Source organism: Lithobates pipiens, unplaced genomic scaffold (genome assembly GCF_037356315.1).
Source record: "Lithobates pipiens isolate NorthernLeopardFrog02 unplaced genomic scaffold, aLitPip1_a1.2 Scaffold_18, whole genome shotgun sequence".
Classification (NCBI taxonomy): domain Eukaryota; kingdom Metazoa; phylum Chordata; class Amphibia; order Anura; family Ranidae; genus Lithobates; species Lithobates pipiens.
Window position 1 is genome coordinate 540,420,442 of NW_027507758.1, and position 72,089 is coordinate 540,492,530.

Below are 72,089 nucleotides of genomic sequence, written 5' to 3' on the forward strand. Positions count from 1 at the left end.
ATTTGGTGAGATAAAAGTAATTTCTTTCACAGTAGCCTATAGTAGTGTATTATGATGCCTATTTGGTGGATCGAGAGATTTTATATATATATATATATATATATATATATATATATATACACACATACATACATACACACACACACACCAGTCAGCCAAACCTTAATAAGCACTGACAGGTGACGTGAATAATATGTATTATCTTGTTTCAATGGCATCTGAAATTTGGTGGGATATAATTAGGCAGTAAGTAAGCATGTTGCCCCTTAAGTTGATGTGTTGAAATAAAAACAAAAAGGGCAACACAGTTTGTTGCATATGGGGTAGCATAGCCACAGACCGGTCAGGGTGTCCATGCTGACCTGTGTTCACTGCGAAAAGCACCCTGTGTATAATGGGCACATGAACATCAGAGCTAGCCCAGGCAGCAATGGAAGACAGTGACCTGGTCTGATGAATCATATTTTCTTTTACGTGATGTGAATGGCTGGGTGTGCGTCACTTACCTGAGGAAGAGATGGCACTAAGATACAGTATGAGAAGAAAGCAAGCTTGGGAGGCAGTGTGATGCCTTGGGTAATGTTCTGCTGGGAATTCTTGGGTCCTACTATTCATGTGGATGTTACTTTGACACATACCACCTACCTAAACATTGCTGCCGACCAAGTACACACCTTAATACAGGGGTTGACAAATTTGCTTTGAATTTAGGAGCCAGTTTTTTTTTTTTTTTTTTTAGAGTGGTATGGATTGTCAGCTCCCGGGGTAAGGCCATTCATTTTCACCCCCTATCCCTAACTCACAATGGAGCACCCAGTCAATAACTCCAATGAAACGCTGTTACATCAGGGTTATGGGCTGACCAGAAAGAGTAAGGTGGCACTGGCAGGCACGTGGAACTGCCAGATGGCACTGGCAGGTGACACTGGTTGGAACTGGCAGGTGGCACTACTGGCGGTGGCACCTGACACTGGTTTGGAACTGGCAGGTGGCCCTGGTTGGCGGTGGCACTAGTTGGTGTTGGCAGGCGGCACTGGTTGGCGGTGGCACTAGTCACTGGCAGATGGCACTGGTTGGCGGTGGCACTGGTAGGTGGTGGCAGGTGGCACTGATTGGCGTGGCAGGTGGCACTGGTTGCCACTGGCAGGCACGTGGAACTGCCAGATGGCATTGGCAGGTGCCACTGGCTGGCATTGGCAGGTGACACTGGCTTGGAAGTGGCAGGTGGCCCTGGTTGGCGGTGGCACTGGCAGATGGCACTGATTGGCAGTGGCACTGGTTGGTGTTGGCAGGTGGCACTGGTTGGCGGTGGAACTAGTTGGCATTGATTGGCGGTGGCACTGATTGATGGTGACACTCGGCACTGGCAGGTGGCACTGACTGATGGTGGCACTGGCAGGTGGCACTAGTTGGCACTGGCAGGTGGCACTGATTGGCAGCACTGGCAGGTTTCACACGGAGCACTATGTTACTGAAATGTAACAGAGGAGCTGTCAGAATTGAGCTTAATGTCGGGGGTGGGCGGGACCCAGCCGGGGTGTGAAACTTACAAGTAAAAAAGAGAGGCGGATCTGTCAGATTTGAGCTTGATGTCTGGCCAGGTCCTGCCCACCCCGACATAAAGCTGAAATCTGACAGATCCTCCTCTCTGCCAGTTGCTTGTCAGTTTCACACACTTAGCGCGGCGCCGCTGAGTGTTAAGGAGGGAGGAGGATGGCAGTCAGTGTTAATGCGCTGCATGTCTGGGGCATCAATAGTGAGAGGGCTGGTGGCAGCTTGGCCCCAGGTTGCGATTTCTGGTCGCATTGGCGACCTGGTGCCTGGGGTTTGTCGAGCCCTGCCTTAATAGTATTCCCTGATGGCAGTGGTCCTGCCAATACAGTACACCCCTTCATGGAAACACTATTCCCTGATGGCAGAGGCCTCTTTTAGCAGGATAATGCATCCTGCAAAAAATGGTTTAAGGATTGTTTGAGGAACAAGAGTTAAAAGGTCTTGATCCATGATGGTTCTTCCCCACAACTTACAGGACATAAAGGATCTGCTTCTGATGGCTTGGCTATGAATAAGCACGTGATCCAAGTGTGAAACACATCAACAGTGTCATTTCTTGCTCACCAGCTCTATGGTGGTGTGCAGCCAATTTTTCCTCATCTCAGATGTTTGTGGTGGCGAGCCGGACAGGCACCCACACTGAACTGCAATTAAGCAACTCACCCGAGAGGTATACACACCTCACTTGGATACTGATGGCTTGGTTCCAGATACAACAACATACATTCAGAGGTCTAGTGTCATCCATACCTCATTGGGATGGGGCTATTTTGGTGGCAAAAGGGGGGGTGGCTACTGAACATTAGGTGGGTGGTCATACATTTATGGTTGATCAGTGTATATATACACACACACACACACACACACACACACACACACACACACACACACACACACACACACAAACCAAGATTAAGCCCCTCTAGCCCTGGGATCCCAATGAGAACTAGTAGACTGATCACAAGCATATTACTAGCAGCTAGAAGCACTGACAGCTCTTCTGCCAAAGATTAGACACTGGTATGCTGTAAAGCAGTGGTTCTCAACCTCAGTCCTCAAGTACCCCCTCCCCCCCCCAACAGGTACTGTTTTTGGGACTCTGTCCAAAATACCAAGCCATTGACCCAGATTTAAAGCACCACTGCAAGATAAAGGAAAACCTGCAAACATGGCCTGTTGGGGGTAATTGGAGACTGAGGTTGAGAACCACTGCTACAGCAAAGGATGTCCTGGATCCTGGCCTTGTTAGTGATACTAAGAATTTAGCTTCATCCTGGGCAGACGGTTGTGGATCCCATTTTGCTATAATATTATTTCATTGGTGCCATTTTTGTTATCAGTGTGCAATTACTATGCAATTTGTTTTGGTGTAAAGGGATGTATGTCCTCAATTTCCATTCAGTAAAGCCAGCCATAGATGGAGCAATTTTCTTTAGCTTGATTCCCCCATCAACACAGTGTTTATCTTTCCCGTAGAGCCATTGCATTCTCCCAGCAGAGAGGGTCAGGAGAAGCCATCCCCACCGGGGGTACAGAGTGATTACTGCTAGTGGCTTTAACAGCTGCTTATTATTGAATGTAAAAGCTGATTGTATCCAAGTTGAGCGATCAACTTTGGTATATACAGCCTGGCCATACGTGGTTCTAATTCCGTCTGGTCCCTGCTGAACCAGCTGAAATTTGAACAGTCTATGGACGGCTTTAGAAGTCATCATTGCATGAAATTTTTGAATGTCACTTTGTGCCTTCGTACTTCATCCAAATATTTGTACTCTAGACATCTTGCATGGATACTTTCCTTTTTCTATCAGTGGTCTGTTGCTTTTTTGCAAAATAAAAACAATGAAACAAATAAAAAAGCTTTCAAACTTACACACACACACACACACACACACGTGTGTACAGTACTCTAAAATTAACATAGTCGTAGACTAGATTTTGAGACAGATTTATTAATCAAAATATCTCAGATCAGACAAGTGAGATGAGTTCCACAAGCACAACAGCATGCTGTAAACCAAAAACACTCCATTCTAAAACTTTTTTTTTTTTCTGTTTTATTTAAATTTTACTCATGAAAATATTTCTGCTTTTCTTCATTTATGCCCTCACTGCTGGGTGGAACACCAATGCATTGCCAGCAACATGTAGCATGGCAGTCCAGAAGTGATAGGGTTAAGGCATGAAAAGACAACATAGCAAAATTCGTAAAACACAAAAAATATAATAAAAAGAAGTACCCCTAATTGTTTTAAACACCCCCCACCCCCCCAAACTACTACTCATGTAAACTATAATCAAATAAGAGATTGTCATAAGTAATAGTTGTCCTTTCTTATTTTAAAAGTAAGGCAATAGAAGCATTGTTATATAAAAATAAGGGCTTGGTTTAAAGGTATGTTATTGTGCGGGATGAGGACGATGTGAAAACTCGGGTTCTCCGTTAAGCAGAAAGAAAAGACACATTAGACGAGGTTAGGAGGCTTCGCTGGTCTGGATGTATGGAGGTGGAGGGTCCTTCTCCTTCTCTGGCATCTTTATAGCCATCTCATATGTAGGCAGGATATACTGCAAGAGTTCAGAGTAGTCAGTACCACAATTTTTACAATGTTATTCATAAACAGACTACAAAGAAAGGTAAAAATGCTAGTTGATATACCAGCCCTTATGTACATAATATATACTGAGCATTAATGTGTGCTGTTTTAAGGCAGCCATTCATTTTGAGTGGCTGGGAGAGCACCTTAAAAATGCACTAAATATTTTTTGGGCATTTTAAACAAGCCGCAAAAAAAAAAAAAAAAAAAAAAAAAACCCACACAATTTTTGAACACACACATAAATCTGATGTTCTGGTTTCTAGATGGGGACAGTTAAATATCCTTTAAATATGTGAATGGATACAGATTGCCTACACAGATCATTTTTCTCTTTCTTGATGCCTTAGGGCCTCTGTGTCAAAAGGCTTTGGGCTTATGTTGATGGCATCAGTTTGAGATCTCTCTGAGGTTTGTCAGTGAATTCTGAACAAAGGTGAAAGGTTATCCATCTAACCTGTAGATGACCTCCTTCCCATCTGCATTTAACCTGCATCAAGCAAGTTTTGCATTTCTATATCTTTAGTGTGGGAATGGGAAACCCAACTGAAGCATACAAAAGTCCATTTGCACAGGCCCTTAAACTGCTCAAAAGGCATCAGGCACATGTGTAGGTTGCCAAAACCCCATTAATTGCCACCTAGCCAAGACAAAGCTTTGTCATCTAGGGTGTCCTGACGGCAGCTCCTGCCAAACAGGTTGAGGGAGCAGACAAAACAATTCTTATAGATGTGGAACATGAAAAAGTTCATGACACACCATGAATGGAACTGTTGGGACAACATCAAGTTCTGTAGAGCGTTTGGCAGACAAGCTCCTGGTGGTTCAACCAACAGGACAAGCCTACCCAGCTCAGCCCAAAATAGGCAAGGGGGGGGGGGGGGGGGAGATTACCCTATGGAGCCACCATCCATTAAAGTGGTCGTAAACCCCTTACAACCACTTTAAACTAGAGGCAAGCCTATAATTAGGCTTACCTGTAGCTGCACTGGATATCTCCTAAACCTACATGGTTTAGGAGGAATCCATGTATTTGTATGTGCCGATGTCATGCGGCACATGCGCACTTATGCCAACGTGCCGTTGCTTCAGTTGTACTGTGCTGTTCGCGGTGGCTCCCTCGCATGCGTGGGAGTGACGTTATCGCGGCTCCGGCCAATCACAGCGTCGGAGCTGCGATACCGGGAAGTAACCTCCGGGATAGAGGTCGCTGGCCCGGAGGGGAAGATGAGGACGGCTGCGGGGGCTTCGTTCTCGGGTAATTCATAATGAGCTAGTATGCTATGCATACTAGCTCATTATGCCTTTATCTTGCAGGGTGTTTTTCATTTTATTTTTTCCAGGAGGGTTTACAACCACTTTAAGCAGATAGTACTAGACAGTAGCATGGAGCCAATACTAAAGTACAAGTACAAATGCTTCAATACAAAAACCGATAGCTTCATATATACGCAAATTGGATGTGTTTTGAATCGCATCCGATTCGCATGACATGTGAACCGTCGGCCATTTCAATGGAGACGGTTCACATATGTGTGGGCCGCATTGCATTTTTTTAGCGTCCATGTTAATTTGAGCATGGTTAAGGTGCGATTTCCACTGTTATACACTTTGACAATTTGCACCGGGGTGGGACTGAAATCCTGCTAGCAAAACCTGACCACACACGTCACTTAAAATAGATATCGGTAATTGGTATTGGCGAGTACTTGCTATCGGTACATCCCTACTAGACAGACCAAGTAATGGCTACTATAGAGCAAAAGTTCATAATTCACATTTTTAGCCATACAAATCTGCATGTTTCATGAATTGACCTGTTTTAATACCTGTGGAGGGGTTTCGAATGCAGGATATACTGCAATCTCAGGGAGGTTTCTATTGTTGATGTACTTGTAGCAGTTCCACACAACATTAATCAGATAGGCCTGTAGACAGAAAGCATACATATTTGTTACAATAAGTGCATGCAGGGTGTAATTCATACCAGAATTTATTATATTTTTACATACAAAGGGTACTTGTTCCAATTTACATACAAATTCAACTTTAGAAGAAACCTACAGAACCTATCTTGTTTGTAATCCGGGAACTGCCTGTAAAGCAAGAGGACATGACATACAACCTTCGTCTCTGCAATAAAAGTATAGCATACTATTAAAACTTTACAGACACCCTTCAGGAATGTCTAGGTGTTTTGTCACATGTTCATCAATGTATGGAGCTTGAAGCACTTTTTTATTTTTATTTTTTTTAAAGAGTTTAGGAAAGGTCAGTTTTGCTCTAATGATCTACCACAGCAAAACTTAAGCCGCGTACACATGATCGGAAATTTGGTCGGAAAATGCTCCGATGGTTTTCCTGACGGAATTTCGCTCAAGCTGTCTTTCTTGCATACACATGGTCTCATCAAATACCAACCATCAAGAACGCGGTGATGTACAACGGGACTAGAAAAAGGAAGTTCAATACCTAGTAGATTCCATTTTGTAATTGAATCTGGCGCATGTGTGAGTTTTTGCACGTCGGAATTGCATACACACAAATCGGGAATTTCCATTAGAAAAAGTTTTTCCGTCGCAAAAATTTAGAACATGCTCTCAAATTTTTGCTGGCGGGAATTTAGCCAGCTACATTCCGATGAAAAGCTCTCATCGGTCTTTTGCTGGCTGAAATTCCGATCGTGTGTACGCAGCATTAGGCTTGAGTTTATGTCCACTCAAATATCTAATACTTTGATACGTATTCCAGCTTTTCCTTGCTGTGTACAATCTTTTACTGAGTCTCCATCAAGGAGCTTTCCCTTGTGTGTTACTGGGACAGGTGGTGAGGAAATCTCAGAAGCAAAGAGCTTTAAACCTACTAATTAAATTTAGGACATCCCTGAACTTGATGGCGACAACTGGGATGATATCTGGGACTTTGTTTCAGTCCTTAGCTACTCTCCCTGACCGATTGATACAGTTTAAACTGGTGCACCATTTCATTTTTCACAATACAGACCACATAAAATGAGTCGACATTGGGGGGGGGGTGCTCTGGGAGGCTTTACTTATATCTTCTGGGCCTTCCTGACCATCGCTAGGTTCTGGGAGGAAGCGTTAACCTACATACGGTTGGTCAGTGCTATCAACTTGCAGTCCTCAATGTCAGTTTGCTTATTGGGACTAATTGAACAGATAATCCCCACTGTGGCAAGGCGTACTTTGGTCGGCTTTCTGCCATTTTATGCCAGGAAAGCCATCGCACTTCATTGGAGGAAGTCAGTTCCCCCATCTATCACCTTCTGGAAACAGTTGGGTCAACAATAGTCTACCTCTCTACAAGGACACTTATGTCAACAGAGGCTGTCCTAAAAAATAGGATCAGGTTTGGTCCAAGTGGCTGGCAGAGCCGTCTACGGCATATTTGTGCATTTGAGTTTGCTGTAAACCTTTTTTGCTCTACTGCTGAGTAACATTTGTTTTCATGTCAGGCCTTTTATTGCTGCACAAACCTGGAGCGATGAGGTCTATAATTTTACTAGTTATGATTTCAAATGACCTACGGGAGCCGTACCTTTTCTTTTAGTAAGGTGCCCTCCACGTCAGTTAACGATTTGACTTAATAGATGTATACAATTACAGTAACCGCGCATGGGTCACTGTGCTCTTTACCTATATGTTGTATGTTGGTTACTTGTATGGCGATATTAACACTAATAAAAAGATTTTTCCAAAAAAAAGTTTAGAACGAGTCAGGTTTTTATTAGGGTTTGTCATGTTCTTCTCTCCAAGTGACAGCAAATATTCTTGCTGGAGAGATTTAAAGTAAAGACCAAACAAACAGAGCATCTAACCCTACCTCATTCCTTCAAAACTAACCACCTCCTCCAGTGCAGCATGTACAACTGCAGCTTAAAAAAAAAAAAAAAATATCCTAATACTTACCGTTATTCCAGATGTCCCTAAATGCCCCATATCCTAAATGTTGGAGGGAGCAGCAACACATAATGATGCGCTCAGAGAAAGTGGGTTAAATAACAACCATTATCTGACCCGGAAAAGAAGTGGTGGCCTGGATTTGGTGTGGCGAGACTGCAGGGGGGCAGTTCTGTAGTGAGTATTGCAGCTGGAGCTGTATTTTTATTGTCTGGAGCCGTGTAGTGATCAATGTATTTTTTTCCACTTATCAGTTAATACATCTCAGGGCTGCTGATCTCCTGCCACCTCTCTACAGCTACTTCTATATGCATGCACTTCAGTGGCAGCTGTTTGTCATTGCTTGACAGGAGAGCAACTGGTAAACAAGAACATGGTCACCCCATAACAGGCAGTGCCTGAACAAAGATCTTCATGACAGGATTACCGGGTATGTAATAACTGCAGGTTTAGAACATGATTAAAAATGACTTGAAATCTGATTGACATTGTAAAAAACTTCTAGGCGATTTAAGTGACTGGGTTTAGATCTACTTTAACCACTTGTTGTCTATAGGCTCTATACAAATGGCCTAGACATTGGCTAAAACAAGCTCTCGACTGCAACTGCAGCAAGCAAGCAGCTGTATGGTAAAAGTGATCCAGGCGGCTGTAGAGCCACCCAATCACTTTTACAATACTGAGAACATAAAAGGTTTAACACCAAAAAATATCAGCACTTTCTACTGAGAAAACTGCTAGGACGAATGTAGACATTGGCTGAAAAGTATCAGCTTCATGGATTCTGGAATGAGGTCAGTTTTTACTTTACCTTCAGGATGATGACCAATGCTCCCACAACCAGTACGATGAAGAGAAGACAGCTGGAATCCATAGCAAGCATGTCATCTTTATATGGGAATTCAGGCTACAGAAACAGATAAAAAAAAAAAAAAAAAAAAACACTACATTATAGGTGCAAAATATATATGCACTTTATCAGTATAAAATTGCAATAACTCCATTGTGAATTATTTGTGCCTGTAATGACCACACAAAAGCAACATTGCATAATTCTACATTTCCATAATCTGAATGAAAAATTGGGAGCCCCACATAATGGGTACAGTACCAGGATTGAAGACCCAGGTACACCTGTCCAGAGACCTCAACAATAGATTCCCCTAGACATTATACAATTATCCTTTAGATTTACCAAAACCATATAATATGAGGTCAAACCTTAAACACTTTAAATTCGTATGCAATCAGGCAGGCCCTTGTATTACATCGTTGATGGTAAATCCAAAAGGAAATTGTATGTATTGTCTAATGTATGGCCAGCTTAATGTGGAACTTCTCTCCCAATCAACCTTGATTATTCTCATGCTGATAGCATTAGTAAATAGACAGGAGAGTTTTAAACTTTTTTTTATTTTTATTTTTTTTAAATTTAAGTTACTTCCTAGTTTCTTGTCCAGGCAACATTATGCCATACATCCCAGGAGTCTTTAGGAGGGGAGAAGGGTTTTCTTAGCCAAGCACACTCTCCTGCATGTGTGCTCGAGCTAAGGAGAGAGGGATTCCAGGAAGTAAATGCTACACGAATCATTTGCCTTTATTAAAGATGGCCACGCTGCTGATGGTGGGGCGTGTTTTTCAAAGTGATTTCTCAACAAAATAAAGCATGGAGACATGGATGGATAGGAGAGTTTGCTTAGAATAATACAAATGAATTAAACAGTGGTTTTGGTCTGCGGTGCTCAGATGCAGTGAAGATCTGCTTTAAAAAGGTGTTGTAAACCTCTGCGTTTTTTTTTCCTTCCTTACCTGTAAGGCAAAGGCATAATGTGCTAGTATGCATCTCATACTAGCACATTATGTGAAACTTACCTGAAAACAAAGCCTTGCATCGATGCCATCACTGATGAAAGCTTCCATCTTCACGCATCCTGCTTCCGGGTTCACGGACTCTGGCTCTGCGATTGGCCGGTGGCACGATCACATCACTCCTGCGCATACGCACGGAAGCCAACGGTCATGGCACACGGCTCTGAAGGAATGGCATGGGTGGCCATTCCTTTAGAGCGCATGCTACTTAAAGTTCGTGTAAATACTTATAGGTAAGCCTTATAGGCACACCTATGGGTAAAACTCAAAGATGGAAGTTTACTTCCTCTTGAACACTCCAACATTTACCAAACCGTATCAGCTTTGAGTGGACTGACTCCTTATTGGGGCCCCCAAAGCTTTTATCAGCCTTATACATGTAGGAGAATTGTGTGGTTACACCCCTCATATATGTCATAACACAGCCTGCTCACATTGTGAAATAGGACTGTTTATGCGGAGCTATAAATACGGAAGATGTACTAGAGGCGTAGGCACATGAAAACAAGATTTCAAGGTGTCAGGCACTGGACTAGGGAAGACAGATCATCAAGGTCAAGTATTGGAGCTCATGCACACAAGTGTAATTCCCTTAGTAACTTCCTGTGTGTATGCTGTAAATGGATCCTACAGGCCGCTGCTACTGCTTCGGGTTGACATGTACATTTCAACAACGTGTGTAGGCAGCAGGAGCCATTGCCACGAATGACTCGATTGAGGTTTACATCTCCCCTTGAATAAGTCATTCATTCATGCGGTGGTGACACATGCCTCGGCTTTCAGTAATTCACAATGTCCGAGGTCATTGGGCACATTTACTACTGCATGAATGAATCACTTAGAAGGGAGGAGATAATAGTGTGTAATAAGTGATTGTGTCCGCAGCCCACGTATGTAGGCCCCGAACTTCAGCCACGAATAGGGTTCATCTTCGCTGTCCTTATGTAAACAGCACAAATATTTACATGTATACAATACGGTCTAAACACATTTCTAATTTTGGTTTACACAGCTAAACTAAATGCAGACCAAAACAGACTAGTGTGCATAGGGCCATAGCATAAATTACTACTGCGTTCAGATCCATATACACTCACTGGCCACCATAGGCATGCCAGATGTGCCTGGGCACACCCTAATCACTCTACTCCCCCCCCCCCCCCCCATGTTTTCTCCCCTCCTGCAGCACTGCTGGCTTCCTTCCTTTCCTCTACTACTGCAGGGATGTTTCAAGATGGAGAGCGGGGGAAAGGGCTACTCAATGTTATTTACCAGCCCCATCCTTTTCTAAATGAACATACTCAATGTGTTCACTCATAACTGAAGCATAGTAAACTTACTATGCTTCAGTTGCTCAGCACAGTGCACTTCCCATTCATTCACTGTTCAGTGCAGCTGAGGCTGCAGAAAAAGTTGTGTGTTTGAGTTCTGGGGTGAACACCCTAATGCAATAGGCTGCACACACCTTTGTCTGCCACTTTATTAGGTAGGTTCAATTGCTTGGTAACACCAATTGCTAATCAGCCAATCATATGGCAGCAACTCAATGCATTTAGGCATTTAGGCATCTAGACATGGTGAAGACAACTTGCTGAAGTTCAAACTGAGCATCAAAACGGGGAAGAAAGAGGATTTAAGTGACTTTGAACTTAGTTCGGTTGTTGGTGCCAGATGGGCTGATCTGAGTAGTTCAAAAACTGCTGATCTACTGGGGTTTTCACGCACAACCAACTCTAGCGTTTACAGACAATGGTCAAAAATAAATAAATAATGAGAAAATATCCAGTGAGTGGCAGTTGTGTGGATGAAAATGCCTTGTTAATGTCACAGGGGAATGGGCAGAATGGTTCCAGATGTTAGAAAGGCAACAGTGAAACAGCTAACAGGAAACTGAGGCTACAATTCACACAGGCTCACCAAAATTGGGACAATAGAAGATTGGAAAAACATTGCCTGGTCTGATGAGTCTTAATTTCAGCTGCGACGTTCAAATGGTAGGATCAGAATTTGGCATAAACATAAAACCATGGATCCATCCTGCCTTGTATCAACGGTTCAGTCTGGTGGTGGTGGTGGTGGTGGTGGAGGTATAATGGTGTGGTGGATATTGTCTTGGCACACTTTGGGCCCCTTAGTACCAATTTAGCACCGTTTAAACACCACAGCCTACCTGAGTATCGTTGCTGACCATGTCCATCCCTTTATGACTACAGTGTACCCATCTTCTGATGGCTCCTTCCAGCAGGATAATGCACCATGTCACAAAGCTCAAATCATCTCACCACTGGTTTCTTGAACATGACAATGAGGTCACTGTACACCAATGGCCTCCACAGTCACCAGATCTCATCCAATGGACACCTTTGGGATGTGGAGGAACCAGAGACACATATCATGTATGTGCAGCCGACAAATCTGCAACTGCATGATGCTATCATGTCACTATGGGAATGTTTCCAACACCTTTTCAATCTATCCAATGAAGAATTAAGGCAGTACTGAAAAGGGGGTCCAACCCGATACTAACAAGGTGTACCTAACAAAGTGGCCGGTGAGTGTATATTACAGATCTAAACAAAGCAAAATTGAACACCCGTGTGCTTGAGACCTTAATGAGCTGTATTTAGCAATTTCAGAAGTTCCCAATCTTAAAATAAACTGTTTTTGCATTGAGCCGGCATTCTGCTTTAACCGTTTCCCAGCTGTGTGTAGTATCATCTATCCCGTGGGACATGCATGTCACATTCAAATAAACAGAATCATTTAGTAGGGGACTTATTTGCCAAAAGTGTCTTATTTTCGAAGTAAAGTGGTTGTAAACCCTTACAAACCACTTTGATCTACAGGCAAGCCTAGATTAAGGCTTATCTGTAGGTGCAAGAAAAGTCTCCTTAACCTACACGGTTATGGAGATATTTGCAAAAAAGACGGCGCACTGAGCGTGCCATTTAATGAATGAGATCGTGCCATCACTGATGGCTCCCGCACAGGAGAGACATCATCGCGGCTCCGGCCAGCACAGCGCCGGAGCCACAATACACGGAAGTCACGGAGAACTGCTACAGTGGCTTTGATCTGGGGTAATTCATAATGAGCTAGTATGCTATGCATACTAGCTCATTATGCCTTTGTCTTGCAGGGTGTTTATTTTTCTTTTAGAGAGGGTTTAATTCCCCTTTTAGCTGGTGGTACCAGGCAGCAGTGAGGTGCCGAGGATTGGTCCTATAAAAAAGGAGAGCAAAACTAGAGTTGCTCCCCCTTGGCTAACCAATTCCTTGATGCATCTGAAAAATAAATCCAGGCTTTGCTTTTAAAGTTTTTGTTGCTTTAAAAAGTTTAGTGAAATATGCAAAATGAGTGCACACAATACTTCAGTAAAAAATTGCACACTTCACAAACAATATACACAAACTTACCAGCTGCTCCAAGTAATCTTTAATGCCAGGCAGGTATGTAAGGGAACTGATTGCAAGCAGGCATGTCAAGGCAAAATCAAAGAGCTGGTAACAGAAAAAGGGGATCAGCCAGCCACCCCGATGCTGCAGAGAAAAGGAAAACCCATCAGCTATTATCGGAGGAGTGTGAAAAACAGCGGTACAATGTAAATTGCAATTAGGTAAGGAGAGAGAGTATATAATGGCAAAAGGAGAATCCAAATAATTTCTATATACACATATCTCTGTTCAAGAAAGCATTTCGATTTTATTCCTTTATCTCAAAGGAAATTAATAAAGTCCATCACTTTCTATAGTAAAAGCCCTCAACAGCACACAAACTAGCCAAGCACACATTTAACACTTTGATCACCCTATACGTTTAACCCCTTCCCAGCCAGTGTCATTAGTACAGTGACAGTGTATATTTTTAGCACTGATCACTGTATTAGGATCAGTCAGTGGTTCCCACAAAGTGTCAGTTAGCGTTAGACTGTCAGCAGCAATATCTCAGCCCCGCTACAAGTTGCTGATCACCGCCATTACTAGTATAAAAAAGATAAAAATAAAAACACAACACTCCAGTATATATCCCCTAGTTTGTAGTACAATCCCATATACACATACGTACACCCACAGTTTATCCAGAGCAAGGCATGATCCAATTTGCTCCAGCAGGGGGAAAATTGTCGGTCTTTTTTTCTCTCCTTTCAGCTGCCAAAAGTAAAGGAGCCCTTTGGAAGCCCACAGTTGCCATGACCCTGGTGCCCAACTTTCTGCTCTTTGGCATCTGACCATCTCCTGTTGTAGGTCTGCAGTCTTTGACAATCTCATATTGCTTGCAGTCTAATCATCTCTTGTAGCATGCATGCTGTCTGACTATGCCCTATTGCATTTCTGCAGTTTGACAGCTGTCAGTAGCGTTGCATTGACTGATTCTTTGCAGCCCTTTGGCCATGTCAGGGGCCGCATGGAGGCCCCTCCAAAATCAAGAAAGTTGACTACCACTGCCCTAGATGGAGCTACAAATGCAGACTGTTTCATTATCCACTTAAAATAATTGAATGCAGCCTGGAAATTACATAACTGATTACAGCTTGGAAAACCTCTACATAGCAGAGCAAAGTGCACACATACCTGTAACACTAAGACCACTTTAACTCTGGGGTGCTTTGCAGGCGCTACACTGCTAAAAATAGCACCTCTAAAGTGCCCTGAAAGAGCCACTGCTGTGTCTCCAGTGTGAAAGCCCCGAAGGCTTTCACACTGGAGTGGTGTGCTGGCAGGACGGTATAAAAAGTCCTGCTAGCAACATCTTTGGAGCAGTGAAGGAGCCGTGTATACACCGCTCCTGCCCATTGAAATCAATGGGCCAGCACAGCTATACCTGTGGCTTCAACCCTTTCTCGGCTGCTAGCAGGGGGGGTAAAACCGCCCCGCTATCAGCCAAATACCGCTTGTAAAGCGGCACTAAAAATAGCGCAGTTTTACCGCCAACGCCGCTCCCGCCCCTGTGTGAAAGCGGCCTGTTTAACTAAATCCAGCATTCAACAAAGTTTTGTAGTAAAACAAGCTCTCTCCAGTCTGAATTTTCGGTAAGATGTGTACTCACCGTTATTGCTCCATACACCATCATAGCACTCATGGTGAACATTAGCAAGGAGATGGCAAAAAGCACACAGGCATTTTCTGCAAAACAAAAATCAATAGCATATTACGCTGGCTGCTACATATTACTACCACAGCAATGAACAACAAGGCAACAACAAATTTCAATATGATCATCACTTTCATATCATATGTATACAGGCATGTATTAAAGGGGCAGTCCACACAAAATAAAGATTTCAGTTTTTAGCAGTTGATGCCTTGACTTATTTCACAATCAAAAGTACTTAAAGGCCAACACTCCACCTTCTGCAAAAAAAAAAACAAAAAAAAAAAAAAAAAAAAAAAAAACGACATACTTGCAGCAAAGTGTGAATTTTTTTTTGCAAACGAGCCTGCATAGCAATGCATTTGCAATCACTAAATCGCCAGTCCAATGCACAGGCTAATGCAGACTCCTCCCAAGCTCTATATCTTCAGTTCGAGAGCTGAAGGAAGTGTCAATGGACCATGAGTGCGGTGATCACCACACTTGTATTCAATTGAGAATCAAGAGTCCATCTGCTACAGTGGCAGGTGGGACTTGTAGTTCATTGTTCACAGATCTCTGTGAATGAATGATGTAGCTGTGCAGGAGAGAAAACTAAAAAAAAAGTGATGCTGTGATAAGGGAGAAGAACCCCTGTACAATGTCAGAGGGTGGCCAGTTTGGGTGGGTGGGTGGTTGGGGAGTCCACTTACAACCAGTCACAGTTCTGCAATATCCATCTGCCCTGAACTCACAGGAGAATGTTGGAGAGCTACATTATTATATGGCACGGCTTTCTGTGGCCTTGAGTCCCCAACCATCGGAGAAAGAGAAACCAAAATGTCACTCTACAGACTCAAAAAGATGACTGGAAAATAGGGCACAGGGAGGTAAGAGGCTACTGCACAAATGAGATAGGGAAACAGAAGGTGGAAGTTAAGGCCTACGATCCTAAATTCTGTAAAAATTAGTAACCAATGAAAAAAAAAAAGAAGACACCAAACTGGGAACACAGCTTTGGCCAACTGTGCTCTCACAGCCTAACACCCCACTTCATGGAATAGCTCATAAAACATGAGGTAAATAAACCAATGTCAGCTGGCTAAAGCAAGCACCAGAATGGACAAGACCAGGGACTCACCGGCCACCCGCTCCGAGGAATAATAATTCCCGATAACTTCATATTGGATGTCGACTGCTGGCACAGTGTCAGGATGAGTTACTTTCACTGTCAGGAGAATGCCCATCAGCAAGTTCACCACCTGAGGATACAAAATGCAAAACATTCAATGCATTAGACATGTAACAACACAACTAGAATCCAACCAATAAAACCAACTTTTTTTTTTTACATTAGTTGGATAGAGAGTGGGTGGTCAAGAATTCCTGTGAGGTAATTTTAGTTCGTGACCCAACCCAGGAGACTTTCAAATCACTTCTTGAACTTGTAAAATTAGGATAAGAAATTGGAAAAAAATGTGGGTAGCAGTTTTCATCAAGACAGGAAGCCACAGACTAATGGAAAAAAATAAAAAATAAAAACAAAACACTGTTCTAAACACTACCCTACATCTCTAAAACAAGGTTTTTGTCAGTGTTCTTTCCTCTCCCCTACAGTTATTAAATTCTACATTTTTCACGCCAGTCAAATTGTTGCAAGCTCCTAGAGTTTTGGAGCTGGTTCTTAGATTGTAGAACCATCACGAATGTAAGCCCCTCCCCCCATTGCCTTCTGGGAGACACAGGTCCCAGAAGACAGTAGGGCCATTCAGAAAGCACAGTGTGACTCGCAGTAGGAAACAGGCCTTAGTAATGATGCCAGCGCCTGCACCCAAAGCTGAGGGACGGGTCGGCTTCGGGTGCCAATATCGCTGGATCCCTGGACAGGCAATTGTCCTTATATTAAAAGTTACATTAGTTACATAGTTAGTCAGGTTGAAAAAAGACACAAGTCCATCCAGTTCAACCACAAAAAATAAAATATATATTTATATTTTATATATATATATATATATATATATATTTATATTTTATATATATATATATATATATATATATTTTATATATATATATATATATATATATATATATATATATATATATATATATATATATATATATATATATATATATATATATATATATATATATATATATATATATATATATCAGCCCATATACCCAATTCTATACTCACCATAGGACACCAAAGTCAGCAGCTAATTTTTTTTTTTTTTTTAACCCAGGCGGAACTCCGCTTTAACAAAGCATTTTCCAGATTCTTTCTATGCAGAGAATTCTCTGCTCAAAGCCAACTGCTGTCAAAAAAAAAAAAAAAAAAAAAAGAAGAAAAAGTCTGCCAAGTGTCACAACATTCCTCAGCCCCGAGCCAACTATTAAACATTGTAAGGTTTTGTTCTCAGATCAAAAGGAATGCACTTCGGTCTGTAAATGAGGGAAGTTTAACCACTTAAAGATTAAACTTTTTTTTTCCTAACACTTGTTGGTTTCAAGTTAAAATAATTTTTTGCTAGAAAATTACTTAGAACCCCCAAACACACTAATTGTATATATATATATATATATATATATATATATATATATATATATATATATATATATATATATATATATATATATATATATATATATATATATATATATATATATATATATATATATATATATATATACACACACATACATACATATATATATATATATATATATATATATATATATATATACATATACACATACATATATATATATATATTTAGCAGAGACCCTAGAGAATAAAACAGTGGTTGTTGCAACATTCTATGTCGCACTGTATTTGCACAGCGGTCTTTCAAATGCAATTTTATTGGAAAAAATACATTAAAAAAAAATAAATAAATAAAAAAAAAAAAAAAAAGCACACACCACTAAAACAGTAAAGTTAATCCAATTGTTTTGTATAACGTGAAAGATGTTACACTAGTGGTCGTAAGAGAATTGTGATCTTTATTCTAAGCAAAAAATTGTAGGCAGAATTGCGCAGCTCTACTTCATAGCAAGTTTTACTTTATTTCACATTAGTAAGAAAGCAATCTACTGTACAGCTCTCCAATACCAGTGTATATTACCAAAGGATCAGGACTGAAAGTCTCCTTAAAGTGGTTCTTCACCCTAAAGGGGAAGTTCCGCTAGTATTATCCCTCCCCCCCTCCGGTGCCACAATCGGCACCTTTCGGGGGGGGGAGGGGGGTGCAGTTACCTGGATAATCCAGGTAACTGCACCCACTTCCGGCCAGACCGCCGCATGGCTCCGCCCACCGTCGCATGGCTCCGCCCCCCGTTGTGTTCTGGGAAACACACAGTTCCCAGAGACACAGCGGGGAACCGGGCAGTGAAGCCCTCTTGCTTCACTTCCCGATTCCCTGACAGAGGATGGCGGCAGTGGCTGCAGCGAGATGAGCGATCGCTTGTCATCTGCCGCCGACATCGCTGGAACCTGGGACAGGTAAGTGTGATATTATTAAAAGTCAGCAGCTGCAATATTAGTAGCTGCTGGCTTTTAATATTTTTTTTTTTTGTGCAGCTCCTCTTTAAGGCTGGATTCACACCTATGCAGTTTTAGTGCTTTTTGCATTTTTGCAATACAGTCCATTTGCCATGGTTTCCTATGGAACACGTTCTGTAGTGCAAATCTGCAAAATGCAAAAAGCACAAAAAATACATAGGTGTGAATCCAGCCTTAATCTTATCTACCAATAGATCTGTTGTTCCGTTTAGTCAGTGTGGAACCCCTGCCAGGTGGGCAAAGGTTGTGACTTCATTTTTCCCCACTGCTATTAAGCAAACTCTACTGATTGCAGTGTGGTGATGCTCCTTTATTGTGCAAAGTCGATCGTTCACCTTTAGCCCCGGTTCGCATTGCAGCGATTTGGCATGCAATTTGACAATCGGTGCAACACCCCATTTGCAGCACCAATTTCCAAAAGTAGTTTCTACACTACTTTTGACGACTTCAGGGTGCGATTTCTGTAGACATCTGTGCAGAAACCCGCACAGATTTCTCTGAAATCGCCCCCGAAGTCGGGGCGGACATGCAGGAATGAAATCGTGCGAGTTCAGCTGAACTCGCACAATTTCATTCCTGCAGTCAGTGTAAACCTGGGCTTAAAGCCCAACTCTGGGAAATACACATCAATTCCCTTTGCAGTAGGGCAAGGCTAAATGATTGTTACACCTCAAGGTAGAGGAATAAGGTGTAGCCATTACCTTAGCCTTCCTTCAGCGGGCTTCGGCTCTCGAGTTCTCTCTGGTGACATGGCTTATGGGCGGTCCTTTGCCATCTTATGTATATTGCAGTGCTATTGGTCCTACATTGTACTTGATGATGGCGTGCAATCACCCGTGGAGTGCCTTAGAGAAGTGGCTTTGGGGGACTAGTCACACTCTCCTTTTCGCATTTCCTTCTACCCGCTAGACTTGCATAGTATTTAACCATTGCAGTGCTGGGTCCCCGCACTTCAAGGGGGGGAGGGGGGCTTAAAGTACTGAGCCCAAATGGATCAGCATCACACCCCAGCAACCAGCATTTACATAAGGACGTCAGCAAAGTGTAGCCAACGTATTTCTCACAGCAAATTTCCCCGCACGCGCACACACACCAAAAAGCTGTGTTCTCTTCATAAAAAAAGAAAATAATGTAACTAAATTGTATGTGTAATTAGTCAAAATATCTATGTGCAAAATATCCGTAATAGAAGCTTTTTTCTTATCAGCAACAAAAGGAGGAGAAGAAAAAGAACCCGAACAACATGTTAAGACACAAGGTCAAACATTAGCACAACCATCATAAGACATTTTATTATACATTCCACGATCCCTTGTAAATCCAAATACAGACACCACTTTTAAAACAGACCTTGCGTAAAACAAAAAAACACACACATTCTTACAGGACCGTCTACACAGCACATGAAGGGATTTCTACAATAAAATATGTAGAGGATACATTCTGGTGTAAATAGCCGGGCCGCCCCCTGAATGGCTAACGCACGCGGGCATACAATTTAACCAGTCCAATACCAGGCACGTTCACTCCCTTCCGGCCCAAGCCAATTTTCAGCTTTCAGCGCTGTCACACTTTAAATGACAATTGCACGGTTGGCAAACACTGTACCCAAATGAAAAGGTTTATAATGGCTTTTCCAGCTATGGGTAGCAATCGAGTCGGTTGACTGTGACCCAAGAGCTGCGCAATTCTGGCCAAATTGAGAATCACAATTTTTTTTTGCTCAGAATAAAAAGAACACGATTCTCACGATGTAAAATCCTTTCACATTATAAAAAAAAAATATATAATAATAATAAATAATAATAATAATAGGGCCAACTTTACCGATTCGTTTTTTTTTAAAATTCATTAAAGTAATTGTTTCCAAAAAAATTGCATTTTAAAGACCGCTGCGCAAATACAGTGTGACAAAAAATATTGCAACAACCACCATTTTATCTCCATGACAGAGATACATATCAAAATCATCAAAAATAGTGCAGGACCCTTTCTCAAAATCAGTGAAAGTCGAAGTTCCATAGGCACAGATATCGTGTGACTTGTCATGTGAGCTCAGATGTGCAACAGTAACATTGTTACTTTTGTATCTATTCATCAGCAGATCAAAGGGAATGAGCTTCCATCTGCAGAATCACTCACCTAAAGCAACCTGCCAAGTAATACAAAAGTAATGAAAATGGTCTATTTAATCTGTTATTAATTCTTTGTTTACCCCTAATGAACCCTACATACACACAATTTTTTTTATATATAGATAGTTTTTTTTTTAATGCCGAATCGCAAAAAGTGGTCTGGTCTTTGACCAGCAAAATGGTCCGGTCTGCAAGTGGTTAAACATAAATGCAATAGTGTAGTAGTGTGCAGTAGTAGTGTGCAGTAGTAGTGTGCAGTAGTAGTGTGCAGTAGTAGTGTGAGTAGTACTGCTTTAAATGTACTAAGATTTCAGCACTTCAGGTCATAAGCATTCTCTGTGACAAATGTCATTTTTGAGTTAATCACTTCTAAAGAAATACTGACACTGAAACTTTTCACATCAGAACATAGAAAGCACATCAGCTGATTACAATAAATTAGTCACTCCGATTCAGAATCGCTTTGCTCAGATTCTGGTCCAGCAAAGAGCTATTCCTTCAGAAACATGTAGGAATAATAGGGATTTTAAAAAGTTTGTTAAAATCCCTACAATGTACATTGATCACCCAGAGAGAATTTTGTTCTCAACAGAAGTGGAGTTACTCTCGACAAAGCTATGGCCGAATAAATAGGTCCATAGCAAAAAAAACATTAAACCGGTTCTGGTCCATATAGTGATTCTCAACCAGGGCTCCTCCAGAGATTACTAGGGGTTCCTTCAGAATTGGGCAATTTCTGCCTCTCGGATAAGTTCCCACCGACACCATTCATTTTTTTAGCTATCTATAAGGAGGTATTTCTGACCACAAGTGTAAGGACCATTCTTCCCACTGACCATCACACTCCTATCACGAGTTGTAGAAATTCTAAAATTTAGCAGGGGTTCCCCCGAGACCGGAGATCTATTTCAAGGGTTCCTCTGTGTTGAACAGGTTGAGAAAGGCTGGGTTAAGCAGTTCTTGCAATCACTCGGTCAGATTTACCGATATCCTGGGAAACTTTGGTGATATCACCTGGCCCAGCATCTCGAGTGACATGTCTCAGGACTTGGCAGCTTACACAATATATTACTGGCATGCTGGAAAATATTTGCTTTTTATTAATCATTCCCTGCCACCGTGATGGAAAAGGGGAGTCGCATCAAGCACACATGCACTCCATACACAGGCCAATTAACATATAAAACATGACATCTATTCAGACAAGGCGACATTGCCCCCCGCCTGGCCTAGGCCTCTCAGGGAAAGCTTTGTCCTTGGAGATGTGTTTATCTGCAGCAGGGAAGACGGCCAAATCAGTTTCTTTACACAGAGCTGCAGCTATCACTTTCACTAAAAGGTCATGACAGCCAGGAGGAAAGCAGAGGGGCTAAATGAAGCACTATGGTCTGATCACAAAACGAGATTACACAATGAGCACCTGCTTAGAATAACACACAGAAAAAATAAAAACCCACAACTAGTTGGCGTGTCAACCTGATCTGCTGACAACAGGTAGCAGTGCTATAGTCATCAGTATCCAAAACCCTGACAAATGCTGCGTCGGTTATCCTGGTACAGCGGAGGCAGGAAGCTCAGGCTCTATGGATTTCCTATAACCGCAGATAAAACATTATGGCAGCCTAATATTTCTCATTCCAGACCAGCTGTCTGCCACACTTAGCAGCTACTATTTAAATCTCTTAAAGTGGTTCTAAAGTCAGAAGGTTTTTTCTAATCTTAAAGCGGGAGTTCGTCGTTTTTTTTTTTTTGTTTTTTTAAGTCAGTGGCTACAGATACTGCAGCTGCTGACTTTTAAAATATGGACACTTACCCGCCCAGCGCGCCCGCGATGTCGGCACCCGAAGCCCATCTCTCGATCGTCTCTCGGGTGCTGCCGCCGCCATCTTGGGTATGGGAATCAGGAAGTGGAGCCTTGCAGCTTCACTTCCCGGTTCCCTACTGCACATGCGCGAGTCGCGCTGCGCAATAAGGATGGTCGCCGCTGTCTCTGGGATCCGTGCGTTTCCCAGCGGACAGCGGGGGACCTGCAAGAAGTGGCGTAAATATCCACAGATTCTGCAGATATCTATGCCGGAAGTGGGTGCAAATACCTGTACTGTACAGGTATCTGCACCCCCCTCCCCCCTGAAAGGTGCCAATTGTGGCGCCGGAGGGGGGGAGGGTTCCGATGAGCAGAAGTTCCATTTTAGGGTGGAGCTCCACTTTAATGCATTTTATGCAATAAAATAAAAACCCTTGTGTGTGCAGCAGCCCCTCCTAATACTTACCTGTATCCCGTCTCGATCCAGCAATCGAGAGTCTCAGCTGTCCGAGACTCCTCCCTCCTCATTGGCTGAGACAGCAGGACGCAATTCGCTCTCGCTGCTGCTGTCAGAGAGCCATTGACGACAGAGATAGGGCAGGGCCGAGCTGCTGCTCCATTACTAAAAGGACACATTGTACCAAAAAATTGGGTTTGAAAAGACCACTGCGCAAATACAGTGCAACATAAAATATTGAAACAACCGCCATTTTATTCTCTAGGTTCTCGACTAAAAAAGTGTTTATGATATGATAAAATAAAATTTCCGGTTCTAAATAATTTTCTAGCAGAAAACACTGCTTTTAACTTGTAAGTAACAAGTGTCTGTAAAAGGTTTAGTCTTTAAGGCCCCTTTCACACAGGGCGGATCAGCTCAGCGGGAGATCGCTCTGTTGATCCCCACCGAGCACGCAGGTGACCGGTCCGCCTCCGCTCACTGTCAGAGCTCCGCTGTCCTCTATGGGAGAGGAGATGAAAATGGATCTGCCTGTCCGCTTTCATCCGATTCAATCAGTGTTTCGCCATCCGTCTGTTTTGAGCGGAACTTATCTGATCGGATGGCAGGCTGGTGTCAGTGGACACATGTCCGCCGACATCCACCTGCCCATACAAGTCAATGGGTGGCACACCCAGATCCACCTGAAAAACAGAAAGGCGGATCTGAGCGGGTCTATTGTGTGAAAGGGGCCTTAATGTTTAAACTGACCTCATTTACAGGACTGAAGTTCATTACTTTGATCTAAAAGTACTAAAAAAGTACCAGTTACTTACCGGTAACTGTCTTTCTGGGAAATCTTCCAGGACGGCACACCTGAGAGATGAGAGGCTCCTCCCTACAGGAAACACAATCAATCGACAGCTGTTTTAAGTCCCCACCCTTCCCCTTGATCCTCAGTTTGTAGAGAAGTAACTCCTGAACCAGGTTCACAAGGGAAATCATTCCTCATAGGTACTCACCTTCTAGTGTTCTAGAATTTTCCCTCCTCCAACGGGCGGGAAGTAGGCCTGCCGTCCTGGAAGATTTCCCAGAAAGACAGTTACCGGTAAGTAACTGGTACTTTTCTCAAGTCATCTTCCAGGACGGCACACCTGAGAGGATAAACAAGTACCTCAGGCCTACCTTAGGGTGGGGCCACTGCAAAACCCTCTTGGCGAACCTTGGCTCTGCAGTGAGCTTTACCTCCACTCCATACGCTCATATGCTTGATGAAGGCATGTTAGCTGGATCATGCGGCTGATCTGCAGGTCTGCTCCACAGATGTTCCTGCCTTTTCCGCTTCAGATGCAGTATCTAGGTGAAATGGGCTCTTAAAAATGGAATCAGAAAACATGTTAAACTTGTAGGTTAGCAATGTTGCCTATCTCACACATCTAACAACCATGGCCTATTATGCCTGTAGGTGCTACTTAGAACCACTAAAAAGATAAATAAGAGACCTGTGTAAGACAAGGACACTACATTAATCAATAAGAGGGCCTGTCTTAACACTATCCTGTTGAGGGAAATAAAACTGCTTCCTTTTTATCTTTATGTCAGCAAAAGACTAAAGGGAAGCCTACTCAAGGGAAATAGATTAACAGAAGCTTGAACCCTGGGTTTAAGGCATGCCCAATCTATGTCCTTACTTACGCCTGAGAGCCTTCTTCAGGAGATTAAAGTCCCTAGCAGGAGTAGACTACCCATATTGCTATGTCTAGTTTTGCTAAAAGGGCAAAATGAAGGCCATGCACCAAGCCGAAACCTATTCGATCGGGTATACATCTTTATACTTCATCCTCAGGCCCTAATACTCCTCTGAACAGAACTCTCCAAGTTCTTACTAAACAGGGCGATTCATTATCCCCTTCCTCCAGTGTCCCATAACCCTACAGGGCTTCAACCCTAGGAAATGGTTCTGGCATCCCTGAATGCAAGTGGTCAAGGTTTTCTGACATGTGGCAGCTGCAGCCCGAACTCCTGGCCCCTCCATGGAAAAGAAGGCTGAAATACAAAAGGTGATACATGCATTATTAATATCACAAATAAAATGATCATAGATTGTGGGCACGGCACAATAGATTTAGACAGAAAGGACACAAGCATAGACAACAATGTTGTGTGCCTGAGTGTGACTAGCTAAACCAATATATCAAATATGGGAAGAGACCCAAATCTGAACCTCAACGTAGACAAACAGTCCTCATAGTCTGGTTTTCTGATGTGCTGCCAAGACGTAAAAACATTAAGACTCAAGCAAACCCTAAATGCTGCGTATTTCTTTAGTGCAGCTAGCTAGGTCATAACTGATATATAAATACGGAAAGGACAGGAACCCCCTTTACTGTTGTGCTTTACCTATGTACAGCAAAACAAGGCTATAAAGACAGAAAGACCCAAACTTCTATGTTGTGTATTTCTGACAAACCACCACAGTTATAAGATTAATATGAACACCAACTCCCGTGTTGTGCATTTCTGCTATGCCACAGGGAAAAATATGGAACACAAGACAATCCTTTCTGTCATGCACGTCTGTAGTGTAGTTCAGATAGAACCAACACTGAGAAAGGACACGAGCAACCTGCAGCATTGTGTTTTTCTGAAACAGAAAGCACCAGCAAGCTTCAATCTTGAGTATTTCTGCTGTGCAACAACATAAAAGCAGACACTGAGGAAAAAGACAGACAGCCTTTACAGCTGCAATCTTTCTGGTCTGCTGCAAAATAAAACAATAACGCCATGATGAGTATTCCTGCTGTGTAGCAAAACCTCAATCAGAAGGGACAGATAAGTTTAGGGTTCCCACACCCGTGCGACCCAACCTGCGACTTGGGACTGCAAGACGCATGAGAAGTCATATACTATGGCTTCCAATGGGTACCATTTGTGTCTGTGCGACACCAGCAGTCCCTGATTCCTGGATCCACAGACCTCAAGATTACACAGGTCGCAGGGAAAAAAAAAAAAAAACAAATAGCAATTTTCAGGTCGAACCAGTAAGGGGTCCCCAATGCTGTGACTCCCTGGAGGATTGCAGCCAACAAACCCCTGCTGTGTATCCCTAAGATGCAGAAAGGTAGATCCATGAGAAACACTGCTTAGCCTGATATACAAACGATAAGGCAGTAAACATAGGACATACAGGACACAAACATTCAATCTTTGTGTATGTCTGATGTGTAGTAATATACCAATACTGAGCAGAGAGGCCACCATCCTCAATGTGTCTCTCAGCTGAGCAGCAAAAACAAAATCAGAAAAAGACAAGCAACCTTCACTGCTGTGTCCTTTCTGATATGCAGCCAATAAGGCAGAATATGCAAGACATAAAAGGACAGACAACCTTCAATCTTGTATATGTCTGATGTGCAACAATATAACAATTCTGAATAGAGATAGCACATGCATATTGAAGCGATTTGGCCTTGCGACTCAACATGTCAAATCGCATGGCTAAAATCAGCACAACACCACTTTGTGGTGCTACATGGATTACCAAAGGCAGTATATGTACTACACCTGGCAGGGGTTCAATTTGTATTTCTACTATGTAGCCCAACAAATTCGAACCATCAATTTTCACTGCTGCCTTTCTGATAAGGCAGTAATACAGGACACAAAACCTCACAGACCTTAATGCTGTACAAATCTGATGTGCAACAATAAAACACTATGAATAGAGATAGCACATCCATATTGAAATGATTTGTCATGCGACTCAACATGTCAAATCGCATGTTTAAACTCGGCAGCCATTGCTGTTAATAGCACTGTCTGAATCAGCACAGCGCCCTGCAAATCAGGACCATCAGACTTCACTGCTGCCTTTCTGATAAGTAACCAACAAGGCAGTAAAACAGGACACAAAGCCCCACAGACAGACCTCAATCTTGTGTATGTCTGATGTGCAGCAATATAACCATTATGAGCAGAGATGTCACCAGACACAATGATGTGCATTTCTGCTGTGCAACACAAAACCAGAAAGTACAGACCCCCTTCACTGTTGTATTCTTCTGATCTGTAGCCAAACAAAGCAGTACCTTTAGTATATAAAGGACAGCAAACAAGCTTCAGTGCAGTGCATTTCTGATGTACAGCAATATAGCCCTTATAAGCAGAGATGTCACAAATCTCAATGTGTATTTCTGCTGTGCCACAAAAACATCCCAGCAAGCACAAACCTTCACTACTGAGGTCTACTGGTGTGCAGCCAATAAGGAGTCATGGTCTATCCCTTTATGAAATAACCAACAGGCAATTTATTTCATAGGCATAGCCTGGGCTGTAGATACTAAACCTTCACCACCAGAGAAGGAACAGATCCTAAAATGGTTGGACACCCTACTATTAGTAGTAGTTGTTGTCCTACCTTACCTCCATAGACTGAGCAAACGCTAGCCAGCACATATCCAGGTGGTGCTGATTAGCAACTAAAGTCTCAATGAGCCCAGCCCTAGAGACCAATTTAAGACCTCTCTAGAAGAGGTGGTTACCAGTTTAGCCTGGGAGGTAAATAGCTATTTGCAGGCTTCAAACAATCAATTATGTAGCTCTTGCATAGGTTTGCACAGAAAATCCTCAATTAAAAGGATGTAGGGAGCGATCTATGGTGAATCGCCTTTAGATCTGCCACTGCGTGGATTGTAGCCCAAACCAATAAAAAAAAAGTTTCTTCTTACCTCCTACACTATAATATAAACACAGTGTAAAGGTGGAGTGGGAGGTTGGAGCTTATGAAAGTTAACTATAGTAGGCAACCCCCAAAAGGAGGATCTGTGACAAGGGAACCCCTACTGTGCCACACAGTAGCTTGGTCTCTGCCCATCCTTGAATGTTAGGTCAGCTTTTAAACATTGTGAAGCAACTTCAGATTCCTAGCAGCTGGGCTAATAGGGCCGGTAACCTAGTGCACCTGCTGACCAGGGGAGCTTCTGAATCCACCAACCACTGCCCAATTAATAACCTGTTCAGTGGTATACCTGGCCTGTAAGTAACTTTGTATCTACCAGGTCCCCTCTGTACGCTATATTCATCCCTACTAAATGTACCACAACTGGGCATGTAGGGAGAGGCTGGCAACCTACTGCTGCGATAACCACAGTGTCTCTGCTGTAAGAGGGAGCTGTGGCTGGTGGTTTTAGCAGTGGCGTCTGCGCTATTTGTATCCCGACCCCAGGTTCTGCACTGCACCAGTCAGTATATACACGGGGAAGGGGGAGCAATGGCCTACCTACCTCTTTCTCATCTGAAGTGGTTTAGGCACACTCGTTCCTCTGCACCACCTGTCCACCATACAGCTTCTCTGATGTAAGAGGGAGCTGCGGCTGGTGTTTTTAGCAGAAGCTTAAGGGCTATTTGAATCCAGACCCCAGGTGAGATCTCAAATGCCCAGGAACCCTCTGGCTGGAATTGGGGATTTTGCAGCTAAATTCCCACGGCAAAAGGAAAGTAAAGTACTCACCGTTGTCGTCTTCCTCTTTTTGCCACAGCCAGCGGGCTTGCTTTTCCATCCTTATGGTCCACACGCAAGGAGGATAGCCGCCAAAGTGCTCCCCCCCCCAACTGCTGTCCCCATAGGGAAGTCAGTCTATATACATGGGGGGGGGGGGGGCAATGCCTTCCATTCCTCATTCCCATCTTCATATCTGAGGTGGTTAAGGCAGACATCCACCGTAGTAAACTGGTGCCTCCTCGCTCTAGAGAAAGGAGGATGTGGGCGCCTGCTCCTACTGACTCTCAGCCTTCCCTCCTGGGTAAGAACGCCGCTGCCATTTTCCCAAAGTTTGAAAATGACGCGGGTGCTTGTTGCCACGCCCTCTCCGGCAGCCCACGCGAGCTACCGGGGACCCAGGAGTCGGGGACAAGCCCCCTGGAAAGAACCGATGGCCAGCACCCCCGTCTGAACAGCCACCTGTACAGGTAAGGAGGGGGGAGACAGGATAATGGCCCCTGAAGTTCTGGGTACACCACTGTACCCAGGGTCCTTCAGCTCTCAGGGGGGCTCTTCCAATTTCTGCTGCCCGCCCTGAGGAAAAGATAGGGGAACCCCCCAGGAAGGACAAGAATATCCTACCAGACCCAGAGGCTTCCCAGGCTTGTGGTCCGGCTCCCAGGGGGAGACCACCAGCCCCAGGCTTCGGGTCATTTGGAAAAAAACAAACAGTTTCGCTGTGTAGGGAGAAACACAATCAAAAACTGAGGATCAAGGGGAAGGGTGGGGACTTAAAACAGCTGTCGATTGATTGTGTTTCCTGTAGGGAGGAGCCTCTCATCTCTCAGGTGTGCCGTCCTGGAAGATGACTTGAGAAAGATACTTTGTTTATAGTTACCTCCCAGCGCTGACAATGTTGATAAACAAGTACCATTTTTTTGGTGTGTGGGGGGGGGTGGGGGGGGTTGAAACGAGATCACAATTTTTTTTTTTTTTTACGATTAGGCATGCAGCTCTAGCTTAGCATGAAAATAGCTTTCCTGGAGTATTTCAGTCCCTGGTAGTGCAACTGAAGCAAATAAACTATGGGTGCAAATACACTGTAAAAGATCTCCAGGATAAAGTTGTTGACTGGAATCCCTCCAAATTAAAAAAGGAATCTCTTGGACTCCCAGGCCACTAGAACTAGTGTTCCCATTGAAATATTTCCCCGACAGTAATTTTCTGGGTACAACCCAAAATTTTGAATTTTCTTTTCACTTTCACGGATAACAGTAAACAGGACAAATCAAGAGGGTGAGTCTCCCTAACAGGGACACATACAGCAATAAAAACTGGCATGTGTCTTAATCCGTCTCCCCTTTCTCCAAAACAAAAAAATAAAGTTTTGCCTGAAGGCCGAACAACCTTACGGTAACCAATGCTACTCAACTTCTTTTCAAGGTTGACTTGCTTTGCTAATTTACTGTCTATGCAATGTTATTTATTTTTTTTTACCAGATAGTAACTGTCTCAAGGTGATTGTGCATACCTTTCTAGACAAAACATTGCTTAACATTTTTTATATATATATATATATATATATATATATATATATATATATTTTAATAATAATGAGGGATTCCCATACCAGTAAACACAGGAATCCTTACAGTGGAAACACCCCTTCCAACAACATACAGGTTATAGAGAACAATGAGGCTGGAACTTTAGGAAGGGGCATCACAGTTCTCCTAGTCAAATTGGAACTTGCATACAAAATGTACCATGCACTGCCAACTCATTTCTGACATCTGAAAGTTTCTGAAAATGGAGCAGGTTTCACCCCCGCACTCCGTCATTCCACAGCTCTGTAGCCATTTCTACACAGAGACTGAAAATCAAGATTGGAAATTAGACTTTTGAACGTAAAGTTGGTTCCAACACAATCTGTTTGCATACAATGACATCAAACCATTCTTTCCATATTGGCTGGAGGTCAACCAATAGAAAAAATAAAAAGAACTCCAGGCAATGGGAAAGAAGGGATGAAGAAACCTAAAGTGAATGTAAAGTAGCATGAGTTTTTTCACAGAGTTTCACAGCTGCTACCAATGGGCTGTTAGAGATCTGCTACATATGTTGGGGAGCAATAAAGAATGTCCATGCTCAGGTCCTAAGCTAGCCTGGCATCACGGATCTGCAGATCAGGCTTTTCCAGAAAAACAGATGAGATGTTCAGACACCCTGAGGTACCTAGTAATAGGCACATCAAAATCACAAGTGGTTACAAGTCACTTTGATATCAAACTGCTAATACCAGCTGCTGAAATCAAGCATTCCCACCACAGAGAATGGCTCAGGTAATAGGCAGATCAGTATCCTCAGCACAGTCACACTTTGCATTCTACTGACTAGGTATTTTCAAGCAAGGGTTCCCAACCAGGATCCTCATGGAAAGATAACCCTTCAAAAAGAAGCAAGAATACATTGTATTTGTTTCATCAGGTTACAGGATAGTCTCTGCCAAGAACAACTGTATACTGACAATACTTCAGCCAAGAACTGGTTCTACCAGCTTTAGGTGCCTGATTTTCCTGAAGCCATAGAACTTTACTGTTTAAGTATGCGGTTTTTATAGAAAATACTATGAACTTTGTCCTTCAGAGTAACCTTAACATTTAAACCCAAGAACAAAAAACGATTTTACTGCACCCCACCAGTCCCTATATGGGATTTTGTACATGCGTTTCCTTTTACACCAGCTACGGCCAATGGCTCCTGCTACTTTAACTAGGCCAACGAAGAGCGAGATCAAGGATAGCCAAATTGCTGATCGAGATGGAGCTCAGGTAAGTACTGGGGGGGGTGGGTGCAGCACACAGGCTGTTCCTTCAGCCCTTACAACCACATTAAGCCTTTATGCTGGCTCAAAGCCACTAAAGATTTAATCAAAAGCTAGTTCTGTAACTGAATTTTACCTTTACCTTTCCTTCTTTCTGCAAGGAAGCTGGCTGCACTGCCTGACAAAGCCAGCCACTACAGGAATAGTCGACAGCTCTGTATATAAAATACCATCATCAAAACATGCAGATACAGAAGGTTAAAGTGTAAGTAAACCCTGTTTTGTGAACATGTACCTACAAGCAAGCCTATAATAAGGCTTACCTGTAGGTACAGGGAATCAACACTGCATGCAGCCAATGACGTCGCCGGCACATATGCTCTGAAGGGACAGCATACCGGGCATCCCTTCAGAGCTCAGTGGCGTGGGAATGACATAGCGGCTCGGCCAATAAGGCGGCTGGAGGATGTGAACCCGGAAGGAAGACCGGGTGAAGATGGAAGCCCTGTCAGCTTACCACTGGAGGGCTTCATTCTAAAAAGGTAAGCATTCCTTAATGTGCTAGTGTGCCATGAAGGCTGCGGTTTACTACGGCTTTAACCACTTGCCGACCAGCTGGCGGAATGGCACGGCTGGGCAAAACGAGGTTATGCAATGTCACTTCGCTCTGTGGCCACTAGGGGCACGCAGGCCGATGCGCGTGTCCGGTGGTCGCGATGACCACTACACACCAAGAACCGGGATCTGTGTGTAAACACAGAAATCCCTGTTCTCTGGAGGGGAGAAGAGACTGATCGTGTGTTCATACAAAGTTTGAACAGTGATCTGTCACCTCCCCTATACAGTCCCATCCCTCTTTCAGTTAGAACACAGAGAGCGAACAGTTAATCCCTTGATCGCCCGCTAGTGTTAACCCCTTCCCTGCCAGTGACATTTTTACAGTAATCCGTGCATTTTTATAGCACTGTGTAAAAGTCAATGGTCCCAAAAATGTGTCAGTGTCTGATGTGTCTGCCATAATGTCAGAACCCCGATAAAAATTGGAGATCGCCGCCATTACTAGTAAACAAAATAAATAAAAATGCTATAAACCTATCCCCTATTTTGTAGAAGCAATAACTTGCACAAACCAATAAATATATGCTTATTGCAATTTTTATTACCAAAAATATGTAGAAAACATAGCGGCCTAAACTGAGAAAAGAAAAAAATTTTTTATATATATATATATATATATATATATCTATATCTATATATCTATATATCTATATATCTATATATCTATATATCTATATATCTATATATCTATATATCTATATATCTATATATCTATATATCTATATATCTATATATCTCTATATCACACACACACACACATATATACACACACACACAGAAATTACAACACATTGTTTTTTTTTTATTGTCGCTCTGTTTTTTGTTTATAGCGCCAAAAATAAAAAACCGCAGAGATGATCAAATGCCACCAAAAGAAAGCTCTATTTGTGGGGGGGGGAGGACATCAATTTTATTTGGGTGCCACATCGCATGACCACGAAATTGTCAGTTAAAGCGACGCAGTGTCGGATCACAAAAAATGGCGTGGTCAATCGGTAAAAAAAATATAATAATAATAATAAACGCAACACATTTCTAAATACATTATAGATTCCTCAGATAGACACAGGGTTTCCATGCATGAATTCTTAGAAACTAGAGAAGGATCCAGATGCAGAGAAAAGTTCATGCAATGCTGGTCTTGTGGCAGAGAACGCCTTATCTCTTGCTCAGAAACCGGATGTACGTGGGGTGTACAGACAACATGCATCATAGGTTTCCTTCCAGAATCACTGATATGCACAGTCTAAAATCCTACACATTTAGCAAAAAGCTCTGAAACCTGGTGCCGACTCTCTGGGAAGCTCACAAATTTAGTTATAAGCTTGTTTATGTAAGGTTTTGCCATCACGTCATTAAAAAAATAAATCATAAAGTGAACATTTTAAGATATCTTTACCAAATGGGATAGAAGGAGGAAACACAAACCACCGGGGGTAGGTCACACCAGAACGCAGTGCATTCTATGCATGTTTTCCACACAGCACCCAGACGCGGCGGCCTGTGCGATCTGCTGGGGGCATCAATATATTTCTAACACCACCCCAAATGAAAATCACAAACGCAGCGTTTGCCTGCATCAGATCACTGGGTAGCCCACTACCATGATATTTTGCGAGGTGCATTTTTGAAAAGCAGTGCATGTACTACTTTAGGTGCGATACAGTGCGTTTTCAGCCTATTCAAATGATTGAAAATCAAAACCGCACTAAAAATTGCACAAGAACACAGACCACGTTCCTGTGCGATTCAGGTGTAAACCAGCCCCCAGGCCACCCAAAAGTGATATTTAAGCCTCCTGCCATCCATGGGTTCTTTAAAAACAACCCGGACTTCAAAGTGGTTAAAAATAAGGTCAGCAGCCATGAGCTTGTAGTGCTTTTATTTCAGCGAAAGTGATCTGGGTGGCTGTAGGGATAGCCGATCACCTTTACAGTATTGCGACTGATCGGGAGCAGAGATCAGAGACATGCTACACGTAGCCACACCCTCCCCACAGTTAGAAACACTCCCCAGGGCACACTTAACCCATACACTGCCCCTTAGTGGTTAACCCCTTCACTGTCAGTGTCATTTACACAGGAATCAGTGCATTTGTATAGCACTGGTTGCTGTATAAATGACAATGGTCCCAAAAATGTCCAATGTGTCTGCCATAATGTCACAGTCACGAGAGAGAAAAATTATATATATATATATATATATATATATATATATATATATATATATATATATATATATATATATATATATATATATATATATATATATATATTATATATATTAAAATGAATACAAATGCCATAAAACTATCCTCTATTTTGTAAACGCTATAACTTTTTCGCAAACCAACCGCTTATTGCAAATTTTTTTTTTACCAAAAATACGAAGAATACGTATCGGCCTAAACTGAGGACGAAAAATGTTTTTTTATGTATTTTTGGGGGAGATTTATTACAGCAAAATGTAAAAAATTAGTTTTTTCAAAATTGACTTTTTGTTTATAGCGCAAAAAATAAAAAAACAGCGGGGTGATCAAATACCACCAAAAGAAAGCTCTACTTGTGGGGTGGGGACACTTCAATTTTGTTTGGGAGCCATGTCGCACGACCGCACAATTGTCAGTTAAAACAACGCAGAGCCGAATCACAAAAAGTGCTCTGGTCAGGAAGGGGGTAAATTCTTCCGGGGCTGAAGTGGTCAACAGTGGCTACCTTCACATATAAGAGATCCCTTATCTGACTGGGATAACAAAGCTTCCTACTTTCGAAATTGAAAGGGAGAGAAATTTCTGGAATCTAAGAAGCAATGAGGAAACATTACATTTTTTTTTACTACAATATATATCATGTAGGAAGTTACCTCCCCCTCCTCTTGTTTATAAGAAACAGATGGACAGAGAATTCCGGCTTTATACTATACAAACACGCTTTATGGCCAAAAAAAATGCTGACACCCCTCAAATGACGGCGTTTATGGGTTTCCAGTAAAAGGGCAATGTTGAGCTGCCCATACACTAGTGGATTTTTGAATAAACATTTTTCAACCTTCTGGGTCCCCTTCTGGTCCACCATGACTGTCCCCCATGTACAAAGCCTAGTGACTAAATATACGGTGTCACAAGTTTGGTGTGGAGGAACTCAATTGGCCAGACCAGTGCCCAGACCTCAAACTTACTGAACGCCTTGGGCATGAACTAGAACCTCTGGTCCAACATTAGTACCCGATCTCCCAAATGCTCTTTTGGCTGAATGGACACAAATTCCCATAGGCACAGTCCACATTTTTGTGGGGAGCAATCCCAGAAGAGCGGATGTTCTAGCCACTGTGATATGGGGAATATTAGTTCTTGTGGTAGATGAGTCTGTACAGTGAGTACACCACAGACAAGGAACTATATTGTTAAGGGCCTGGTAGCCCACTTATTAAAAAAAGAAGATCAAAGTCTTTATAAAACACAGGGTTTCCCACACAGGGGGTTTCAGCTTCACACAACGAAAAGGCCAAGCCACCTGGCTCTTAAACCCACTGAGCTTTATTTGTAGTACCTCGCTGCACAGGCCCACTCCTGACCTCCTAATATGCTTCTCCAACCCCAGCCCCCCCACCCAGGTATGCTTACACTCTCTGAAACTTCTGGACTTACTCCAGCCTCCCTGGACTCACTAGCTGCCAGTTTCCCCATCCTCCCAGGGCTACAGTCTTTGACAGTAACGACCAGGTCAGCTGACAGGGGTCTGTCTCCAAAACAGCAACAACTCCACCTGACCTATGCTCAGATCTGCCTTATAATGACCCTGCACACTCTAATAGGCTGCAAAGAGTCGAGGAAAGCATGGACACAGGATTGAAGGTTTCGTCCTGCCCAATATTCTGTGGAACCTTCAAACTCCCAAATCTGCAGAAAACCTAGAACACCGCTTTTTTCATTCACAAGCAACCTGCCAGAGCTTCTCAAACTGTATATTTGGGAATCCGGTCTATGACCTCTGACCAAGCCCCGGTGGGCAGGGTGAAACTTCTGGATCAGTCGATGTATGCCTGCCCCCACATCTCAACATTGGAGGGGGAAACTTTCATCCACTGGCTTTGAGAGGCGCTAAAGGCCTTACACAATCGCTTTGAGAATCCGGCGCAATTTTTATGCCCATTTACAGAGTGGCAAGGTCTAACACGGTCACACCACAAAAAGGAATATGGTATAACTCCTTATCAATACCCATGGCCTAGGAATGGGATATCCAAACAACTCATAAGTATGATAGTCATGGGGTCCAAAAATGTTTGGCCAGTAGGGGTGCTGAATATAATTGCAGCATCGTGATTTAGATGTTCACAATTCTGCAGTGAAGCTGCGACTCGGTCAAATCGATCTCTGAGGACATCATCCGGAGCTCCGTGTGTGCGGTGCTCTGACTCTTCTGGAGACACACAGAGGCAGAACCTGCCTGATGCATTAAGCCCCCGCCCCTTAACCGCCCACAGATGCACACTGAAGCAGAAAGTCAGCTGATGAGCCGACAGCCAGTACAGTGTCGGCTGTTATCCTGATGGGATAACACAGTGATAATTGCTAGCGGCTATAGCAGCATTTGAGTTCCGACAGGCTGGTTGTACCAAAAAAATGATCGATCAACTTGGACACATTCAGCCTGCCTATACATGGTTCAAATCTCAGCTAGTTCCTGCTGAACCAGCTGAGATTCAAACTAGCTAAGGCTGGCGTTGGTCCCCAGTGCAGATTTAAGTCTTGATGGTTGCTAGAACTGCCAGTATCTTATCAACCAACAATGTTATTGCCTTGACCCCAGCCTTACCTGACAACTTTTTGAGATGGGAATGAGGGACACCCATCAGCAAAAGTACGCAGGCATAGGACACACCCCTTGCCATGCCCCCTCAAAAAGGAGAATTGTACAACACACACACACACACACACACACACACACACACCAAGATTGGTTAAACCCAAAAGAGCTTTTTTTTAACCACTTTTTTTAATTTTAATTTTTTTCCTTTGTATTGGCTTTTGGAATTTACAAATGCAGCAATTTAGAAATCTGATGAAAGGTTTAGCGCTGAAAAACTTGATATAAAATGCACTTTTTATCTATTTAGATAATTAGACAAAAATGAGGAGGAATGAGGGAAATTGTTCCAAATCAGGAACAGTTGGGAGCTATGCCCAGCATTTGCGGGAAAGGATACGCCTGGATACATGGGGGTCTCTAATGGGCACTCCTGGATGCAAAAGGGGAAGGGGGTGCAATGGGACTCTAATGGGCACTTTGTACAAAACTGATTTTTTCCAGACCTGGAATATTTGCAAAAAGCATACAATGTAACTTTAGTTTTACACATTTTGGAGACCCCAGCTTTTGCTAATTCAAAGAGCTCTGAGAAGGAGGGAGACCAGGTATTAAGGCGAATAAGGATGAGCTCAGGCGGGTTCGCATGGTCCATGTGCAGAGCCCGCCAGGAAGTCGGCACAGCACTGCGCTAATCACAGGCAGTGAGACATCACCCCGATGCGCGGCTGCAGAGATCAAGCAATGCCTCACTGCCTGTGATTAGCGCAGCGCCAACTTCCTGGTGGGCTCTACACGTGGACCACGTCTGAGCTCATCCCTTAAGGTGAATCGGTTTCTTTGTACCATACTACCTACATTTGTTCCAGGTCACTCAAACACAATGACGCCATAGGGCATGACAACCAGGGAACAATTCTAATAGGAGGGTCCAGGAATGGCAGAACCCATGTCTCATGACAGGATCACTTTAAAGTCGCTCACCCCCCCCCCTTCTGCAACAAGATTTTAGATTGGGAATTTTAAAACTGGCTAGAATACCAAGTACTTTGTCAGAGAACATACAGCGTAGGTCTGTCCCCAAGGTCCTCATTACCAGCACAAGGTCTCTTCCTCTGGGGGAACGAGTTAAATCTTAATGAAAGCATGTAAATATTTGAAGAAACAAACAATGAATAACAGAACAAGTACGGATAAGTAAGACGCAGCCAATTGTTTCTCCAGAATCCTTCCCCAAACAACAGAGGCTTGTGTAAGGCAGGCGCATACCAAACTGCTTTACAAGCAATTCAGGAACATGACTCAGTGATCTGCATTGAGAGATATGCCCCAGGCCCCGCTGTACTCTGCAGGAGGCTTCAGATAGTCACATGTTACCAGTCCAAACTTCTAATCCACCCTTTATGAATTTATTGCAAAAAAATATGGTCTGAATGAGAACCAATAAAGAGCAGATTAATTCCATCTGATTCATGCTGAATCAGCAGAAATGTGACGCACTGTTGGTACTACCCGGCTCGACAAGCCACTATTTCTTAATCAACTTTTGAAGGAGCAGCCAATAAGAAAATTGGCAGTTAAACAGTGGCTGCGTCCAAATACTGGCACTGTCAGGGAATTCGAACAGCTGTGGGATTTGACTGCCAGATTAAAATCGAGAGATTCCGTCGTCCATGGTGTAGTGTAGATGGAGGAATCTATTTGATTTCTCTCATTTATCCGCGGTATGAACAGGAGAAAGCCATCCATGCATATATAGGCAATAAACCAGCGTTATGTTTTCAGGCCCTTCATTATTGTGGACGGGTGATTTCATCAGTTACACTACCTAATGCCCCATACACACGTTCCGATTATCGCAAGACAGATCGTTCACATTTGTTTTGCATACAACTAAGATAGAATACAACAGTGCAAAATGTGTGCAAGATTTTTGTTCTACGATTCTGAAAAAAGAATAAAAATCTTCCGCTGTGCGTAGCTACGTATTTTAAAATGATGTCAAATACGTGTGACCAGTGTCCTTCTGGTTTATTTTCGTATTTCCAAGCATGTGTGGCGTTTGTCGAATGACTTTTAATCGGACACATACTGTACTGATTACATGATTGTCGTACGACGGGCTGTCGTCCAACCGAAGTTTTCCTGTTTGTCCCTTCGGATTTGGTCGTGATCGGCTGTTGAAAAATGCGTACTAACGATCAGATTATCGAACGATCTGTCCGAAAGCGACTTTTGTGGTCCGATAATCGGAGCGTGTGCACGGGGCATTAGTAATTACCACAGCCATTTCATCTGGGGGAAATCCTGAAAATATGACCTGTTGGTGCGCTTCGAGGACTGGAATTGAGAAACACTGCATTAAACGATGACAATTTCAGCCGATTCAGAGGAATCAAATGAAATTCCAACAGCGAGTGGCCCTGCTGGCCATCAGCAAAACCGTCCCTGTATCCAATCACCTGCAGACATTGTTTGGGTGTTCTGACAGGCAGTGATAGTGGCCAAGAATACAATAACCACCTGGCAGGGGCGATTCATCCATCCGCTCCATTTAAGAGAATATGTTAAATATTAGGTGTATAAAAAGCTGAATGTCACTTACTAAAGGAAGTTCCACCGATTGTGCCCTCCCAAGCCTGTACTGGATTTTTTTTTATGGTTTTTGAGGGCAGATACCCATTTCTGAAAGGTACCCGCTCCCAATTCTGCTCAGATCACCCCCCCCCCCCCCCACAACTTCCTGGGACGTCACAGGTCCCGGGAGGCTGCAGGACAATTCAGAAAGCACATCAGAGAGCCAGATGTGAAGCCACAGGGAGTCATAGTTGGCTTCCCCTAGTTAACATGGCAGCACCAAGGACCTGAAGACCAGCAAAGAACCGGCCTGGGTGAAGACATCACTGGAACCCTAGGCTGGTTAAGTGTCTTTTTATTAAAGGATAGCAGTTACAGTATTTGTAACTGTTGACTTTTATTTTTTTCCTAACTATAGGCCTGCACACACAATGAGAATATTGGACAAATGGTTGTCTTTTTTTTTGCATACTAGTCTAATATTGAAAATTAAGGTTATTCAACATGCCAAAATTCTCAAACAACAGAATAAAACTTTGGAAGTGGTGTAATTTATTGTATTAGTATATTCAGACAGTCAATCGATTTGAAAGTGGTATTTTCATACGATTTTCTGATTGTGTTTACTAGGCTTAAAGTGTTACTAAACCCACAACAGTAAAATCAGTTTGTATATGAAGTAAATCATGCTTGTTATACCCACTGTGGAACCTAAGGGGTTAATCCTCTGCATTGTATAAAAAGGCTGTACGATCTGGTCTACTATGACCCTCCCCTTCTTCCAGAATCCCCACTATATCTCCCATAGTAATGAGGCTAGGGGACAAGCTGAACATGCTCAGTTTGACGTGTGATACTAGAGTTTTTTTTTTTACTTGGGAGTGTACATGTGATCAGCAAAGGGCTAACCAGCACTGTCCAGACAGAGGGTTGGGGGTCCTGCATCCTCATAGGACAGTCGTCAGGGAATGAAAACTTCTCCTACAAGCTTTAACCAGACACTGATAGAAGTCACAAGACTGCTATATACTGCTGATAAAAGGCATTTAGCAGTTTATAAATTACTAAAATAATTGCATTTCAATGTTCTGTGGGAGAGCAGATATAGTGAACGCAGGGTCCAGGGTTTAGAAACACTGTAGGACTACAAAAGTTCTAAACACTGCTAAGACTAAAGATAAAAAAAACATAAGAGGGACCAATTTATTATTGTTGACTGCAGCCAACAGGCCCTGTTTGAGTCTGGTCAGTGACCCAAGTATCCTCCAGGCAGCATGTCTGCTTGCTAGCACAATGGTTCACCTCTTGCCTGGATTGTTTACACTCACATTCAGATCTCTCTTCTGAAAGCATTTGACAGACGGTGAGGAGGCAGTACATGACATCCACACTGTCCAAAGTCTGGCCCGTCTGGTAATGTTGACATATACATCAACAAATCCCCGAGCGCTGGGGGCCACAAAAGATAGATATGCTGGCTGCCATGGATGGGGTGGGACGAGTGCCGTGGATACAGGAGTATTTCCTGTTTACACAGCGTCCTGTGTAAAAGGAGGTCTCGTCTCCTGCACTGCCATTGGACAACTGTTTTGTCCATCACAGGAGGCGGGACTTTCAATTAAAGAGAGAGTCAATAAAAACAGGAGTTTCTCCTGCATGTCTGTCGGCGCTCATCACGCCCCCCCATCATCCCCGTCTCCAAGGCTGCATCCATGGCACTACGCTGGGGGCTGCATCCATGGCACTGACTCTTATATTGCTTGACAGTTCTTTATTTAAAATGTAAGATTTTTTTTTCCCTGAGGCTCCCTTTTTAACGTTAAGGTGTGTGGTATAAGCCAATTAAATATGGTATATCCAAATAAAACACCCGAGCTCATCTATTCACCACACCCAGCACAAAGGCAAGAGAATTCTTGTTGGGCCGTGTATTAGTGCTCGGATGAACACACTTAGACCGAATTTTAATGGTTTAAAGAATGTCAGACAAAATGGTCGGCCCTCAAGCATGTTCACTTCATCAAATCTGGCCCTCTTTGAAAAGTTTGGACACCCCTGCCCTACACTGTATGCAGTTGTGGGGCATCCCCATTCAGTTGAATGGGTCAACAGTGGTGATCATTTTTTCTGTGCCACAGAATATGTACACCCACCTTTGCAGCATATGCTCCCCCTCTCCCACTTCTGGGGTATTTGTAGCTGCTGACGTAATTTTTTTTTTTTTAGAGAGAGACTGGAGCTTCTCTTCAAGGCCCCCTTGACGCGGGTAGATCCGCTGGACTGAATCTGCTAGCTCAGTGGCCTGTCAAAGCCCCGCTGTTTGCAATGGGAAGATCAGATGAAAAACGGGCAGCCTGTCAGTTTTCATGCAATCTGGCCCGCTGGATGGATGGCGAACGTATCGCCATCTGTCTGTTTTCAACGGATCTTGTCAAATCGGATGGCAGGCAGATGTCAGCGGACACATCTCCACGGACATCTGCCTGCCCATAGATGTTAATGGGTGGTCCGCTCGGGTCCGCCTTAAAAACTGACAGGCGGATCCGAGCGGGCTGATCATGTAAAAGGGGGCCTAAAGGGGTAAGGTCGGGGGGAGGAGTTACGAAGGCAGCTATACCACCTCACAACAAGCGTAGAAAAGGTCTTAAAGATATCCTCAAATCTTTCTGCAGCAGTTCAAGCCATCCACCACAATCAGCTCAGACGGCATGCTGATGTCAGGAAAAGATTATTGTGTAAGCAACTAAAACTGAATTCTTAGAGAAATAAAAAAAAGTTATTACTCAACACATTCCACAAACTTAAAATAAAAAAACTTTTTTCTGCAGTAAACTCTCAGACAGTATTTTATGCCTCTACAGCAGTGGTGCCCAACCATTTCAACAAGTCCCAATCAGCTGAAACATTTTAAGAGACCCCCAAGTACTGCAAATTGTAATCGCAAAAATTGAAGAGGAAATGGTTTCCTTTCTCCATGAAAATTTGCGCTGCCCCTGAACTCCCCACTTTATATGTACATAGTAAAATCACAACGCTCCTAAAACCCCTCATTATTTCTCCTACTTTTAATAATACCTATTTAATCAAACCTTCCCTTTAAAAAAAATAAAATAAAAAAAATAACCAAAAATTTGTTTTTGTTACTTGCTCTATCCAATGGCTCCTGTTGCTAGCCATCTGCTCAGTGAGGAGGGAGACAGCGGCAAGAGCCACTGCTCTCATGCATATCGCTGGATCGGAATCGGGTAAGTTTAATCACTTGCCAACCGCGCGCAGTAGTTTTACTGTAGGGAGGTGCATCAGAAAATTCTCATTGGGGTGTGTGTGTGTGTGTGTGTGTGTGTGTATGTATATATATATATATATATATATATATATATACGTGTGTGTATGTATATATATATATACACGTGTGTGTATGTGTCACACTGCTGTCATCTGGAGATCATTTGTATTGCAACTCTTTTCCCACGTTTGTGAGTACCGTATATACTCGAGTATAAGCCGAGATTTTCAGCCTCTTTTTTGAGGCTGAAAGTGCCCCCTCAGCTTATACTCGAGTCGCCGCTGTCTGACTGCTCGATCAGCGTATCGAGCAGACAGACGGCGGACATTAATTTTCAAAAGCCGCGCCTCCTTCTCCGCCTCCGCCTGTGATAGGCGGAACACTGAATTTCCCAGCAGTCAGTGTTCCGCCTATCACGGACATCCGCTCATTCTCATACTACGGACGAGTATGAGAGGATGTCTGTGATAGGCGGAACACAGGCTGCTGGGAAATTGAGTGTTCCGCCTATCACAGGCGGAGGCGGAATTTTGAATTGTAGAATGGCCGCCGAGAAGAGCGGCGATCCATCGGCACGGGACGGAGGAGGCACGGCACGGCACGGGACGGAGGAGACACGGGACGGAGGAGGCACGGCACGGGGGAGGCACGGCACGGAGGAGGCACGGCACGGAGGAGGCACGGCACGGGACGGAGGAGGCTCGGGACGACGGCGGCTCGGGACGGAGGCTTGGGACACAGGTAGGCTGGACACACACACAAGGCTGCACGGACACACACACACACACACACACACACACGGATGGATGGATGGATGGATGGATACACACACACACACACACACACACAGGGATGGATGGATGGATGGATACACACACACACACACACACAGGGATGGATGGATGGATACACACACACACACAGGGATGGATGGATGGATGGATACACACACAGGGATGGATGGATGGACGGACACACACACAGGGATGGACGGACACACAGGGATGGACAGCCATGTCTCACCCTCGGCTTATACACGAGTCAATAAGTTTTCCAGTTTTTTGGGGGTAAATTGGGGGCCTCGGCTTATACTCGGGTCGGCCTATACTCGAGTATATACGGTAGTTTACTTAAATTTTTAATAAAAATATGTCCAAGGATAACGCACAAGGCTTTTTCTTCTTTTTTCTCTTTTGACTGTTAGAATACCCCTATCCTTGAGGACAGCAAGGCCTGAGGCACTATCCACTATGAATTCTAGTCCACCTGGTAACTCATTTGTGTGCCAGAGTGTGTCTTTCTCCTATCAAAATTTTTTTGCCCGGAGTTCTGCTTTAAAAAGGGATTGCAAAGGCAGAAGGCCCCCCCCCCCCCAATCTTAAAACAGAAGTATGGGTTTCTCCCTCTGCCCCCCCCCCCCTAATCAGTCCAGGAACCTGGCGGATCCAGACACACATTGTCAGGATAACGCGGTGCCTGGACTGATTCCTGTGACATCAGCAGAGAGCGCACTTCGGTCCACACTCTGCTGAAAAAAGGGCACAAAAACAAATTGCACTTCTGTGATCCATAGGAGAAGCCAAGCCAAAAAATCTTTGGCTTGACTTCTCCTTTAATGCATTCTATGCATTCTATGCATCAAGATAATAACACCTGTGTGCAGCAGCCCCCTTCAGCCCCCCTCTTACCTGAGCCCGTCTTTATCATGCAATGTTGCAGGAGTGTCTAAGCTGTCCAGGACTCCCCTCCTCATTGGTTGAGACAGCGGTGCAGCGAAAATGGCTGATCGATTTTGATTGGCTCCCGCTGCTGTCAATCAGAAGAGAAGGGGGCCGGGTCACAGCTCCCTGTCTGAATGGACACACCCACACAGGTGCACCCATAGCAAGCTGCTTGCTGTGGACGCAATCAAAAGTAGGAAGGGGTCAGAAGCACCGAAGAGGGACCCAAAAATAGGAGAAACCAAGCTGCTCTGTGAAAAACCAACTACATAGAGCACCTCCTCCAGTGTCCTCTGTCCAATCAGCATGAAGGCACTGGGAAAAAAAAAAAGAAAAGAAAAAAGGGGGATAGGAGTATTCATGACAAGCGCCTCCTTCCCTATTATGGGTTTCCTACCAAGCCATAGCAAAAGCTTTCAGGAGGAGAGCCCTGCACAGACAAAGCACAGAGTTCTGGGGAGTTTGGCTTTCTTCCTAGGTTGAAAGCCTGAGTTTCAGTCATCACATTTACCGTTTAAAATGCCTTGCCTAAACAGAAGTAGCACAAGATGCAAACTGGACTCACTACGTCCTAGGCGTGCCTCTAAAGTCCTTTTCTTCAGAAATTCTGTAACATTGTTGCCCAAGCCCTGAAGAAGTCCATTCCCCCGAAAAACACTGCCTGGATCAGATGTTTGTGTTCAATAAACAATCTTAAAAACTTTAAAAAAGAGGGACAGACATTTCTTCCATGTGCGCCTAACCACTGCTCTAGGATCTGATCTTCTTTTGGATTTTTACAATAAAGGCTATATTCCGGAGTGCAGCTGTCCAGAACTGTTCCTTGCCTCATTTGTTATATGCTTAGCCTGTACCTGGTATTCCAGTCTGGAGGGGAGTCTTCTATCCACCTGGAGCGGTGATTCCTCTCCCCCCCCCCCCCCCCCAGGTCTACAAATCCCCTACTGGTATCACAGGTCCACCTCCTCAAAGTAGTGCATCCCCCTTTCTGTGGAATTTACATTAAAACCAATTCTGATCCTTACAGGTCCGATGCTACCACAAACCTACCAGTTCCCTGACTGGTCTAAGCCCTGCCATGTTCCTGTCCGGTGACAATGCATTTATTAACCATGAAGACAAACACTGGATATGGAAAATGGCAGTTTGTTGGACTTTGTAAACTTTACTCATCATTGAAATGTAATAAACATCCTGCTTAAGCGCAACACAAAAATTTTGTTTTTCATTCATTTAAAACAAACTCTTGTGAAGTTCCATTATTTGGTTTCACTTTGTTAACCAAGCCTAACCCTCTCCAGGGCATCAATTACACTTACAGTTGGGAGGGGGGTAAAGACAGACAGCTGAGCACATTTGGTGGGCACCCAAACGCAACCCATGCTTACGGTGTTTTTTGGGGGGGGGGAGATTTAAAGAGGCCTGTCAGTACAACCTCTGATTCTTTATTTTTTCAGCTGTCAAAAAGTGAGCAGAGAACTCAGCACTTGTTACATAGAATCGGGGAAATGCTGTTTTAACATCGGGAGAGGGAGAGAGGGAGAGAGGGAGAGAGGGAGAGAGGGAGAGAGGGAGAGAGGGAGAGAGGGAGAGAGGGAGAGAGGGAGAGAGGGAGAGAGGGAGAGAGGGAGAGAGGGAGAGAGGGAGAGAGGGAGAGAGGGAATTTTGCCCGTGTACAAATCATTAGTAAGGCCTCATCTGGCATATGCAGTTCAGTTTTGGGCACCGGTTCACAAAAGGGATATCAGGTAAATGGAGAAAGTGCAGAGAAGGGCAACCAAACTGATAAGAGGCATGGAAGAACTCAGCTATGAGGAAAGATTGGAAGAACTGAATTTATTCGCTCTCGAGAAGAGAAGATTAAGTGCGGAATATGATCAACATGTACAAATATATAAAGGGTCCATATAATGAACTTGGTGTTATTCACTTTAAGGTCATCACAGAGGACAAGGGTCTGCTGGTGATCCCTCTAATGCAGGGGTCTCAAACTGGCGGCCCTCCAGCTGTTGCAAAACTACAAGTCCCATGAAGCATTGCAAGACTTGGCAGTTACAAAGCATGACTCCCTTTAGGCACAGGCATGATGGGACTTGTAGTTCCACAACAGCTGGAGGGCCACCAGTTTGAGACCCCTGCTCTAATGAGAAGTACAAACGTATATAGGATCATCAGATCACCCTTCCTTCAGTTGTGGATCCCTCCAGTGATAACTAGAAATAGAGGAATGGGGACCAGTTTCCTTCTGCTGGTGATACCACTATTAATAATGACCTATATGGGGTTATCAGATAATTCTTCTTCCTGCAGGTGATCCCTCTAATGATAATTAAAGATCTTTATAAAGCATTCAGGAACTCTTTTCTCTGGTTGATGATAAAGCTCCATCCATATAGAGGAATCAGGACCACCTTCCTCTGGTTGGTGATGATGAAGATCCATCCATATAGAGGAATCAGGACCACCTTCTTCTGGTTGGTGATGAAAATCCATCCATATAGAGCAGGGATCTCCAAACTATGGCCCTCCAGCTGTTGCAGAACTACACGCTCCATGAGGCACTGTAAAACTCTGGCATTTACAGACACAACTAGGCACGATGGGAAACGTAGTTCCTAAACAACTTGAGGGCCGTAGTTTGGAGACCTCTGATATAGAGGAATCAGGACCTCCTTCCTCTGGTTGGCGATAAAGATCCATCCATACAGAGGGGGATCAGGACCTCCTTCCTCTGGTTGGCGATAAAGATCCATCCATACAGAGGGGGATCAGGACCTCCTTCCTCTGGTTGGCGATAAAGATCCATCCATACAGAGGGGGAATCAGGACCTCCTTCCTCTGGTTGGAGATAAAGATCCATCCATACAGAGGGGGAATCAGGACCTCCTTCCTCTGGTTGGAGATAAAGATCCATCCATACAGAGGGGGAATCAGGACCTCCTTCCTCTGGTTGGAGATAAAGATCCATCCATACAGAGGGGGATCAGGACCTCCTTCCTCTGGTTGGAGATAAAGATCCATCCATACAGAGGGGGATCGGGACCTCCTACCTCTGGTTGGAGATAAAGATCCATCCATACAGAGGGGGGATCAGGACCTCCTTCCTCTGGTTGGAGATAAAGATCCATCCATACAGAGGGGGAATCAGGACCTCCTTCCTCTGGTTGGAGATAAAGATCCATCCATACAGAGGGGGAATCAGGACCTCCTTCCTCTGGTTGGAGATAAAGATCCATCCATACAGAGGGGGGATCGGGACCTCCTTCCTCTGGTTGGGGATAAAGATCCATCCATACAGAGGGGGGAGGGATCGGGACCTCCTTCCTCTGGTTGAGGCATAAAGATCCATCCATACAGAGGGGGGATCGGGACCTCCTTCCTCTGGTTGGGGATAAAGATCCATCCATACAGAGGGGGGGGGATCGGGACCTCCTTCCTCTGGTTGAGGGATAAAGATCCATCCATACAGAGGGGGATCGGGAGCTCCTTCCTCTGGTTGGAGATAAAGATCCATCCATACAGAGGGGGATCGGGAGCTCCTTCCTCTGGTTGGAGATAAAGATCCATCCATACAGAGGGGGATCGGGAGCTCCTTCCTCTGGTTGGAGATAAAGATCCATCCATACAGAGGGGGATCGGGAGCTCCTTCCTCTGGTTGGAGATAAAGATCCATCCATACAGAGGGGGATCGGGAGCTCCTTCCTCTGGTTGGAGATAAAGATCCATCCATACAGAGGGGGATCGGGAGCTCCTTCCTCTGGTTGGAGATAAAGATCCATCCATTCAGAGGGGGATCGGGACCTCCTTCCTCTGGTTGGAGATAAAGATCCATCCATACAGAGGGGGAATCGGGACCTCCTTCCTCTGGTTGGAGATAAAGATCCATCCATACAGAGGGGGATCGGGACCTCCTTCCTCTGGTTGGAGATAAAGATCCATCCATACAGAGGGGGATCGGGAGCTCCTTCCTCTGGTTGGAGATAAAGATCCATCCATACAGAGGGGGATCGGGAGCTCCTTCCTCTGGTTGGAGATAAAGATCCATCCATACAGAGGGGGATCGGGAGCTCCTTCCTCTGGTTGGAGATAAAGATCCATCCATTCAGAGGGGGGATCGGGACCTCCTTCCTCTGGTTGGAGATAAAGATCCATCCATACAGAGGGGGAATCAGGACCTCCTTCCTCTGGTTGGAGATAAAGATCCATCCATACAGAGGGGGATCAGGACCTCCTTCCTCTGGTTGGAGATAAAGATCCATCCATACAGAGGGGGATCGGGACCTCCTACCTCTGGTTGGAGATAAAGATCCATCCATACAGAGGGGGGATCAGGACCTCCTTCCTCTGGTTGGAGATAAAGATCCATCCATACAGAGGGGGAATCAGGACCTCCTTCCTCTGGTTGGAGATAAAGATCCATCCATACAGAGGGGGAATCAGGACCTCCTTCCTCTGGTTGGAGATAAAGATCCATCCATACAGAGGGGGAATCAGGACCTCCTTCCTCTGGTTGGAGATAAAGATCCATCCATACAGAGGGGGGATCGGGACCTCCTTCCTCTGGTTGGGGATAAAGATCCATCCATACAGAGGGGGGAGGGATCGGGACCTCCTTCCTCTGGTTGAGGCATAAAGATCCATCCATACAGAGGGGGGATCGGGACCTCCTTCCTCTGGTTGGGGATAAAGATCCATCCATACAGAGGGGGGGGGATCGGGACCTCCTTCCTCTGGTTGAGGGATAAAGATCCATCCATACAGAGGGGGATCGGGAGCTCCTTCCTCTGGTTGGAGATAAAGATCCATCCATACAGAGGGGGATCGGGAGCTCCTTCCTCTGGTTGGAGATAAAGATCCATCCATACAGAGGGGGATCGGGAGCTCCTTCCTCTGGTTGGAGATAAAGATCCATCCATACAGAGGGGGATCGGGAGCTCCTTCCTCTGGTTGGAGATAAAGATCCATCCATACAGAGGGGGATCGGGAGCTCCTTCCTCTGGTTGGAGATAAAGATCCATCCATACAGAGGGGGATCGGGAGCTCCTTCCTCTGGTTGGAGATAAAGATCCATCCATTCAGAGGGGGATCGGGACCTCCTTCCTCTGGTTGGAGATAAAGATCCATCCATACAGAGGGGGAATCGGGACCTCCTTCCTCTGGTTGGAGATAAAGATCCATCCATACAGAGGGGGATCGGGACCTCCTTCCTCTGGTTGGAGATAAAGATCCATCCATACAGAGGGGGATCGGGAGCTCCTTCCTCTGGTTGGAGATAAAGATCCATCCATACAGAGGGGGATCGGGAGCTCCTTCCTCTGGTTGGAGATAAAGATCCATCCATACAGAGGGGGATCGGGAGCTCCTTCCTCTGGTTGGAGATAAAGATCCATCCATTCAGAGGGGGGATCGGGACCTCCTTCCTCTGGTTGGAGATAAAGATCCATCCATACAGAGGGGGATCGGGACCTCCTTCCTCTGGTTGGAGATAAAGATCCATCCATACAGAGGGGGATCGGGACCTCCTTCCTCTGGTTGGAGATAAAGATCCATCCATGCAGAGGGGGATCGGGACCTCCTTCCTCTGGTTGGAGATAAAGATCCATCCATACAGAGGGGGATCGGGACCTCCTTCCTCTGGTTGGAGATAAAGATCCATCCATATAGAGGGGGGGATCAGGACCTCGTTCCTCTGGTTGGCGATGAAGATCCATCCATATAGAGGGGCTCAGGACCTCCTTCCTCTGGTTGGAGATAAAGATCCATCCATATAGAGGGGGGGGGGGGGGGATCAGGAGGACCACCTTCCTCTGGTTGGCGATGAAGATCCATCCATATAGAGGAATCAGGACCACCTTCCCCTGGTTGGCGATGAAAATCCATCCATATAGAGGAATCAGGACCACCTTCCTCTGGTTGGCGATAAAGATCCATCCATGGGGGGGGGAAACACAGGACCTCCTTGCTGACATCTATCATCTATACAATGCTACACACCAGGCTAATCCCTTTGCAATACTTCCTGAATCACTACCCTGGAAGAAGCAAGCAGCAAGTGAAGTCATATCTTGTGATCTACATGGCAGTTTGAGATCAGTGAGTCAGAGCATTGCAGATATTAGATCACCTTTCAGAGGAGCTCAGCCATGACAGCCTCAGTATATCTCATGAATACAAGTAATACTGAGCATGCCCTGCCAACTCCTTCCATGTCCCCCCCATCTGTCACCCTCCAGCCAATCACCTACAACAAGCAGCCATGCTTCCTCTACATCGGTCACCAACACAGCCAGGTGACATCTGACACTCAGCATTAATATCAGGACAGGTCCCCTTTAAGACCCATATAACGTAGGTATCCCCCTCCCCCATGCTGGGATCTGTAGTTCCCCGGATGCCCCGCTCACCATGTATTTGGTCCCCAGGATGATGGTGCCGGTCCGCACATGGCAGCAGCCGCAGCACCGAGTGCTGTACAGCCGGTCACGGCTCCGCTTCAAATTCATGGCGACACTCTCCGTCCGCTCCTACACTCTTCTTCTACTTCTCTCTACCCCAGCTAGCGCACTGACGTCAGACGTTCCACACAGCTGAGGGGAGGGGGCGGGACTTCATGTCATCCCTCTGTCATCATGGGAGGAGGACTTGGAAGCGCAGGCCGCCATGTTGGAGAAGGGAGTTTTTCCTTCCAGCGTGACACAATTAGGACTCATGGGTACTTTCTGCTACCAACTTACATAAAGGAAACTCCTACAAAGTCATAAAACAACGCAAGGTTTGGTATATGAGTCTGCTCAATAAAATGTTTATATCTTTTAAAGCAATAAGTAAATTAAAATGAGGGCCTCAGTCATGGTGGCTACAAAACAACCTTCTTTCATCAACAGAGGCACACACGTCCGTGGACTGACTTGTTCTTGAATTCTGTATTTGTGCAAAGCTGAATAACACCAAATGTGTGATATTTAGGCAGTTCAGCCCTGGAAGATTTACCCCCTTTATGACCAGGCCATTTTTTTCGATGCAGCACTGCTTTACTTTAACTGACAATTTATTTATTAGTAATGGTGGAGATCACCGGCTAATAGCGGGACTGTGATATTGCGGTGGACAAATTGGACACTAACTGACACTTTTTTGGGGACGAGTGACACTAATATGGTGATCAATGCTAAAAAATATGCACTGTCACTGTACTAATGACACTGGCTGGGAAGGGGGTTACCATCAGGGGCAATCAGTGGATTAATAAGGGCTTAGGAGCTCTCCTAAGCCCTTATTTTTATGATTGTTTTGTGTGTGTATCCCACTTTGAGCTGCAGCCCCCTTTTTTTTCCTGTTTTTTATTTGGTTTTTGTGTTTAGACCTGAGCGCAGTTTATTATTGTTTTTAAATCAAGGGATTAACTATGTGCCTAGCCTGTGTTCTACTGTAGTGGGTAAGATGCTTGTACTAGGTGAAGGCACAGATCCATGTCCCTGCTTTGCAGGAACACAGGACCCATGCCTTCTTTACTGACAGAACGGCGATATGCCTTGTTCTGCCTGTGTACAGAACGATCAGCATGCGCCAGCGGACATCGGGTGATTCTACACAGCAGGAGCGAGCCTCTAGTGGCAGGCCGGATACCCAGAAGTGCAGGATCAGTTATATATATACGTGATCCAGAAAATTGAGGCCGCCTTGTAGCAGTAAAATTGCTTTAGAACAGTCGGCAACTTGTTAAATTCACCAATCCATTCTATTCCTGCGGGTAAATCCAGGTGTAGCCATGCCCCTGTAGGGGTTGCTGAAGGTTGTGGTTCACCTGTCACCCTGCCCAGCCCGGCATCCATCTCTCTGAGACACAACAGTCCATAAGCTTTCTTTTATTATTGAGGGGATTGAACTTGAATCGGAAATGGGAAATTATGGGTTGCCCAGGAATATTCAGTGCAACTTGCTTGGGACTTCTATATACACTCCAGTATATACACTCCAATCTACTCTCCAGCACAACTCTTGCCTAAGACCTCTTTTCCTTAACTCCTCCAGCACTTCCCTTGCTGCAGACTGTTACTCCTCCAGACTAGCTTCCACCATATGGTTAGGCCTGACACTAACTCAGCCAGGCCTTTGTGGATTGCCTTTTGTGGGCAGGGGCCTCAGGCCTTGGTCCCCTGTGGTATAGAAATAGTTCAGGTGCTAACTGACCTCTAATCAGCTACCACTCCCAGAGAGCTCTCTTCAGGTCCTGCCAGCCAACCTGGCTGCAATGCCCTGTCTCCACAGTCCTTTCTTCTGGTTGTGCATCCATCTCAAACTGCAATTTCCCAGTTCTCCCAGGCGTGCCTCCCCAGTCCTCCTGAATGTGCTTCACTCATCAGCCCTCCTGGCTGCAACCAGTTGTCCTCCCTGAAGTCTCTTAACAGTGTTCTCTCCCGCTGTCCTCTCCTTGCTCTCTCATGTGCCTCTTTTCCTCTCTTCTCTCCTTCTGGATGCACCAATAACTGGCCCAGGGTCACCCCCCCCCCCCAGACTGGGGAGCTCCCTGTGGGCCCCGACAGCGTCCACATTCTCTCACTCCAGCTCTTCCACCCGACAACTCCTCCCAAGCTAGGTTGACCCTGGGTATTTAGGGAGGCCTCCCCCCTGCCAATCCAAGTTGGGGATTGGTCAAGGCTCCTTAGAATACCCCAGGCAGCTCCACCTCTCCTCTCCTCCTTTCTTTCTAGAAAGAAGAGGGAGGTGACAGTGGTGCTACCTGTGAGTCACCCAACCCTGCCCTGAGCCACTCCCAGCCCAAAATGTAAACAAACAGGCCTAGACACCAGCTAGGCCTGCCTACATTTTCCTACTCTGCTAGAAAAATCCACACTCTAGCACCTACCTAACTAAAAGGTTGCTACACAAGTGTTTTGTTTTTTTCAAATTGTCCTGTGTGTTACATGGTAGGAGCACGTTGTCACCAAAGAAACATGGAGCCTTCCATTGCTGATGCCTACTTCTGAAAATAGGTTGAATAAAAGATTAGTCCACCTTTACTAAAAAAAAAAAACTGCCTGCGCAGCTCAGGGACATCTGTATATAAAAACAAACTGCATCTCTGACCAAAGTTGAATAATGGGTATAGGTGTAGACCATTTATGTACCTCATGAACCCTGACTGGAAAACTCCCAGGGCGTTGCTAAGACATGTCTAGCTGTTACTGTCCACCTTCCCCATCACAGGAGTGATTCAAATCCTCTTACATGCTTTTTCTCTCCCCTGATGCAGTAACTTTGAGCTCAGTGTTGGAGAACTTACTCCTGTAATGGTGGAGGTGAACAGATTGCCGCCATTACTAGTATAAAATTTTTAAAAAATCCAGAAATATATATACCATAGTTTGTAGATGCTATAATGTTCACGTAAACCAGTCAATATATGCTTATTGTTTTTTGTTTGTTTTGTTTTTTACCAAAAACATAGCAGAATACATATTGGCCAAAATGTGTGAAGACATTTCTTTTTCTATTGCATGTGTTTCATAGCGGAATGTAAAAAAAAAAAAAATATATATATATATATATATATATATATATATTTTTTTTTAAATTGTCGTATATTTTTGTTTAAAACGCAGAAAATAAAAAACCCACCACCAACACCAACTACTATTTTATTTGAGTTGAGTTTCGCATGACCACACAATTGTCAGGTAAAATAAAGCAGTGCCATATAGCAAAAAATGGCCTGAAGGGGGGTAAATCTTCTGGAGGTCAAGTGGTTATTCAAGCTGAACTAACATGCTAGCAGAATATGGCTAAAAACTCCCGGGATCCATGTTTTCTTTTTTTTTGGGGGGGGTGGGGGGGATTTGATTTGTTTTTGAGCAGATTAATTTTTTGACATGTTACCCTGCAGTGTTTAGATCCTCCACTCACAGACCTCTACGTGACTACAGGAAATAGTAGTGATGCAGAGGTTGGCAGAAGAAACCACTGAGCGTAGCAGAAGACACAGGTGTCAGCCTGACTTATGGATCACTGATGCTTAGATCCAGAGGAAGACAAAACAAAAAAACACAAAAACATTGATATAGAAATGTCTTTTCTGGCTCCATATATGTCAGTCGGGGTTGTGTAACTTATACTGCCTTCATAAAAGGGGTAGAAGTGTCAGTCTGGGAGAGAAACTCAACACACAGCATCCTTTGTGAGGTTTTGGATGGTGTACTAACTGTGTAGACCAGGGGTCTCCAAACCCAGGCCCACAGGTCACATCCAGCCCGCATGTATGTTTTCTCCAGCCTGCAGTTCACTCCGCTACTGCCGACGCTGCACTGCTGGTCTGCTTGCTTTTCTAAACCCCCCGCTGTTCTCAGCAGCAAGTCCTGGCAAACAGGACGCTCCTCCCACCCCTTCGCAGTCTGCCATGCCATCCTGCAGATTGGTTGCTAGGACCAGCAGCATCCTAGCAACCAAAGATGTCATTGGTGCAGCACTTCTTTCCTTTCTCTCCCACCCACTGTTTATATTAGTGATCCTTCCGCATTCAGCCTGCTTGTGTAGCAGTGGGCAGGATCCAGGAGGTGTAAGAGCCCTTTACTGTGCCATTATTGTGACAGCCATGTAAGAGGCAAATGGGAGCAATCTGCTATGAGGACACAGACATGAGGGAGACTCTAAAGGGGGACACAGATGTGGGGGGAGACTGATGGGGGACACAGATAAGCGGAAAGGCTTTGATGGGGGCACAGATGTGAGGGAAGACTCTGATAGGGATACAGATGAGGGTTAGACACTGATGGGGACACTGTGAGAGAAGGCTGTGATAAGAAGGCATGTGTAGGGAGGTTCTTATGGAGACACAGATGTGCAGGAAGGCTCTGATGGAAACATACAGTGCCTTGAAAAAGTATTCTTACCACTTGAAATTTTCCACATTTTGTCATGTTACAACCAAAAACATTAAATCAATTTTATTGGGATTTTATGTGGGGCATCCAGTTGAAGTCCGTTGGGACAAAACACGTCGGAACTGTTATCCTTGCTCCCAATTGTTGCTCTTTGTTTCATTTTCTACTTGTGATCACCAGTTTTTTTTGTACTCATTTCCATATGATGCACCGCCATTTTAAATAAACCTTTGTGGTTTTTGATCTGCACCATACGGAGATTTTTTCTTTTTTCTATTCCCATCTTGGTTTGACTGACCCCTGCTCATACTCTGACCCCTTGAGGGTCTCCACAACACATGGAGGTTTCTGATATACATCGGAGAACTATAAGGATAAAGGAATACTTCCGGGACCATCACCGTTGAAGAGTGGTTACATCCCGTCTGGAGAGATCCTTCTCCTGCTTAAAGCGGGAGTTCCGCAGTTTTAAAAAAAAAAAGTCAGCAGCTAAAAATAGTGCAGCTGCTGACTTTTAAAATAAGGACACTTACCCGCCCAGCGCGCCGCGATGTCGGCACCCGAAGCCAATCTCTTGATCAGCTCTTGAGTGCTGCTGCCACCATCTTGGGTATGGGAATCAGGAAGTGGAGCCTTGCGGCTTCACTACCCAGTTCCCTACTGCGCATGCACGAGTCGCGCTGCGCAATAAGGATGGTCCCCGCTGTCTCTGGGATCCGTGTGTTTCCCAGCAGACAGCGGGGGACCCGCAGGAAGTGGCGTAAATATCCATAGATTCTGCGGATATCTATGCCAGAAGTGGGTACAAATACCTGTACTATACAGGTATCTGCACCCCCCTCCCCCCTGAAAGGTGCCAATTGTGGCGCCGGAGGGGGGGAGGGCTCCAATGAGCGGAAGTTCCACTTTAGGGTGGAGCTCCGCTTTAAGCCTAAATCGTGCAGCATCGAGCCCACAAAAAAATCAAGCCCACATAAGCTCAATTGACCCACTACCGCCGGTAAGTGGGTCCACCACATTCGGTAAGAGTACCCATCTATATATTCCTATGACACAGGATTTAATCACAACCTACAACTTCTCTATCAGTTTATGTTGTCTGCACCATTTATATTTCTCGTCTGAAGACTCACCATTGTGTTTTTGATGGACATTTTTTTTTGAGCTTCACTTTCATTTCCTTTTGTTCATAACAGTGAACTCAGGATCTTATGTTTATTTCTCACATTTGTTATATGTCACGTATACCAGTGGTCATCAACCCTGTCCTCAGGGCCCACTAACAGGCCAGGTTTGCAAGATAAATGAAATACAACACAGGTGATATCATTTACTGCTCAGTGATTGCAGTATTCTAGTCTGCATCTCCCCAAGATAATACATAAAACCTGGCCTGTTAGTGGGCCCTGAGGACAGGGTTGATGAATACTGACGTATACTATATATTTATCTTTGAGTGCTACACTATATCTCTTTCACTCTGTTTGGACTTTGTTTCAGTGTTAGCGTTTTTTTTTTTTCAGTCATTTTGGTTTAGAGCAGTCATTTTCCACTACTGTTCCATAAAGGCCAGATTTGTGAAGCTCACAACTAATAATTGTCCTGTGGACAGATTCTCCCACCTAAACTGTGGATCTCTGCAGCTCCTCCAGAGTTACCATGGATCTCTTGGCTGCTTCTCTGATTAATGCTCTCCTTGCCCGCCTGGCAGTTTAGGTGGTCGGCCATGTCTTGGTAGGTTTGCAGTTGTGCCATACTCTTTCCATTTTTGGATGATGGATTGAATAGTGCTCTGTGAGATGTTCAAAGCTTGGGATATTTTTTTAGAACCTAACCCTGCTTTACACTTTTCCACAACGTTATCCCTGACCGGTCGGGTTGGTTCCTGGGCCTTGTTCACTAAATTTCTCTAACAAACCTCAGAGGACTTCACAGAACAGCTGTATTTATGCTGAGAATAAATTACACACAGGTGGACTTTATTTAAAAATTAGGAGAATTCTGAAGACAATTGTTTCCTCTAGATTTTAGTTAGGGGTATCAGAGTAAAGGGGGCTGAATACAAATGCACGGCACACTTTTCAGATATTTATTTGTAAAAAAATGTTTAAAACCATTTATCATTTTTCTTCCACTTCACAATTATGTACTATTTTTTGTTGGTCTATTACACAAAATACCAATCAAGTCCATTTACGTTTTTAGTTGTAACATGACAAAAGGTGTAACATTTCAAGGGGTATGACTACTTTTTTAAGGCCCTGTAAAGCCCCGTACACACGAGAGAACTTATGTCCGACAGACTTCCGAAGGAGTTCTGCCGGAGTTCCGACAGACTTTTCGACTGAGCGGACTTGGCCACACACAATCACACCAAACTCTGACGAATTTGAACGTGATGACGTACGACTGGACTCGAATAAGGAAGTTCATAGCCAGTAGCCAATAGCTGCCCTAGCATCGGTTTTAGTCCGTCGGAATAGCATACACACGAGCGAATTTTTCGAAGGGACCGGGTCCGGCGGAGTTCCGTCGGAAAAATTTGAAGCATGTTCCATTTTCTAAAGTCCGTCAGACTTTTGCGAATCAAAAGTCCGTTGCAGCCCACACACGATCGAATAGTCTGACGGAATCATTCCGTCGGACTTTGGATGTTGAAAAGTCCGCTCGCGTGTACGCGGCATAAGTGTAACTGCACTAACACTGCGGATATATACACACACAAGTCTATGGGAAGTCCCTGCTGTAGGATTTCTGCACTGAGGATATAAACACCGTATGAGACCTCTGACCTTACAAAGTATTAAGTATGCATTTGTATAAGGGGTTCTAGCTTAGATTAAGTAACAAAACGAATGTGGACCTTTCCTTTGAATTGATCATAAACGTTAACTCTCAGAATTTCTCTTTCATGATATTTATTTCAACAATACATTGTTGTGCACACCAGCCATGAGGTCAATGTGCAGATAATTACATTATGCAACGTTTTAAAGAAAGAGTTACTCCACATGGGTTCCATAATTCTAATCTAGCCATTGGTTATAGGAAAAATGACAGGGTTTAAAATAGAACTAAACCCTCCTATTGTTTTCAGACAAGCAAGCAGCCATCTTTGCCTCTGTTTGATCCTCAACTCCCATGGTGCTGCGCATTTGATCAGTTATGACACCAGACATTGGATGGTTTGACAGTTTGGTTGAGAGCACAACCAATGTGACAGTTACATTCCAGGCACATGCCGGAAATGTAATTGTTCTTTGAAACTGTTAAATAGATGGGTTTAGTTCCGCTTTAACCAAACTTCCTTTAAGCCAGCGGTTCTCAACTTGTGGGTCGTGACTCCCTGGGGGGGGGGGGGGGGGTCGATCGCTGATTTGCCAGGGGGTTGCAAACACTGTTCCAATCCAGGCAGACCCAACTCCATACACATAGTAATGTTGGGTCTGTATCGCCCAGCGAGACGTCACTTTCGGTAGAGGAGAGACCCTGCAGAAGTGACGTTCCGTCGTCACCATCTTGGTACACTCGTTCGCAGTAAGGCTACAGTTAGATGTCGGCAAGCGGAAATCTTTTTATACCCCAGTCTTGCATTTTACACTTATTTTTACCATTAAACTGAGCTTATATACTATATAAGGGTTATATAAATTATAAACTCAGATTACGGGTAAAAATCAGTGTAAAATGCAAGACTTCGGTGGGTATAAAAAGATGTCCACTTGCCAACTTCTGACAGTAGCCTTACTGCGGACAAGTGTACCAAGATGGCGGCGACTTAACGTCACTTCCCTTTCCACATTAGACGGGTTGCTGATTCTGATGGAACACCTGAGTAACTGGTAAGTCCGAGACAAATTAATAAAAACATATTAGTACTGTGTGTCACCGGCCAAATCAATCAATAGATTGTATAGCACCCAAACAACCGTGATGCGCCACCACCTTCTGAATTGTGCACTCACCAGAATACGGTATAATAAGGGCCTGATCAGAACATGGGTCTTTCAATCATTTGTACTGGTTATTCCAAAGATGCCTCAGCAGGTCCAGTGGTATGTATTCTCCACCCTCATGCAAAATAAAGAGCCATCATTGCGCAATATTCCAAAAAAGATCATTTATTTAGCTTAAACCATGAACAGATGTTCACTCACATGATAGGGTGTTGTCAGCATCAGGTGTTTTTTCACCTTAATGCATAGGGTGCATTAAGGTGAAAAAACACTAGGATTTACAACCCCTTCAAGCAATGTTCCAATTTTGTTGAAGTTATTTATATTTTGAAGCCACCTACTATTCAGGGCCTCGCTTCCTGGAACTCATTGTGGTTGGAGGTGACAGGTGGTGCTGTGATGGTTGTGAAGAACTTTAGTTGGAGGAAGACATAAAATCATATTGCAAATGTCTTAATATATGAATAGCATGTGAGAGATTGGACACAGGTCAGAGAGAGGTGACATGTTGGTCATTCTGCTCAGATTGCAACTCTGCCTATGGCATTCACTCAGCACACCATATAATGTAAGGAATGATATGCATAGAGTATTGCAATTATAAGGGCCGTTTGTTGCATCTTGAAAACACCATCCAATAACATAATAGTTAGGAACTTTAAACAAAATGTCAACAGTCAGTTGTAGAGATATTCTAAGGATTTTAATATTCACAGAATCTCAGGTCTACACAGAACCCATTCTAAAGCTTGATTTATGTATATGGGGTACAGCGAAATTCTCAATTGGTAATTGTTATGCTGTTGATTTCAAGATGCAAGATGCAATTAAAGAACATTATACACAAGTATTAGTAGTTACCTAAGCTGACTATTAATTACACAAGGTTTCTGGATGTGCCTGTGGGGTCTAGTTATTGCACTTGCAGTGTAGAGTCTAATCTTTTAAGATTCAGTCACCCACATACATCATTCCTAGGTTGTGCCTGAGTAAAAATTGTATAAAGATGATAAAACACTGCAAGTCAATGTTTATGGCTTGTGATGAATAATAAGATATCTGACAAGAGCCGAAATAAATATGCCAAGAACGCACAGTTCCACACCGATTCCTCTTAAAAGCAGGGGTTCCATCTAGCATCTAGGGGTTCCACCTAGCAAGCACTGGCCAGCATTATGCCTGTTCCTTCTTTTCACAATTGACATGGCAGAGCATAATGGACAGAACTGATGCAGTGCATACCAGACACAAGGGCAGCAAATCTAGACTCATACCTCTGGATTAAGACTTTACATGACAAGACAATGTCTGGTATGGAGTAGAACTTTGTGGAACATGCTTTCAGGCGTTTGAAAAAGTTTAATATGGGTGACTCTAATGCTTATAGTACTCACGTGTATAAGAAGGATGGGGCTGCGTCTTTTCTTATTACAATACTGAGCCTGATTAGAATAAAGGCCGACCCTCCCATATAGCAGTCAGTTTTGGAAAGTAATAGAAATACCTACATAATTATTTCCAGACACTGCAGGTAAATCCCCACAATAAAAATAACTATTGGGTATGTTGGATTCCTAGTCCACCCTATGCTCTTTAGTTCCTCTGGCAGACCTCCACAAGACTACTGCATCCTGTAGTGACATAAGCCCTTGTACACACGGTCGGAGATTCCAATGGAATGTGTCCGAAACGGACCGCTTTGTCGGATATTCCGACTGTGTGTGGTCTGCATCGGACTGTTTCCGTCGGAGTATCCGACGGACCAACTTTTCCAACTTGCCGGTAAAATTTTCCGACAAAATGCTCCGATCGGACATACTCCGATCATGTGTAGAGAATTCCGATCGGACAAAGTGCCACACATGCTCAGATCAAATTCCTACACCAAAGCTATTGGCTACTAGCGTGAACGTAGTCCTGTCGTAACAAAATAACGTAATCACATCGGATTTTCCGACAACTTTGTCCGACCGTGTGCAAACAACAGTTTCGGAGAAAATCCGACGGACAAAATCCGACGGATTTGTTTGTCAGAATCTCCGACCGTGTGTACAAGGGCTAAGACATAAGAGCTAACAAAAGTTCTGGGTGGCTTAACTCCAATGTAAAAATGCATATAAAAGCAAAGGAGAAGGTTTTCATAAAATACAAGGCTGAGGGGTCATCTTTAGCATTCCAACTTTACAAAGAACGCAACAAGAAATGTAAGGGTGCAATCAAGGTGGCTAAGATAGAGCACGAAAGACACATAGTGGAGGAGAGTAAAAAATAAATTAAAAAAAACAAGAAATTCTTTAAGTACATAAATAGTAAGAAAGGGAGGCCAGAACATATTGGCACCATAAAGGATGATGAAGGGAATCTGGCTACAAAAGATGGAGCAATGGCGAAGGTTCTGAATTTATTCTTCTCCTTAGTCACAAGGGAAACGGCGGGGGGGGGGGGGGGGTATTCTATAACCAAGTCTGCAATGTTTATCTTCATATCACATCACAGGAAGCACCCTCATGGCTAACAGGGGATAAAATTAGAAGTAGACTTGAAAAACGGAACAGTAATAAGTTACCGGAATCAGATGGCTTGCACCTGAGGGTCCTTAACCACTTGCCGACCAGGCCATAGCCGAAAGACGGCTACAGCGTGGTCGGCTTATTCTGGGAGAGCGTCCATTGACATCTTTCCAGAATGTTGCTCTTGCATGGCCCCTGTCGCACTCTCCTGGAAATATCCGTGACTGTCGGGTCCGGAAGACGGTGCGATCACTTGTAAACAAGGCACTTGTAAACACTTGTTCCTCCCTCCCCTCTCTGTACCAATCTGTACAATGCGAGGGGAGAGGGGAGAGATCGTTTGTAGAAGCGCTGTGGGCTGGATCAGTAGTGCCCATAGTGTTGCTCAGTGCCAATAATCTGCAATAAATATTAACAGAAACAAAGAATGTTTTTTTTAAACAAATTTTCAGTTTTTTTGATTTATAGCGCAAAAAATTAAAAAACCCAGCAGTTATTAAATACCACCAAAAGAAAGCTCTATTTGTGTGAAAAAAATAACAAAAAAATTCATATGGGTACAGTGTTGCATGACTGAGTAATTGTCATTCAAAGTGTGAGAGTACCGAAAGCTGCAAATTGGTCTGGATTTTGCAAAGGCATTCAATAGAGTTCCCTATAAATGTTTAATGCACAAATTAAGGTCTGTCAGCATGGACCAAAGGCTGAGTACATGGAATGAAAACTGGCTACTGGGGTGAGTCCAGATAGTGGTGATAAATGGGGAGTACTCAGAATGGTCTGGTGTGGAAAGTGGGGTCCCCCAGAGTTCTGTCCTGGGATCAATCCTATTTAATTTATTCATAAAATTTTCTGGAAGATGGGATGATCAGCTCAATCTCAGTACTTGGGGATGATAATAAGCTAAGCAGGGCAATAACTTCTACGCAGGATGTAGAAACCTTGAAAGAAGATCTAAACAAATTAATGGGGTGGGCAACTACATGGCAAATTACGTTTAATGTGGAAAAATAATGCATTTGGGTGCCAAAAATATGAATGCAATTTATTGATTTCAATGTACAAATACCGTAATAGGGAGAAAACTTTTCCACGCAAGGAAATTTAATAAGACACATTCACTCAAATTAGAAGAGAAGCAGTTTAACCTTAAACTGTGTAGAGGGTTCTTTACTGTAAGAGCGGTAAAGATGTGGAATGCTCTTCCACAAGCAGTGGTTTCAGCAAGGAGCATAGATCATTTATAAACTATTAGATGGGCACCTAAACGACCACAACATACAGGGGTGTACAATGTACTATTAAAGGGGTTGTAAAGGTAAATGTTTTTTCACTTTAATGCATTCTATGCATTAAGGTGAAAAAACATCTGACACTGCCTGCGCCCCCAGTTCTCCCGTTTTACTTACCTGACCCCTCAAAAATCCCGTGCTCGCCCCCGACGTCCTCTTCACCACTCAGCCTGGCCACTGATTGGCTGGAGTGAATGGATGGAAAGCAGCGCAGCCATTTGCTCGCGCTGCTGTCAGTCACATCCACTGACGCGGAGCACCGGGGGCGGGGCCGTCTGATACAGCAAGCCGCTATAGCCGCCGGCTGTATCACGGGAGCGCGCCCGCAGGTGCTTCTGACCATGCGAGGGAGCTCGCATGAACGTGAGAAGTACCTGTGGGAGGAAGCAGAGACAGCCGCCGAGGGACCCCAGAAGAGCAGGTTCGGGGCCACTCTGTGCAAAATGAGCTTCACAGTGGAGGTAAGTATAAACATGTTTGTTATTTAAAAAAAAAAAAAATAAATTTACTTTACAATCCCTTTAATGTAAAAATACACACACAGGTTGGATATGATGGACTTTTTTTTCAACCTCACCAGCTATGTAACTATGTAAGAGCTGGCAGAGATAACCCTAGAGTGCAGTTGATGATGACAGCATTTGACACTCTCAGAAGTGTCAGATAGATTTTTCAGCAACCTTAGTCCTTCAATGCAACAAAGTTCAGTGATGCAGGCAGTAGGACAATTTAGTATTAATTGCTTTGTTCACAGTGATGGCTTTGTCAGGTCACCTGAGTCTAGGTGACAGATGCATGCTGTTGGGGTCAGGAGTGCACCGCTAAGGTAGTGGACCTTATGGCTGACTGCTGCGGATGGGGATCTGGGCGGTTCAGGAAAGCAGGTCCTCTGGAGCACCGACGCTGATCACACTGGGATCTAGAGCATGAGATTTCCAGGGCGTGGAGTCTAAGAGCCAGCAGGTGTTCACCAGAGCCTCTAGTGGTGAGGATGGACTGCGCTGCAACTGGCTCCAGGTCACGGCCCCCAGGGTCTCCCAGCTCATGCTCAGGCTACTGGAGGGTAGAAAGGGATAGTCAAGTGATAAGTCAAAGGTCAGGGCAACTAGCAGACAAGGATAGACAGAGAACACGACAAAGGTCAGGGTATCAAGCAGGCAGAGATAGTCAAACAACAAGCCAAGAAGGGTAAACAGAATCAGACATAGAGCACACAGCAAGACACAGACAGGAAGCCAAACCCACAATATTGATCAGCAAGGCTTGGATTGCATTGCACAGGCTAATATAGTGTTTCCTGATGGGGCTGGGGCTGGGGTGGAGCCATGCTTGATGGAAGCATACAGGTGAACAGCGACCGGTCTCTAAGCTGACACAAGAGAAGTAAGCAGACAGACATCATTATTAAATTGCAGATTTATGACGGGCTTTTTTACATTTTATATAAATAGTGACAGAGTCGCTTTTAGAAAAGGTAGGAAGCTTACACTCTAAGGTCCCTAACTCACATACACTTGTACATACACATACTAGGGACAATTTAGACAGGATCCAATTACCCTAGCAGCATGTGTTTGGAGTGTGGGAGAAAACCGGAGTACCCGTAGGAAACCACCACATGCACAGGGAGAACATGCAAACTCCAGGCAGGTAGTGTCGTGATTGGGATTCGAACCAACAACTAGTGATGGACGAACGTTTCGCCCGGCGGTCGTTTCGCGGCGAATTTCCGACATTCGCGGTCCGCACGTTCGAACGCCTTTTTCCGTCGTTCGCCGCGGCGGACTTACGTGTTTAATGTATACAAGAACTTTAACCTTTGGTGACACGTTTATCATGTGATACAGGACAGCCAATTGAGACATGACAGCACATGGACACTTGGACATTCCCCCTAACCTATAAATACACCCGATCCGGTGGCCATTTTACATTCTTTCTTCTGTTACGATAGGGACAGGTTCCTGTGTGGAGTAGGGAGAGATAAACCACTAGCTATTTGGTACACAAAAGTTCTTTTCAGGACTGGTATAGGTGTTAGGTGTTGATAGGTTTGCTGTGCTGCTGATTCTTGCAGCAGCCTGAGTGTCTTTTGTTAGTTTAGAGAAAGGGAAAGGACGGTGTATGCTACAGGGACAGCCAGATTAGTCTTTCATCATCATCATCATCATCATCATCATTAGCTGTTACTATCAAGGTCCACAAAAGAGCTGTTCCAGTAACCACTAATCGTTCTCTTTTTTTGCCAATTTGTATAGGGACAGGAAGGAAGCAGTGTTGTCAGGCAGTGAGGGTAATTTTAAAGACTTGCTGTTATTATTAGTTCCACAAAGGTTCTTTTCAGGACTGGTATCAGTGGTACAGTAATAGGCTTGTACATGTATAATATTCTTTCTTCCAAATATAGAAAGGATATTATACTTGACTGCTGCCCTTCTGCTGCAGTCTGCTAAACATTCACAACTCACTTGTTCCACAAAAGTTCTTATAAGGACTGGTAACTTGGTATAGGGTGCTACGGTACATAGGCTTGAGTGCGGTACAGTCTGCTGTTCTGTAAGGACCGCTATCGGTCCACAATAGATAGGGTTGACGTGCACCACTGCTGACCGCTGCCCTATACTGCAGCAGTCCTTCAGCGGTATAGGGACTGACGTACAGTCTGCTAATCACTAACACACAACCTGCTTGTTCCACAAAAGTTCTTATAAGGACTGGTAACTTGGTATAGGGTGCTACGGTACATAGGCTTGAGTGCGGTACAGTCTGCTGTTCTGTAAGGACCGCTATCGGTCCACAATAGATAGGGTTGACGTGCACCACTGCTGACCGCTGCCCTATACTGCAGCAGTCCTTCAGCGGTATAGGGACTGACGTACAGTCTGCTAAACACTAATACACAACCTGCTTGGTCCACAAAAGTTCTTATAAGGACTGGTAACTTGGTATAGGGTGCTACGGTACATAGGCTTGAGTGCGGTACAGTCTGCTGTTCTGTAAGGACCGCTATAGGTCCACAATAGATAGGGTTGACGTGCACCACTGCTGACCGCTCACCTATACTGCAGCAGTCCTTCAGCGGTATAGGGACTGACGTACAGTCTGCTAATCACTAACACACAACCTGCTTGTTCCACAAAAGTTCTTATAAGGACTGGTAACTTGGTATAGGGTGCTACGGTACATAGGCTTGAGTGCGGTACAGTCTGCTGTTCTGTAAGGACCGCTATCGGTCCACAATAGATAGGGTTGACGTGCACCACTGCTGACCGCTGCCCTATACTGCAGCAGTCCTTCAGCGGTATAGGGACTGACGTACAGTCTGCTAAACACTAATACACAACCTGCTTGGTCCACAAAAGTTCTTATAAGGACTGGTAACTTGGTATAGGGTGCTACGGTACATAGGCTTGAGTGCGGTACAGTCTGCTGTTCTGTAAGGACCGCTATCGGTCCACAATAGATAGGGTTGACGTGCACCACTGCTGACCGCTGCCCTATACTGCAGCAGTCCTTCAGCGGTATAGGGACTGACGTACAGTCTGCTAAACACTAATACACAACCTGCTTGGTCCACAAAAGTTCTTATAAGGACTGGTAACTTGGTATAGGGTGCTACGGTACATAGGCTTGAGTGCGGTACAGTCTGCTGTTCTGTAAGGACCGCTATCGGTCCACAATAGATAGGGTTGACGTGCACCACTGCTGACCGCTGCCCTATACTGCAGCAGTCCTTCAGCGGTATAGGGACTGACGTACAGTCTGCTAATCACTAACACACAACCTGCTTGTTCCACAAAAGTTCTTATAAGGACTGGTAACTTGGTATAGGGTGCTACGGTACATAGGCTTGAGTGCGGTACAGTCTGCTGTTCTGTAAGGACCGCTATCGGTCCACAATAGATAGGGTTGACGTGCACCACTGCTGACCGCTGCCCTATACTGCAGCAGTCCTTCAGCGGTATAGGGACTGACGTACAGTCTGCTAAACACTAATACACAACCTGCTTGGTCCACAAAAGTTCTTATAAGGACTGGTAACTTGGTATAGGGTGCTACGGTACATAGGCTTGAGTGCGGTACAGTCTGCTGTTCTGTAAGGACCGCTATAGGTCCACAATAGATAGGGTTGACGTGCACCACTGCTGACCGCTCACCTATACTGCAGCAGTCCTTCAGCGGTATAGGGACTGACGTACAGTCTGCTAATCACTAACACACAACCTGCTTGTTCCACAAAAGTTCTTATAAGGACTGGTAACTTGGTATAGGGTGCTACGGTACATAGGCTTGAGTGCGGTACAGTCTGCTGTTCTGTAAGGACCGCTATCGGTCCACAATAGATAGGGTTGACGTGCACCACTGCTGACCGCTGCCCTATACTGCAGCAGTCCTTCAGCGGTATAGGGACTGACGTACAGTCTGCTAAACACTAATACACAACCTGCTTGGTCCACAAAAGTTCTTATAAGGACTGGTAACTTGGTATAGGGTGCTACGGTACATAGGCTTGAGTGCGGTACAGTCTGCTGTTCTGTAAGGACCGCTATCGGTCCACAATAGATAGGGTTGACGTGCACCACTGCTGACCGCTGCCCTATACTGCAGCAGTCCTTCAGCGGTATAGGGACTGACGTACAGTCTGCTAAACACTAATACACAACCTGCTTGTTCCACAAAAGTTCTTATAAGGACTGGTAACTTGGTATAGGGTGCTACGGTACATAGGCTTGAGTGCGGTACAGTCTGCTGTTCTGTAAGGACCGCTATCGGTCCACAATAGATAGGGTTGACGTGCACCACTGCTGACCGCTGCCCTATACTGCAGCAGTCCTTCATCGGTATAGGGACTAAGAGTTTTGTCACAGGGTCATTTAAAAAATGACAGGCAGAGGAAGAGGCAGGCCCTTCCGCAGGGGTGGTAGGGGTAGGGCAGGAGCAACAGGCTTGAGCCAAAGTGGGAAGTTGCAGAAGGTGCGTTCAATTACTTTAAAGGATGCACCAGACTTGGTTGAGTGGCTCGCTCAGCCTTACTCTTCTGCACCCTCCTCATCCTCTCGATCTGCACCCTCTTCTTCACTCTCTGCTATGTGCACCCCCAAAGACACTACCACCAACAACACGACCACCACCACATACCTTCCGCTTGAGTCACTGGAATTATTTTCCGATCCATATCAAGAGGACATTTCTGATGCGCAGCCACTCTTGGTATTGGATCAGGAAGAGGAGGTAGCAACAAGCGCTACTCAGCAGTCTGACGCCAGTACCCAGATCAGCCCAAGGAGGAGGTTGGTCCCCGGTGTTGCTGCCTACTCCGAGATCTCTACTTATAGCGGTGGGGAAGGTGACGTTGATGATGACGTGTCTAGTGATGTCACGTGGGTGCCCACAAGAGAGGAAGAGGAGGGGAGTTCAGAGGGAGATATGGACCAGCAGATAGGGAGGAGAAGCAGCAATGACTTACATTGCACAGCAGGGACAAAGCAGACTGCAAATGTATCAGGAGCGAGTCATCGACCATGTACGGTCACATCTGGCGCTCCCAGGACACCGGCACATGGCTCCGCAGTGTGGGCTTTTTTTAACGTGTCCGCTGCTGACAATAGCGTTGCCATCTGCAATCTTTGCAGTCAACGCGTTAGTCGCGGTAAGCCCAATACTCACCTAGGGACGACCGCCTTAAGAAGGCACATGAGCAGCCATCACCGAGCCCAGTGGGAGCAACGGAACACACAAAGCCACACTGCAGGCTCTCACCGTCCAGCCTCGTCTTCTACTTCTCCTTCTCCTCTCTCCTCACAATTGTCCTCCACTCCACCTTCCATCACGCCAAGCTCACATTTTTCTGCAAAAAGGCAGGCTTCCGTGGGCCTAATGTTTGAGCGTAAAAAAATGATGACGCCGGATAACCCTCTTGCCCAACGGTTGGCGGCTGGCTTGTCAGAACTCATAGCCCGCCAACTACTGCCATATAAACTGGTGGACTCGGAGGCCTTTCGCAAATTTGTGGCCATTGGAACACCACAATGGAAGGTCCCAGGAAGGAAGTATTTCTCAGAGAAGGGCATCCCAGAGCTATATGGCCATGTTCAGCGGCAAGTGAATGTATCTCTGGCACACAGTGTCGGTGCCAAGATACATCTGACCACAGACACGTGGTCTAGCAAACACGGGCAGGGAAGGTATATCAGTTTTACTGCCCACTGGGTGAACCTTCTGACGGCCGTCAAGCATGTAACCCGTGGCACCCGTGTAGATTTGGTTTTACCGCCACGGATTGCATGCAGGCCTGACTCTTCTTCTCCTCCTCCTACTCCATCCTCCTCCCTCTCCTCCTCAGCTGCCTCCTCCTTTTCCGCTGCTAGCGTCTCTTCCACTGCACCGCCCAAGCTCCCCAGAACCTATTCCACATGCCAGGTGAGACGTTGCCATGCCGTGCTGCGTCTGTTGTGCCTGGAAGCAAAGAGCCACACTGGCCCGGCACTCCTTTCAGCTTTGCGTTCACAGGCAGATGAGTGGCTAACACCGCTCAATTTGACAGTTGGTAAAGTGGTGTGTGACAACGGTGCCAATCTGCTTAGCGCATTGAAACAGGGCAAAATCACGCACGTGCCGTGCATGGCACACGTCTTAAACTTGGTCGTGCAGCGATTCCTTGTCAAATACCCTGGGGTCCAGGACATCTTGCGGCAGGCAAGGAAAATCTCGGCCCATTTCAGAAGATCTTACACGGCCATGGCTCGCCTTGCTGACATTCAGCGGCGACACCATCTGCCGGTCAGACGTCTTATTTGCGATTGCCCGACGCGATGGAACTCAACCTTCTATATGCTTGATAGGCTGCTCCAGCAGAAACGTGCAGTTAACGTCTACCTGTATGAACTCTGCGAAAGAAACGGTTCTGGGGAGCTGGGTTTTTTTTCACCGCGCCAGTGGCTGCTCATGCGCGACACATGCAGACTTCTGCGGCCATTTGAGGAGATCACCAAACTGGTCAGTCGCAGCCATGGCGCCATCAGTGACATGGTACCTTATGCCTTCTTTCTGGAGCGTGCATTGCGTCGTGTCATTGATCAGGCTGTGGAGGAGCAGGAGCGGGAAGATGAGGAAGTCGCAATGCTGGATGAATTCCCAGGGGGGGCTACTCTATCTGAGACAAGTCAACAACAGGAGTCTGATGAGGAGTCAGAGGAGGATGGTGCCGGGGCGGATGAGCAGGAGCAAGAAGAGCATGCTTTAAACCTTTCTGGGATCCCTGTTGTGCGAGGATGGGGAGAGGAGAATGAAGAGGACGACATTATCCTGGATGATGAGCAGGAGCCAGGCCACCACACCGCTTCCACTTTAGTGCAAATGGGGGCCTTCATGCTCCAGTGTTTTAATAGGGACCCCCGTATAAAAAGCATGAGGGTCAAGGACCAGTACTGGGTGGCAACGTACTTAGACCCCCGGTACAAACACAAAATGGCGGAAATGTTACCGCCGTCGCAGAGGGCTGTCAGAATGCAGCACTTCCAGGCCTTGCTTCGAGAAATGCTGCATTCTGCTTTTGCGTGCGCTGGCAGAGGAGCAATTCCCACTCCCAGAGAAGGATTTGCGGGTACCAATCCAACAGCGCCTGCAAGAAGAGGCCGGTTTGAAGATGTGTTGGTGACTTCGGATATGAGGTCATTCTTTCAGCCGACCCATCGACAGGTGTCATCCGGATCCAGCATCAGGGAACGCCTAGACCGTCAGGTGTCCGACTACATTGGGTTAACGGCCGATGTGGACGCTCTGAGGAGTGATGAACCCCTAGACTACTGGGTGGGCAGGCTTGACCTCTGGCCAGAGCTTGCCCAATTTGCAATCGAACTGTTGGCTTGCCCCTCATCCAGTGTCCTGTCCGAAAGGACGTTCAGCGCAGCAGGGGGGATTGTGACCGATAAGCGTACTCGCCTAGCTCACCACAGTGTTAACTACCTCACATTTCTAAAAATGAATGAGGCATGGATCTCGGAGGAATTCAACACATGTGACCAGTAGACCATGTATATGTCTATAAACTATTTTTTTAATCAAGCACACAGACCTTCTTAATTCATTTGGCTCACTTCCTTGACCCAAAAAAGCACACCGTACTATATGCCCCTACCCTCCTCTTTGAAGAGGTTGAGCGGTGTCATATTTCTACTGGGGCTGCTTATGATATCCCTGTGCTGTGCTGACTTCCTCCTGGGGGTTCTTATTATGAAGGGATCACACTATCCCTGTGCTGTGCTGACTTCCTCCTGGGGGTTCTTATTATGAGGGGATCACACCATCCCTGTGCTGTGCTGACTTCCTCCTGGGGCTGCTTACGGTGCTGCTGTCAGTGCTGTATGTCACGGTGCTGCTGTCAGCGCTGTATGTCACGGTGCTGCTGTCAGCGCTGTATGTCACGGTGCTGCTGTCAGCGCTGTATGTCACGGTGCTGCTGTCAGCGCTGTATGTCACGGTGCTGCTGTCAGCGCTGTATGTCACGGTGCTGCTGTCAGCGCTGTATGTCACGGTGCTGCTGTCAGCGCTGTATGTCACGGTGCTGCTGTCAGCGCTGTATGTCACGGTGCTGCTGTCAGCGCTGTATGTCACGGTGCTGCTGTCAGCGCTGTATGTCACGGTGCTGCTGTCAGCGCTGTATGTCACGGTGCTGCTGTCAGCGCTGTATGTCACGGTGCTGCTGTCAGCGCTGTATGTCACGGTGCTGCTGTCAGTGCTCTGTATTACGGTGCTGCTGTCAGATGCCTCTATCACGGTGCATGTGTCATTCCGGTATGTCACGCTGCTGGTGATCATCTCCTGCACCCTCTTCTTTGCCTACCCTGGTCCCTGACCTTCCCTCTCCTCCATTGCCTTCATTAGCTCCATAGTCCTGAATTGTTAGAACAATTTCCCAAATAAAATAAAAATGCTTGTAGTTATCGATCCCAAATTCACCTCATACATGTATTATGTCATTGTCCAGATGGTGGGACTACGTTTTACCCCCTAATAATTACCACGTGGCCGCAAATTCGACATGAAGGTTTGCAAAGTTCGCCTCCCATTGAAGTCAATGGGGCCCGCGGCGAACGTTCGGTTTCGCGAACGTTTGGGTCCGTTCGCATTTCGCTTTCGCGAAACGTCCCGTCGGAAGTTCGTCCATCACTACCAACAACCCCTTTTACTGC

The 72,089-nt window shown here is 44.8% G+C and overlaps 1 protein-coding gene across 1 annotated transcript; it reads right to left on the reverse strand.

Annotated features, from left to right (window-relative positions):
* Positions 1-3,486: 3,486 nt before the first annotated feature.
* Positions 3,487-50,839, reverse strand: LAPTM4A (lysosomal protein transmembrane 4 alpha). The gene is made up of 7 exons (XM_077488831.1): positions 50,668-50,839; positions 16,152-16,272; positions 14,987-15,063; positions 13,357-13,479; positions 8,883-8,978; positions 5,981-6,079; positions 3,487-4,122 (listed from the first exon to the last, which is right to left on the reverse strand). Exons 1-7 carry the CDS (start codon positions 50,764-50,766, stop codon positions 4,030-4,032), a joined length of 708 nt encoding a protein of 235 aa, XP_077344957.1. The 5' UTR covers positions 50,767-50,839; the 3' UTR covers positions 3,487-4,029.
* Positions 50,840-72,089: the final 21,250 nt, after the last annotated feature.

What these genes read in the sequence shown, in the direction of transcription:
- LAPTM4A (XM_077488831.1), bottom strand. Translation starts at nt 50,766, where the DNA reads ATGAATTTGAAGCGGAGCCGTGACCGGCTGTACAGCACTCGGTGCTGC. An exon ending in TCCTGGGGACCAAATACATG is followed by an intron (nt 16,273 to 50,667) that starts GTGAGCGGGGCA and finishes TTGTATCCTCAG; the next exon opens with GTGGTGAACTTGCTGATGGG. An exon ending in TTCCTCGGAGCGGGTGGCCG is followed by an intron (nt 15,064 to 16,151) that starts GTGAGTCCCTGG and finishes TTTGTTTTGCAG; the next exon opens with AAAATGCCTGTGTGCTTTTT.